Below are 70,911 nucleotides of genomic sequence, written 5' to 3'. Positions count from 1 at the left end.
GAGTTGTCAGGAGGATGATCGGTCGCAGACTGGTTAAAGCACCCACCGGCTTTCCGGGCTTCTGGAGAGGTATTAGTGTGCCATGACCGATGAATGGCTCTACCCGGTGTTGCTGAAATAGGCTGTTGATGCATCGGCTTATGACGGGAGCAGTGGCATCGGCTGAGTACTTCAACAGCTCACCCGGGATGTTGTCGGGTCCTGCAGCTCTACCGTTGTTGAGTCTTGCTAGTGCTGTTTTCACTTCCTCCGTTGAAACGGGATGCTGCAGCGGTCGAGGTTCCCCAGTGAAGGATCCAAATTGCTGAATTGCAGAGTCACTGAGCTGCGATGAGAAATGATTCTTAATCTCCAAGCTTGCTTGCTTATCATTACATATGATCTTGCCCTGGCTGTCCTTAACGACGACTTTCTGCGATGGCTTTCGCCGGAGCAAGTGTACAGCTTGGAACATCTGGGCCCCATCCTTGAGCCTCTCTATCTCCTCTGCTCGCGATATTAGTTCATTTTCTCTGTTTGTGATGGATCTGTTCCTGATATCATGCAGGATTCGATTCCGGTCAGTCCTCAACATTTCTCGCTCGATTGGGTCATCACTGCCCTGAATACGGAGTCGGACATCTCTCTGCATGCAGGAAAGTCTCTCGATCTCTGGGTCATGGTGACGATGACTGGTCTTGGCTGTCACACCCACAATCTCTTTGCCCGCGTGGAAGATCTCTGCAGCTATTGCATCCCATCCGGTGTTGGGCTGATCTTCTGACACCCTCTGAATTCTGTCTGAGATGGCAAATGTTAGCTGATTCTGCAGTTGTGGATTCCCGGGTAAATTCCCGGAATGGAAGAGTTGAGTTGAATCTGAAAACGAACACAACTGCAACTGTTCAAATTTCAGCATTTCGAACATTATGCTTCCCACCGAATGGCTCACATGACGGAGTTGGACATTACCAGGCTAGGATTATCATTTGCTGTATTTATGGATAGTCCTTGAGTTTTCAGATGAAGTGCTTTATCTTTTACCTTGTCGTTCCTTTAGTGTGGCACAATGTCGATGGCTGCTTTCTTGTCTTCATAACAGACTGGTATAATCAGCATGATTCTGCTTTATTAGAGAAGAAATATAAATTTCCTTTCGGAAAGGAAGCCCAGAAACGTCAACCCCCATGGACTGTGCTTTATGACTCTCGTCCATCGACGTTAACCGTCACAATAACTGCTGCATGTATGTTGTGCTGTGCGAACCGTACAAGATTTTAACAGCTCACCCACGCCTTCCCAACAGGCTCCTATATCCCGTACCGATAGCGTTACATTGAATATGAACTAGGCTAGCACAGTTATCCTTCGTTCTTTTGATGGCGGCGGGTAGCATGGAACTTGACGTGTTCTTGGGATCCTCGTGCAACGCTTGCTGTTCCCGGATGCCATATTGGGTGCATCGAGGTTGCTTCTATGCTCACTGTTGTTTAGTAAGACAATTTTTTTAATAACTGTTTCACCGAAGAATATGGCAAGAGTATTTTGGGTTGGTTTGAACGCCGGGCTTCTCTTCACATAATATACAGTCATGTACTTCCACTAACCCTACAAGTGCACATGACTCACTCATGAGCTGCTGAAGACAGTGACGGTACTGATCATGTACATGTACATCATGTACATGCCGTGCACCGTTCATTCATGCTGACAAAAAAAAGTACACTACAGACGGTGTAGGGTGCCCGCAGTGTAGCCTGGGTGCACAGGGTGCACTTGCCCCGTCTCACTCGCGGCTCGGATCTTTGTGCAAGTCATCTATTTGCAGACCGTCCCAGCACCACCGCTTGTGCTACTATGGCCATAAACGAGTACATGCGCTGAAATACCCGCAATGCGTCACTGTGGCAGATGGGCTGATCTTTCACATTTATGGCCCCATTGAACGTCGGCGACACGATTCTGGAGTCCTGGCGGAGAGTGGCCTTCTACAACAGCTACAGCAGCATATGGAAGTTCCTGGAGGTGGTAGGGTGTATGCCATTTATGGAGATGCCGCATATCCTCTGTCAACCTACATCCAGAAAGCGTTCCAGGGTGCTGACTCCCGAACAGCTGCTATTCAACACACTGATGAACAGCGCTAGGCAGACAGTCGATTGGGAGTTTGGCCAAATCCTTTCCCTGTGGGTCTATGTTGAAGATCTTCCTACAGCCAGTCAGCATCCACTACAAGGTCGCTGCGTTGATGACAAACTTGAAGACCATCGTGAGGAAGGGCAACAACATATCCAAGTTTTTTGGTCTGAAGCCTCCTACGCTTGATCAGTATCTTCAGTGACTTTGTATTGTATTGTATTTATTTAAAAGGATTCTCCAAAAGCAAATGGATGCTTATCACGGAAGTCTCCCACATAAATATCGCAAGTAAAATGGGGAAATGGGGGAGAGGAGAGTGGAAGATGAAGCATGGGAAGAAGGGAAACAAGTACCTAAATATCGAGGTATAAAAGCAGGAAAGAAATCGACGAGGGAAGAAATCACCTCTGCAGATAATAGCGGGACATTTAGATGAAAAAAAACCGGGAAGGATTAATTTCAAGGAAAAATATTCTCAAACGGAAAAGTTCGGAATTCCAGTCAGAGAATATCTATGCCGTGAGTAATGAGCCTTTAGAGCAATGCGAAAATTGACAGAGGACTGAACGCAGCGGATGTGTTCTGGAAGTTTGTTCCATTCCACAGATAAACTAAACTTCAGTCTGGAGGTACAGTGGTTCCATGTTCTGTTGTCTTGTTTGTGTTCTTTTAGCACCGGCTTGTTTCCATGTGTTCAAAGAATTTATATGCCCAATCAGACCAGCAGGTCTGGGTTTGGTCACTGGCCTCATGCTCCTGGCCGCGGGGATTAATACTCTTCTTTACATTACTGTCTGTCTGTCGGCAGATACGTGTGTGAGGCTTAGTTATGGATATGATTTCCCTTGTCGGATTTTGATTTGTAGGTGAATTCTAGCTCGTGATTTTTCGTGTCATTTTGTCCCCTCTTCAGTACACCCAACTCGCAACACACGAACAGTCCGTGGCTACACCACGTACAATAAATTGTCCACATGTTCACCCAGGAGGGAAAATCCCTGATGATGGATGCCCTCCTGGGTGAAAATTTGGACAATTTATTGTACGTGGTGTAGCCACGGACTGTTCGTGTGTTGCGAGTTAGGTGTACTGAAAATATGACAAGGCTACAATGGAGTTTTAAAGTTATTAAACAAAAATGTGTCCCCTGTTCAACCATTCAACCAAACAAAACTGTGTGACGCTATGGAGTGTGTGTGGCCCGCCATTATACAGGCTATGTTTTCACGCTGTCGACATCCTGTTTCCTTGCACCGTTTACTGTTTATCTGGTAATATCAAGATAATATTAATTCTCTTGCCTCCCGCAATTATCAACTTGTCGCGGTCTTGTCAAATGAACTCTCATTTAAGTCTCAAACCCGTCCTCACATGCATACCTAAGGTTCATGAACTCGAAGAAACTTTTTGGCATTCAATATTATAATCGCTGTTTCTACTCCGTGCTTGCTATCTTTGTAGTACGGCCGTTCTTCTTGCAGATAGAGAATCTATATCTAAAATGAAAGGGTACCGTTGGTTGCGATTGCATTGTGTCCACTAGCGCCCCCTACACATACGCACACATTTAAACTTTCTTCCTTGTACATAGCAAGTCTTTCATACAATCTAATGGGTGTTGCGGGTGTTGCCCGGATTCAAGCAGGCATCACTCAATGTCCACAACCAAAGTGATTCATGGATTGCTGGCATATATTCACGAAAGGGTACTCGTAATACCGAACGAGAGAAAACCTGTTGAAAAAAGAATAAGCAGGTTGATGGTTCACTTTCGAACAAACAGTATACTTGAACAAGAAGACTGTACCACAAAGAGCAACTGAAATTCAGGATGTCTCCCAGGACACGAATACAGAACAGCTGTACTTTCTTTCTCGTATTCAGTGAGACCAAAGTAACGCGGAGAGAAGATACCACCAGCAGAGGTTGTAGGTGAATCGGGTCCACAAGAATGTTTAGAACTTACTAGAACAAACGCAGAATGTAAGCACGTGCCACACATGAACGTGCGCGAAAGATCATGAATAAGACGGATCACATGATTGCCTAAAGCCACAGCGGAGAGTATCAACTCTAGAACAGCATGCGTGAAACTGAAACCCTAGAGTAAGTGGTATTGCCATAGCAGGCTAACAGAAAGGAGCAACAATAGTTCATAATATATGTCTGTAGCATACAGCACTCATTAAGGTGTTTCTATCAACTACGGGGCCACAATAAGGAAGAACAGAATTCGATGAGTGGAAGTCGGGTGCGTAAAGAAAACCGTGGCCTGCATCCCTCAATGCAGTTACATGTAGTTGGCTTGTTTCGCCACCAACTTCAATAACAATTCCATCATGGCGCCATCACGCTTCTCCCGTGCTTCCCGGTCCGCCTTCGCCTCTGCTCTGTCAGCGTCTTCTCGCTTCTGCCGAGCCGCCTTTTCAGCTCGGGCTTCTTCTCTCTCACCTCGCTCCTTCTCCTTCTGTGCTTCCAATCTCTATTCCTCTAACGCCATCTGAAACAGGCACAAAAAAGCAAGGAAGCAGGAAAATAGTATAATTATCATCACACTCAACTAACTCTCGTGGATTTGCGTCACTCTACCAATAGAATTTTTGACGACAGGTTGGAAAACAGTATGCAGTATCCAGGATGTAATGAGCTGAATCTCCAAAAGTGTGGCTTTGAGCGTTATAGGCACAACACATTACTCCTGAGAGATACACTCAAAGATGGTCCTGAATGCAGTGTCTGCTCCAGCGCCGGGTGAGCCGGGTAATCCACCCGGTTGGGCGGCGCTTGAACCCGGTTGAAAATATAGTACCGGGTCACCTGTGACCCGGTTGGTACTTTACACTTTCGAACTTTGAAAGGACTGACTACATGGCTTGTATGTGTCAGACTCCAGTACTTCTTCTTCTTTCGTAATTTTCTAATTCCTGGCCTCTCTTTTCTAAATGCGGCTTATCCATTCGCCTTTATATCATTGGGCCTAGTTCCCGTTTATTGTCCGAATTAAAATAAACCAACAAGTTAAAGCATGTGACTCGGCTGGTGAGACAGCGCCAGGTACATGTGTACCCGGCTCCGACCCGGTTGAAATGGTTGCGCCAGGTACGCGTGTACCCGGCTGTCCTACAGTCCTAGAGCAGACACTGGAATGGTGGTTCGACTGTACTCCCGAACCGTGGAACTAAATACAAAAATTAGAAGCTTCGCTGGGCTTTGCCGCTTTGCTGGGGATATTAACTTTACTCATGAAGTGAAGTACTGGTGATCCCCACTCCCCATTCCATGTCGCTCCCCAACTGGTTTCTCCACACTGCATGGGAATTAGATCATGGCTCTGAAGTTATGGTTCAAACACAACCTGCTTTCTACACCCATCAAAATTCGTTTATACAACACTTTCGTTCTACCAATCTTGACCTACAACCTTGCTTGCCATGGCCTGTCCCGTGCACAAGAAAAGCGCCTAGATGTGTTTCATAGGAAACAGCTGCGGTGTACCCTTGGAATTACCTACCCAGATGTCATCTCGAATGCAGATTTATATGCTGTTACTGGCCAGTGCTCTGTATCTGAAATGGCCAAGCGGGACAGGTGGAAGCTATTAGGACATATATTACGCCAGCCAAGTGACATCCCTGCGAATGTTGCTCTCACTGCTTTCTGTACATATGCTACCAGTCAGCCCTTTCGAATAGGTGCACCCCGCTCTTGCCTCACCACAAGTCTCCAGCGAGACGTCCGCCTCACACCTATCTGCATTTTTAAGCCCAGCTGCCTTCGTGATCTCGGCACCTATGCCCGCGACAGAAAACAATGGAGTAACATCTGCTCAGCCATTTAGTCTAGTACTGCTCTTCTTAAATTTGACCTTATTACAAGACTTCTTTTCTTTTTCATTTCGTTCTCCCACTCTCACACACACATGCTCACGGTTAATTCTGCCGTCGTGAGTCCCATTCGGGACGGATACGAGAATAATAATAATAATAATAATAATCTGAAGTGCAGTACTAACTAGGAATGTACACCTGCCAAAAAGAGGGCTTGTCTTGCTGGATTGTTCACATTTTCATCTACAGGCATACCTGCACTGGCGCGGATTGTGTACAGCAGTGTATGTGTATGTGTAGTTTCAACATCGCATTTTGACGTACACGTAGAAGTTCGACAGGGAAGGATCAACAGTAGTTAACGGTAAAACAACACCTAACGCAAAGGTTATCTCACCTTCCTCCTCTCGATCTCCTTCGACTCGTCACTAAACTCTTCTTGAAGATGTTTCTCGTCCACCGCCACACGTCTCTCTTCCAACTCTCGGCGGCGCTGCGTCTCCTCGAGCTCCACTCGGCCTTCGATTTTTCCTCGAGGTAACCCACCACCACCTCACAGGCACTGGCTTTTGGAGCATCCTGCTTTTTGCTTTTCGGGTTCATGCCAGTGGCATCGTCGCTTTTCTCGCTCTTACGCTTCACCGGCCCAAGCGTGGAAGTTGCCTCATCTCTGAGGAGCAGGGCCGCCTGACGGTCTGCGGCTGGGGCTACTTGTTTGGCAGCAGACTTTTCGCTAGCCTCGTATTTCAAGTCAGCCAGCTCAGTCATCAGTGCTACTTTCTCTGTGAATTCCTCGTCAGACCCTGATTGCTTCTTCTTCCATAGGTCGCCTTTCTGGTGCGCCTCTAGCATCAGCAGCGTTCGATCCCGGGATCCTTTCTTGGTGATCCCAGCAAATCTTGGGTCGCCCAAGGAGTCGAGGGCCAAAGCTGCTTCCTCGTAACCTGGGGATCCACGAAGAAACGGATTGGTGCCACCTCTCAGCTGCCGGAGAAGGATCAGATCCATTGACAAGTCGAACTTGATACATTTCGGCTTGTCTTTCCCGCCGCTCGATGGTGGTGAAGGCACTCGAGGCGGCGAAAGGGGGTGTATGTATCCAGGCAATATTGGAGGGAAGAAAGCAAAGGTACTAGTAGGTGACGATGCCGATCTCGACGAAGATGCCTGCGAATCCATGACTAGATAAGAAGTGAAGCACACCACTTGACTATGACTATGACTAGATAAGAAATATTTTCAAATATCACACGCTAGCGCTCCTCTACAACTACACGAAACTTCTTCCGAAAAGTACTTTCGAAAAAGTGGGCCTTTTCCGAAGATGCGCGCCGAATCTTCGAGCGCATTTTCTGACCTCACTCCCGGGCGCCGAAAAGTTTGCCGAATTTCGGAATGCAAAACCTCGCTATTGTCCAAATGCTTTCAAAGGTGCCAGTCATTACAACCCCTCGCCTTGCACAGTACAATAAAACCTGTTAAGGCGACCACCCATGCTAGAGAACCAGTGACACCTGGACCAATATATGCTATGTCCAGTCACCTGACCCTGGCTAAGGAGACCACCTGGTTATAGAGACCATGTTTTGAAGGTCCCTTGAGTGGTCGTCTTAGACAGGTTCACTGCACTTGTACTGGTTGTAATTATTATTATTATTTTATTAAATTTTTAATAGTAATTGCTCACCGTAGGCTGCACAAACTCGCCATGTGGGGTCTTCACGAGAGAGGGGAAGGAGATTCAAAAGGAATCTTGGAAAGATGACTCGGTTATTGAGCTGCCCAACGCCCGACACACCCTGAAATCCCCGAATTATGGGTGGAGTTGGAAATGACCCCACTTATGGACTCACCACACCTCAGTAAGTGGGTGAGGACAAGATGCAGGAAAATTGGTCGCATCAGGGTATATCCGTCCTTGGATCGAACCTCTTGCTCCACCCCCTCCCCGCCCAGAGAACGTAATGCTACACATGCATATGTAGTACATACTTACTACTAGTGTGGGTGGCCAAATCAGAGTGGTTTCTCTACGCTATGCTCCACTACCATTTCCTGCATGTAGGTAAATACTAGTCTGGTTACGAGGAAAGGGTAATAATGACTGTATCGGGACCCCATAGATCATGCATGCATGGGCCTCTTGAAATGATGCAACTGAAATACTTCGTAGGTGCAGTGGAACGTGAGGACAAACGTTTCCTTGCATACTAATCTCTTACATTATTTTCTCTTCGCATTAGCCTGAGCCTGGGGCGCTAGTTTTTGTAGTAGCTCAGCTAAGCACTCTCATGTAGTGCCTAGTTGCTGTGTGCGTTACGCACAGCTCACTGACTTATGAGTTTGAGAATTCTGGCGACGTACGTTCGGGGTTGGTTTAGATCAGTGGTTCTCGAAGAAATCTTCTCAAAGCCGTATCAGATTCGGCCTCATTTTCTCTGTGCCCAGCGGCGCCGATGAATGCACAAAGGACGAAGCAGTTCTGTCCGAAGATTGAGCCTCTGCATTAGACACAAGGACGGCACCGCTATCTGGACCTGCATGTCCTTCTATCCTCAGTAGAATCTATTCCCGAAGTCCTGCAGTGGGATCGGAATACTACCGGCACATGGAGTCTCTTCGAAGCTGTGCCTCATATTATGGTTTCGCTGCCGCAACTGAATGGAACGTGGTACCCAATGCCTAACCCAAGCCACGCCACGCCATATACTCTTGACCACTAGGATTCATTATTTTGATTTCCCTCGAAACCTGCGCACTTTACGCGCTGTAGCTCTTTTTCTATCCTTCCTTATCTCTCTCTGTTATTCGCATTCCTGTAATTGGGCATAGTTGCCCGTTTGAATTTCTAAATATAATTAACACAACGACAACAACATATCAGTGATAATAACAAACCAACTTAAAGGGGAAGTATACCCTAAAATCAAATTTTCACCAGTTGTAGTCTTCGGGGTGCTGAGTCGAATGGTCTTGGTCCGAGGAAGCTGAGACGCTCTGTTCCTCCTTTATTCCCAATCGAACTCGCGTACTTCCACCGAAACCGGGTGACTGCGCCCTACTAGGTGGGGATTTGTCTGCAAAATGTCACTAAAAGCGCCATTTCGTTCTTATAAAAGCACGGATGACCGCGATTGGCCCATATGTTGTAGTCTTTTGGACACTGAGTCGACTGGTTTTGGTCCGAAAAGGCTGCGATGCAGCGTTCCTCCTTTATTCCCAATCGAACATGGTTGAAGAAGCGGTCACGTGCTCCTGCGTACACCAGTCACCTGGTCACCGTGCCTGCAGGGTACAACTTACTAGCCTGTTTGACCTTTTTTGGGTGCAGTCCTGTCACTCGAGTTGAACTCGAGTTGAACCTTGGTGTGAATAGAAAGCAAGAGTACATAACCCCCCAGATCTGCAGAGTGTGCAACGCCTGATCCAGCTCTGCATAGGGTCTTGGTCGAGCGGAATCGGATCTTGCCAGGGAAATCTTCCAGGACTCCAGCATAGACATCCGGTCGGATGGGTGTCGCCACCTAGGTGCCGTCCTCGGATCACCAACATTCTGTTCGGCATATGTGTCAGGCAAGGTGGATGAGTGGTGTCGCGAAGTGGATGTTCTGGCTGAGTTCGCCCGCACCCAACCACAAGCGGCATTTGCTGCCTTCGGCCAGGGAGTTCGCCATCAGTGGTCCTTTGTCGCCCGGACAGTGCCAAATACGGCCGACCTGCTCGCACCCTTGGAGGAAAGAATCCGTACCAAATTCATCCCTGCCATCATCAACCGCGTCCCGCCAGGAGACATCGAGCGTGCCATGCTGGCCCTACCGTGCAGGGACGGAGGGCTGGGGATCGTCAACCCATCCTCCCTTGCCTCCCAGTTCCAGGACTCTATGCATATTACCAAGTCTCTCGTGCAGAAGATCCTCCAGCAAGATCAGTCAGCAGAAGGCGTCCCAGCTGCCACCATCACAGCGAAGGCAGAGATTGTTTCCCAGTCCCGGCGCCTGGCGAAGGAAGCGGTTGCCTCGGTCATTGCCACCTCCACCAGCACCACAGAGCGCACCCTGAATCTTGCTGCTGAAAAGGGCGCCTCCAGCTGGTTGACCTGTCGGCCCCTTCGTCAGTATGGTTTCAACCTACACAAGCAGGCGTTCTGGGACGCTCTCTGCCTACGGTATGGTTGGACCCCTCCAGGCCTGCCAACAGAATGTGTGTGCGGCAAAGCGTTTTCACCGGAACACGCGCTGTCTTGCCCAACTGGTGGCTACCCCGCCATGCGGCATAATGACCTTCGGGATCTCACCGCATCTCTCCTGCGTGAAGTGGCCCATGATGTCCAGGTCGAGCCACATCTCCAGCCGCTAACCGGTGAGACCTTCCGTCACCGCTCCGCCAGATGTGGCCGCATCGGGTGTCTGGGGTGGACGTTTCGAACGGGCACTACTGGACATCCGGGTATTCAACCCGCACGCCCGCTCCAACCGCCAACAGTCCATCACAGCCACCTACCGGAAGCATGAGGCCGAGAAAAGGCGCGCGTACGAAGAACGCGTCCGGGAAGTTGAACACGCGTCTTTTTCTCCCATTGTGTTCAGCGCTTCCGGCGGCTACGGCAAGTCCGCCTCCGCTTTTTTCAAGCGTGTCGCCTCTATGCTCGCCGACAAGAGAAAGGAGCCCTTCTCCTCACTTCTTGCCTTTATTAGGTCAAGGGTTTCCTTTTCTCTTGTTCGTGCCTCCAATGCCAGCCTCCGTGGTCACCGCAGGCCACGGTCTCAAGATGCCCGCCAGAGAGTCATTGACTCTGATGCTTCTGTGGTCCTTGCTGCTGCAGAGTGCTTTCGGTAACTATCCGTGGTGTGTTTGGCTACTGTTCTGCTTCAGTACCCCCCCCCCCCCACTTTTTCATGATTTTGCATGTTATCGTTTTCTCGGATTCCGGTTTTCCACTCTGTTATGTTCGAATCCATAGTCTGTTTAGTTTGTACACGATTTGTACGCAACTTCTCATTGTTTTTTTTTGTTTTTGTTTTTTTTTACCAGGCGTGGGCCATCCCGATCCCCTGATCATAGGTGCCAAAGACTAAAAAAAAAAAAAAAAAATTACCTACCGTAAAAAAAAAAAAAAAAAAGGAATCGGATCTTTGCCGCTTGCGTACATGCGTCATAATACGGTACACATCTGAGGGGAACCCGGGGAGTCGCGGGTACTCTTGGATCAAAAACAATGGTGCCCTGCCTCGAGACCGGCCTTGCGCTGGTGTGAAGTGTACGCATGACATCAGAAGATCCGATTCCGCTCGACCAAGACCCTACACAGAGCTGGATCGGCGTTGCACACTCTTATCTGGGGGGTTATGTACTCTTGCCGTCTTGGTGAAAGTTGTCGCCTGCTGCCGTGCTGGCGTGGTGACCAGGTGATTTGGGCACCCAGGAGCACGTGACCGCTTCTTCAACCATGTTCGATTGGGAATAAAGGAGGAACGCTGCATCGCAGCATTTTCGGACCAAAACCAGTCGACTCAGCGTCCAAAAGACTACAACATATGGGCCAATCGCCGTCATCCGTGCTTTTATACGAAAGACATAGCACTTTTAGTGAGATTTTGCATACAAATCCCCATCTAGTAGGGCGCAGTCACCCAGTTTCGGTGGAAGTGCGCGGGTTCGATTGGGAAAAAAAGAAGGAGGGGACCGTCGCAACTTCCTCGGACCAACACCATTCGACTCAGCACCCGGAACACTACAACTGGTGAAAATTTGCATGAGAAAAAGAAAAATGAAGAAAAAAAGCGACCACGCCAGGATTCGAACCTGGAATCTCCTGATTCGTAGTCAGGCGCCTTATCCGTTGGGCCACGCGGCCAGTCACACTCTGACGAAATTATCTGCAATCCTTGTATTTGCAGTCGGTGAGCTGTGGGATCGTAGATGCACAGCAGCACCGGACATGTCCATGCGAATCTACACATACATGACTGTAATACAATCATGTAAAGATGGAGTGTCCGGGTACCACGTGATCTACTCCCTCCCTAAAGTTAGTAACTTGAACTCATGAAGTGAAGCCTACACGTACATGACCCACGCAGTGCCGTCTGCCCTGAATTTTCCAGCAACACAATGACAATTTGTTATTTTTTTATTTTTTACTAAGTACACAACCTACTCGTCAGAAGGGGAGAAGACAACAGAGTATACAATGACAACACAGCAGGGTGAGAAGGGGCTGCAAAGCAAGCGTGTGCTGGTGAGGCAAGCCCACAACACCGACCTATGGTCTCGGCGTTAACGTGAGCTTGCGCACCATAGCCTAAAAGAAGGGGGTGATTTAGTGCGATAAAGACAAGAGAAGGTGAGGTAGAATGGTTGAGGAGAGAGAGAGAGAGAGAGAGAGTGTGTGTGTGTGTGTGTGTGTGTGTGTGTGTGTGTGTGTGTGTGTGTGTGTGTGTGTGTGCGTGTGTGTGTGTGTGTGGTTGTGTGTGTCCCATATGGTGTAGTGGTATGTGCAGCGATTTCCAATTGATAGGTTGCGGGTTCCATTCCCGACGATTAAGGTCACACACGTCTTTCTTCTCTTTCTCAGACTCTTCCTGACTTTTCTTTCATTCTCCTGGGTGGTTACCAACAGCCAGTGTATGCCGGAGTATGTGGTGTGGTGTGTATGTAGAAAAAGAAAAAAAAGAAAAAAGAAAAAATGGAAAAATGAAAAATAGGGATTCACTGGCCAGAAAAAGTCATTTCAGCAGCTGTGTGGTGGATACCAGGCTAAAAATATTGGCGGTCAATTCATCAGCCTTGCAAGCTGTTGAATGGTTGCTATTAAATGTACACGTTTGTCGACCTGAGCGTTCCAAGATAATCCCCGTGTACAACCGTGCCGCACACTCGTACAATGGTCATGTACACTATTGTATTATCTCCACCATCTTCAAATTACTGTGGTGATGGTGATGTGAGTGCAGAGTTTGGATCGGCCAAGAGCGCAATGTGGTGGTGTGGTGTATTGGATTCCATAATGGCCGGGTGGCCGCTACTTCTTCTCATCTTCAAATTACGTGCATCAAGGACTAGAGCGGCTCAGTTCAGTACTGGGACTGCGAATGACAAAGATGAAGCAATACTTATCCCGCCACGGGGTTTGACATCTGCCCTGTCAAGTTCTGACTTACAAGCATAGGAATGCACAAGGACTAGGGCGGCTCAGTTCAGTACTGGGACTGCGAGTGACAAAGGTGAAGCAATACTTATCCCGCCACGGGGTTTGACATCTGCCCTGTCAAGTTCTGACTTACAAGCATAGGAATGACAGCTAGCGTCGCATTCCTCGGATCGCTATTCGTGCTCATCAAGTGTCGTACGTCGTGTTGGGATAGTGATCCGAACGCGCTGTGCATGTGCCGGTGTCTTGAGAAAACGAAACATGAGCATGTAACGTTATCCTTACTGTACCGGTACTGGTTCCATATCCATGGATACTCGGGTACACACACTTAATAAAAAATAGTTACAGTTCGCATGTCACTCATGGAAGGATCCAAGGGCTTAACGCATCTGTCAATGAAATCCAGGCAGAAGAGCCAACAAAAGGCATCTGAATATTGTTAGAACGTATCGCAGTAAGAACAACTACGCGAGCGCAGCACAATGTTCCACAAGCATCAGCCATTTCTTCTTGTTGTTGACATACTTGAGAGGAATCAAAAGCGTTTCTGCTGTAACTCTGAGTTTCACGGTTTTAGCCGAACATCAGACAGCAACAGGCAAAAAAAAGAAAGAAAAAAGTTGCTGTCTGGTGATCGGCTACAACCGTGAAACTCAGAGTTACAGCAGAAACGCTTTTGATTCCTCTCAAGTGTGTGTACTCGGCGGCTCTGCACCTTGGTGTGTTGAGCACTGTCACGAACAAGCACAACTTCCTCCAAGTATACACGGGGATACATTTTCTATCTCTCTCCTTCTCTTTCTGATCAAAAAAATAAAATAAGGTTTCGCATGTTTCGCGTTTTTATAAAGATAAACATTCGACCTGGGAAAATAGTGGCGACAATCAGATATCTTTTGACAGATATCTGATTGAGTGAACCCTGCAACAATAACCCAGTGTACAAACTTCACTTTTCTCTACTTCAATTCAAACTCACTCTCCGCGTCCAAGCACCACAGAAAGTTATCAATTTTGATAATAACACCGGTGGACTCGGATGGAGAGCCAAGGATAAATTTATAGAAAAGAAAAGGGCCAAGAAACTTCAAGTTACGCTCTAATGCAGTTAGTTGTAGAACATCAGTACCATCGGTCGGTGTCGTGCAATGTTATCGCATGAGCTAATCAGTGTTTAGTAGCTGCTGGTGGTGTCAGTGGACATTGTAGCGTAACTTGTAGTGCCTTGGTCCTTTTCTTTTCTATAAATAGCGCCGGTCATACAGTAGTCGGCACCTCTAAACCTCAGTTCACACTCACATTCACACTCAGTTCACACTCACATTCACACTCAGTTCACACTCACATTCACAACATCTACACTCGCACTGTATAGACTGTAGTTTCAACTAATCTTCAGCCGATACCACTGGATACCAGACTTCCAGTCTTCAAATGCTAACTACAGTAGATCTACTAAGTACCAGTAATTCGAAGTACTTCACTAGTACTGTAGTAGTACTCCCAAGTACAGTAAACTAGAAAGAGGTGCAACTCTGCGTTGATGAAACCCCCATATCACCCCCATTGCACACTCACTTCTCCCAATCCTCGCCTGTCACCGGTTATAGCCCATACTGGATATTGATCGGAATATTTAAATTTGGGTTATGTGCGAGAAGCTATGGCTCAAAGATGCATGCGTAAAGCTTTGCACATTGAGGATCAACATCCAGTTCTCAGCAAGTCCTGGGACATCGATATTTTCTTACCTCTCTTCTTATAACAAAATGCTACTAAGTTATATTCATGCTTCAGTGATACCAATGGCTGATGAGGATCAATTTGTAAACGTAGGACACAGTAGTGTTGTATGCCAGGCATACTTCTCTTTTTTTGTGCTGTAGACCGTGCGATTGTGGCAGAGGGCTTGTGAGTCATGACCAAACTGAATGAACCTAGTAGCCAAAAATCCTGTAAACACGTTCAATGTCATTCTTGATTGGTTGGGATTGCGTCTCGGAACCAGGTGCCAGGTACCAGAGGGTCCTGTTCTTCATCACGGTCATCAGCTATGTTTACGTTCTTCGTTCGTGCACGCTCTCTGAGATCATCCTTGCTGCTTCCCGCCATTGCCATTCGAACAACTGCAAACGCTATGACCGTGCGGTTAGCTGCACCAAACCTGCGTCAGTCTTGGAGATCAAGTCCTCAACGAAGAGAGAGCCAGGCCGCCCGGGCGCACCAGGCACGGGTGAGGTAACGTCACGTCATCCATGTGTCAGCGTTTTCGCTGAAGCCCCCATCGGCATGGCTAGCACTGAAGCAAATGAATTACTAGTACTAGTATGGCAGTGAAACACACTAAGTATTGTTGTCTTAGTACGTATCCTGATAAGACATACTCTTCGCTTATTACGGACATTGTTCGGAGCACGGGTGTATTGATCCATACTGAACTATAGTACAGGCATAAGAAGTCCCAAGGATACAAAGATCACTTTCCTGTTCCCCGTTGGGATGAGCTGACGTCCTGGTGTGGTACTAATGTGCGCATGTAGGTGTGCTGAAAACTAGGCCCATGGCTGGCCAGGGCAGAATCCGCATGCCACAGAACGTGTGATGATGCATTCCGGAATTAGAGACGGCGCATAGCGTCGTTTATGCATGTAGCCAGAATGTAACGCGTGTGGACCCGATGTATGTATACCTTTTGATTAGTCCCATGCACGGAGAAAGACCCTGATGTGATCATCAGCGACCTGCGTGCCCAGCATGTGCTCCACACATAAGGCCTGCAGCATACGGACGTCCACCTGCCTACCGGTACCAGACCCGTGGCCTCCCCTGCATGCACGCCACAGCCTGGTGGTGCACCGCGTAAAGAGCGCTACACACCCGGATGAGCAGCGACAGTTCCAAATTATTCGAAATGCCGGACACGGGAGGGGACCCATGCCGCACGCCTGCATATCATCTGAGTGTGTGCTGACAGTCGACAGTCGGTACTCGTATCAGACTAGACTGAACAACAACAACAACAACAATATCCCCGGTCCTTCTTGTTCCACCTGGACTATCCACAGCGCAGAGCCGTACAGAGCACCAGGGCACGGCTTTCATTGGAGTCCTGCCGTTAGTGTTACGTAATTCCGAAACAACTTGGTACCTCCCGCTAGCTTCATCAGCGCAAGCAGGTGAGTTGAACTGAGCATGAGCTGGCCATAAGGTTCTTGTGTAAGACCTGCCGGCCATGCAACATAATAATTATATGCTTCATGCGGGAAACTAATCTTGTAGGTCCGGCAGCAGAGATAGTAGCTGTAGGCAAACGTAACCTTCAGGCTGAGTCTAGCCGCGGGGGAAGTAGACGTTAGAGGTTCTCTGCCCAATGTTTACATTGCCGTCTACTAGTAAACAGGCGTGCACACAACAAGCACATGTATACTCGCTTGCTGCTCTCGCTCCGAGTTGTGCCCTTGCTTCAAGAACAAGCTCGAGTAAATCTGTCTATTCGCAGAGTGTTTGTTGGGTATGGCAACGCTGTGAGAAAGTGTGTTCGTTACGCCGCTGCGACCGTGGGGCGTGTGAATAAATCACCAACTGGGCCAGAGGATCCTGTGTGTGCACTGACTACATTGCAAAAGAGAGGAGGTGGATGAAACCCAAGTCGTGATGTTCACATACACCACTTCGTGACTGTGTGGCAAATACAAGTACAGTATCGTGTGGGGCGTAAAGTGTACACACAGACAATAATATGTTGCCGCGTAACGCGTAACGCAGGGTGATGATGTATATGGATTCCCCCATGCCATATTTGACCTGTAGTTCATGTACTCCCGTACTAGATTTGTACCACAGTTGTATGACCTCGCACCATAACGGCATGCTTGCTTGGCTTGGGAGATACTTCCGTGCTTCATGTGTTTTGCCTCTTCAGTTGTGTTTTCCTTCTCTTCAGATTTGTTTTATAATAAATGTCTTCTTGCTATCTGTAGACATATCATGGCGCAGTGAACTGTTCGTTCCTTGTAGAACTCACCTGTGTGTTTAGTTTCTCGTGCTTTGTGTTTGCACCTCGTTGTGTTGCGCACTGGCCGATTTTTTTGTAGTTTGTTCGTGATACCAGCATTTGCGTAGGTTGCGACCACGATGTCCGACTCAGACCCTGCTCCTGACATTGTTGCCCTGACCGCGATGTTGGCGGCACAAATGAAGTCCTCAGAGGAGAGGGAACGTAAAATGGCTGACCTGTTCCAACAAACTATACAACGACTGACACAACCAACACAACAACCCGTGCAACCCAGCACCACATCACCAGCTCCAAAGCCTGTCTCTGCGGAGCGACCGATTTTACTGTCGTCCTCGACATTAGCCGACTTCACGGCATGGCAGGAAATGTGGCGAGACTATTATGAGTGCCAGCACCTGTCAGCCCAGAGCCGTGAGACCAGAGTATCCTCGCTGCGGCAAGCTCTTGATGAGGAGCTACGCAGATTTCTCCGCGAGGGTATTATCGTGACTTCTCCGAATCCCGATGCGGACGATGTGATTTCTGCAGTCAAGGAATATTTGCGACGGCAGCGCAACCCACTCCTGGATCGTATCGCATTTTACGATAGGTGTCAGTCGAAAGGCGAGTCTTTCGATTCTTTTTACACTTCGTTGAAAGAATTACACACTAGCTGTGATTTTCCGGACGTTGTTTTGTGCTCACAATGTTCAGCACACACATGTAGTACCTGTCGCACAAGCCTGACACGTGTGCGTGCTGACACCCTGCGTGACAGGATTGTCATTGGAATTGGTGACGACGCTACCCGGCACAAGCTATTGTCTGCCAAGGACTTGACCCTGAACGACGCAGTCACAATTTGCCGGGCGGAGGAAGCGGCTACCACGACGAGCAGCAGTATCCCGTCCACCAGCCAGCTCAATGCTGTGCGGCGGTCCGCGTACCAACGCAGTAAGCAACAATCCCGACAGGGACAGCCTGGCAGCAAGATGTCTGAACCTGTATTGCCATCTGCACCCGCTCCCTCGTCAGGAAGCGACACACACAAGAAGTGCCCCAATTGCGGCCGGAGCCCGCACACAAAGTCTAGTTGCCCTGCCAGCGGCAAGAAATGTAATGGCTGTGGCAAGACTGGTCACTTTCTCGCTATGTGTAGGTCGTCGTCACAATCGGACCGGAACGTGAAGCATGTGGGCCAACTGAAGTTGCAGCGTACTCGTCTTGCTGCGCAGCCTACAGTGCGTGTGTCCACCCGTTTAGCCACTGAGGATGAGGCAGTCACGCTACCCTGGGTCCCTGATACTGGCAGTGACGTCGATGCCATTGGCGAGCATCATCTCGAACTGCTTGGCGGGTTCCCCGAGAACCTCGACCATGACCCAGAGTGCGTCCTAGCGGCATCTGGAGAGCAGTTGCAGAACGCCGGCAGTATTCGTGCTTCACTTCAGGTTGGCGAAGTACAACACAGCACCGTAATCCACGTGTACAAGGGTCTGGACGATGCTCTTCTATCACGTTCGTCCTTGAGTGCACTCCAGCTCCTCCCGTCAGATTGGCCTGCACAGTACCCTGCTGCTAATGCTGCCGCGCCACCTAAGGTCCGTGCTGTATCAAAGCCTGTTGTCAATCCTAGCTCTGCTGATATCGCTCGTGTTCGCGATGAGCTACTGCAGGAGTTCTCGGACGTGTTTTCCGACACTGGCTTGAAGGCGATGGCAGGTCCTCCGATGGACATCCAACTTCAGCCAGATGCTAAGCCGTCATGTGTCCATACCGCACGCCCGATTCCGTACGCGTTTCGTGACCAGGTCAAGTCACAACTGGACACAATGGTTGTCGATGGCATAATCGAGCCTGTCAGTGAGCCTAGTGAATGGTGTCACCCGATTGTGCTCGTCGACAAGAAAGGTACCACTGAGAAACGCCTCACCGTCGATTTCAAACGATTGAATGACCAAGTCCTGAGACCAGCCCACCCTGTTCGCACCGCTCGCGATGTGGTTTCTGGTATTGGATCGGCACAGTTCCTCACCAAGCTTGATGCAAGGCACGGATACTGGCAAATCCCACTGAGTGAGCAGGCATGTCCAATGACCACATTCATCACCCCATACGGCAGGTATCGTTTCCTACGCAACCCTCAAGGCCTGATTTCCGCCGGGGATGTTTTCAACTGCCGCACTGATGCTGCGTTCGATGCAATCCCGAATTTCGCCAAGGTTGTAGATGATTGCCTGGCCTATGATGACGACTTTGCCTCCCATGTCACCCATGTTCGTGACATCCTGCTGTGTGCTCGACAGCATGGCATTACTCTGAGCCCGTCCAAATTCACCTTTGCGTCACGTCACATCCATTTCTGCGGCTACATTGTCAGTCCAGACGGCTGGGTTGTTGACGATGACAAGGCAGCGGCTATTCGCGATTTTGACATTCCTGCGAACCGCACTGATTTGCGTTCGTTTCTTGGCCTGGTGAACCAGTGTAGCGAGTTCTCACCACACCTCGCCGCCTGCACCACTCCGCTTCGTGGTCTGTTGAAGACGACCCGTGAGTTTGTCTGGGATGCCAACCACACTGTTGCGTTCGAGAAGACCAAGTCTACTCTGCTGTCTCCTCCTATCCTGGCCTTCTACCAGCATGGACACGACCTCCGTCTGGAGACTGATGCCTCTGCACTACGTGGTCTCGGCTTCGTTCTGTGGCAGAAGCAGGATGATAAGTGGCGAATCATCCAGTGTGGCTCCCGCTACCTCTCTGACGCCGAATCTCGCTATGCTGTTGTTGAGCTTGAGATGCTCGCCGTCGTTTGGGCTGTGCACAAGTGCAAGTTGTACTTATCCGGCACCCTATTTGATCTGATCACTGATCACCGTCCGTTGATCCCGATTATCAACGCGTATTCTCTAGATCAGATCGAGAATCCTCGCCTTCTCCGTCTTCGCCTGAAGCTGCAGTCGTTTCAAGTGCACGCTTCCTGGCGAAAAGGCTCTGATCACGCGTTTGCTGATGCGCTGTCTCGCAATCCCGTCGGCATCCCGTCTTCAGATGATGAACTCGGCGAAGCCCCTGCTCTTCATTGCCGCAGCATCCGTGTGTGCATGCTCCGTGATGATGGTCCTCACCCCAACCTGAAGTTTGCTGAACTTCGAGCAGCCGCCTCAGCTGATCCAGTCTATCAGTCTCTTGTCCAGTGCGTTCTGCATGGTTTTCCCGCTCGGCAGCGTGATTTGGATGCTCCACTACAACCCTTCTGGAATGGACGTGAACACCTGTCAGTGGACCAGGGCATCGTCATGAAAGGCCAACGCATTCTCGTTCCCTTGGCCATGCGTCAACGTGTTCTCGCTAATCTTCATGCCTCACATCAAGGTCTCGTCCGTACCAAGGCTCGCGCCCGACAGCTCGTGTATTGGCCTGGTCTCACCGCCGACATAGACACCCTTGTCCGTGCCTGTTCCGCGTGTCGAGAATTCCAGTCGTCACAGTCAGCCGAACCACCGATGAATGACCGTCATCCTACTCTACCGTTCGAGTTTGTGTCCGCTGATCTGTTCTCTTGCCAAGGCTATGAGTTTCTTGTTTATGTCGACCGTCTGACTGGTTGGCCGTGCGTTGTTCGAACCGGCAGGACCACGTCATCACACGATGTCATTCTCGCTTGTCGTCGTTGGTTTGCCGATCTGGGTGTGCCTGCTGTACTGTGCACCGACGGTGGCCCCCAGTTTGCATCGAAGAAGTTTGCCGACTTCTGTAGCCGTTGGCAAGTGCAACGCGTATCCTCTTCCCCGCATTATCCCCAGAGTAATGGACATGCGGAAGCCGCAGTGAAAGCCATGAAGCGCTTGCTGCTCAAGACCTCGTCAAATGGCAATCTCGACACAGATGCATTTCGTCGTGGTCTACTGGAGTGGCGGAATACGCCCGGTCCGTCTGGCAAGAGCCCAGCTGAGCATCTTCTCGGGCATCCACTTCGGTCTTTCGTCATTGCTGAGTGGACGCAGTTTGATTCCTCGTGGTCGACCGTCGCTAGTGAGCGTGCGGCGTAACCCGCGACCAGGCTAGTGCGACAAATTTTCGTTGCGTTCGTAACGCGCGTCCGGCGGGGTGCGGCGATCTTTTCATTGCAGTTTGCAAAAAATGATGCGGCAATAGGAAAAAAATGATGCGGCAATAGCAAAAAGTGATGCGGCAATAGCAAAAAAAGGACTGCGGCAATATAGAAACCTGTGTAACGGCTCCTGTGCGACTTTGCATGTAACGCCCTGCGTGCGGTAAACATGTGCCAATGTAACGCTCCATGGCCTCACTGCGACCATATATATTGCCAGTACGGTAGTTTACTTGTGTGTCTCAACGGACCACTCCTAAAAAAAGCACAGGAATGGAAACTAGAGTTGTTCGTGAAGAAAGCAGACTTGCCATTGACTTGTCAACGTGCTCCCGCCACGAAGAGGAGCCTGCGACACAAGTTCACAATGTTGTTGATATTGTTGATGTAGCGGTAATAGGAATGAAGGGTGTAACAAGATGTACGCATAGAAGAATAGAATTACACCAAACTCTATTCAACTGAATCAACTTTGAGTCATTATGACTTTTACAAACAGTAACTGCCTGAAAGAAACAATTGGCAAGGCAATGAATTGGTCGACATTGCCTGAAGTAGTGCTATTCGAAGGAGACATACGTACTGCAGAGAATTGACTGAAATTTCACTGAAACAAGAGAAATATCGTAGACTACTCTATTACTACTAGTACTAGACAACACAGCGACCAAGTGGTTTTCTAAAGTCCTGGCCCGGCGTTGATGATCAAGCATGTATGCTTGATCGGCGATGAGACGAGATCGAACAGTGATCTCCGAAATCTAGGTGTGGCGCAACTGTAAGCTGCTAATGGATATTATCCCAAAGTCAGGAGCCATTCTTCATTACATGCGCTTGTGTCCTGTCGTAGAAAATTAATTGAAGGGAGGGAACGCGACGCTTTGCGGCTGCATTCTGCGACCGAGAGTGGTCGCTAGGTGTTGGCGGATAATGCTCGGTAATATGGGATATAATGCTCTCAGTAATGCTCCACAAAAGGCCATATAATGCTCCAAATAATGCTGATAATGCTCCAAATAATGCTGGTAATGCTCCGCGGGATGGAATATAAACACCTGAACCTTGCGGTATTAGGCTAAGAAAAACGCTATAATATTGCACCCATGCTATGATAAACACATAATACAATATCAGGTAAACATGACATCCTTTACTTTTGTCAAGGCAGCTCCGTTAACAGCGGCACCATCTCGCATTGCGGCTATTAGCATGTCGGGGGCAATTTGATATTGCGTTGACAGGCAGGTGATGACTTCCCTTGCCAATTGGGAGCCGTTGAGGCTCTTTGCCAGGACGTGAAGACGAATGAGGCGCTGCTGGAGCGACCAGCTTGAATCCACATATCTTATCACTATTACCAATGCCTCCCCAAGGTGAGTGCTTCCATCAAATACTACGGAATTAAACCGGGCCTCTGTCAGTTCTTCCTTCAGCTGCTTCACTTCCTCGTCTAGGAGGAACGGCACGTAGAGTGACAAGTCGCTCGAGTCAGTCAATCTTTCGTTTCTGTCAGACTCCAAAAGCGGTCGTAAGTAATCAACCTTTGCGAGTGGGATTCCTGCTTGCAACATAGAACGCACAATCTGGATCCGCCGCTGAGACTCGGCTGAACTAACGGCCTCAGTAAGACCGGTGCCAGCTAGAGCCTTCCCAAGTCGTTTCTGATACGCCAAGAAGGACTCCTTGACCAGCTTCTGCCTCTGAGTTTCCCTCTCCAAACGGGACTTTCCTTGTTTGCGTCTCGCGGTAGCAATATGGGACATGATTATACTCTTCTTCCCTGACAATGTTGTATGGCATACCAGGTACACTAACTTGCCACAGTCGCTTTTGAGCGGCTCATCTGCGAACTCCCGCACCCGTGTTTCGGCACTGATGGCCACTTTAGTGCTCTGTCCATGAGCTACTCGCGTCCTTTTGGAAACATTTTCGGACTTGGTAATAGCTGTTTTCTGAAAAGACCGCTTCCTCGCTATCGCGGCAGGATCTGCAGTTTCCAACTCGAGGACGTCACTATCATCACTACATCAGAGCTAGACAGAGGACTCCGCCAAAAGCTCATCTGGAGAAAGCTCAGCTTCCTCCCAATCCCAAGAACGGCATCGTGGCGAGTCAGCCATCAGCGTTGGCTGCTAGTTAGCTGGTCTTACACAATGGTCAATGTCCGGTGAAAGTCCAGCGTTACTCTTCGACACAGACATGGACTCTTGCTTCGATGAAGAATATTTGTTGTAACATTGTGGACGGTAGGGTAAGGTATGGAATGTGTGCGTGTGCGCACCTCCACCGTTCCATGCTGGCTCACATTTTATTTCGTTGGTTCGGCGTTGTTACCATGGTTACCTGGATCTTCAAAAAGTAACAGTTGGTGGCCGAAGATAGACTTCGGGGACCGGAAGTTTCTGCGAGAGTTTCCACACTGTGCTCAGTGCTGGACCACAGCTAGCTAGCACTAGTGCATGCAGTGTACCATGGTATACTGGGCCTGGCACTGCGTGCCACGATCTGTTTGGTACCATGCATGATGTGTACGGTGGTCTATCGCTTGTAGTAATACATCGCGTATAGTAATACATGTTGCCAATCAAAGACCAACGCTATAGCCGATACTAATCTGTACATGACGAATTGACGATGTGTGTAGATCTACTATGCAGTCATGTACATGTAGAACGTCGTATAATGCCATTTTTGGCCTCGTAAGTATCTAATTATATTGACTGAGTACGAGGTCAATATAGGAAATAAAAGCCGAGTAAAAGACCGAGGCGAAGCCGAAGTCTTTTACGAGGTTTTTATTTCCTATACTGACCAAGTACAAAGTCAATATTAGATTTATCACGACAAACAGTCCGTATTTCAAATTCCAGAACGATAACCTCATGAATCCCGGTTTTATGATTGCACAACAGTTGCACCACCACCTACTCATGCAGTGACAATGCTGCACTAGGCACCGACCGTTCAACTGCGCAACCCCTAAGCAGTCAAATATAAGCAGTCAATATAGCCCTAAGGAATGAAATATGCAGGAATATTTGACTGCTTAGGTATGGCAAAAATCTATGTGAGTCAATACTAAGGGAGTGATAAGTATAATTATAATATAACCTAACCAGTTGATTATATGGGAAATATAAACCTGTATACAAACCGAGGCGAAGCCGAGGTTTGTATATTGGTTTATATTTCCCATATTCAACTGAGTAGGTTATATTATGCTTATACTGAGCTGATATACAAACTCCCCTAGTGTGATCCTAAAAAAAAAGGAGTTTATATACCAGTTTATACACCAGTTTATATACCAGTTTATATACCAGTTTATAATTATTCTCGTCATCGAAGTACCTGTTATATGCAAAATACAAGTCTGGAGTGTTGTGTGGGGAGAGATGGGAGTTTGTATACAAGCTCAGTATATGCTTTATAATGCTCGTAATGCTCCGGGTGGTGTATAATGCTCGATATAATGCCGGCATTATCCGCCAACACCTAGTGGTCGCAGACGCTAGCTAGACCTGCTCGCTGACTCGGTACACAGCCCATTTCAACCCCCCCCCCCCCCCCCCTAGGCACTACTGCCACTGCCCCATTATGCATGCACCCGAACGTAGCACTGCTATTCATGAAGTCCGCTGTCTCAGGCGGGAGTCGTGTAGTGACTCAGAAGAAGAGCCTGGTTTCTGCAGCCTGGGCGGGCTCCCACGCCTAGCGCCTGTGTGCAGCATGACTGTGACAACGCTGCATCGCGACGCGTAGATCTACGCTCTTTCACTACTTTTTGTACTTGTAGCTTGTGCACCTACGACTACGTCCTTCATTGGGCTTCAGTGCTTTGTAGTCACTATGTGAGACGACCCAACAGTGCAACAATACCAGCAGTCAATAGGCAACATGACGATAATTGTTTCTTTGAGTTTGCAACTAATTTTGTGAGCTGAGTTATGAGGCGAGCTACAAAATGAGTCATTCAGAGAATCGTCGAAAAACGGGTCGAAAGTGTCCGGCTGGCTAGATTTGTTTGTGAGGAAACTGAGCCCAGGGGGCCGCTTCCAGAACTAGGCGAATTTCTCAAGAATGTATCATAGCGGAACAAGAATGATTTGGCATCCAGGCCGACGCCCTGAAAATTCGACCCCGCACGTCCCAAGAATGGTGAGTTGTCCCAAAAATGCATGTCCTGCATTGAGGTCGAAGAACTGTGTCGAAAATTGACTATGATAATTCTTCCTATACATTCATAAGCTTGGACATTCGCCACGTGCTCCACAATGTATTATATATATGCGTATTTCATGTCTCCCTCCCGTAGGTCTCTGCCTTCATTCTAAAAATCGACTCAAACTGGAAATGTAGAAATCCCGAAACGAACCGGGTGTACCGTATTTCCTCGATTAATAGACCCGGTCTTTTGTTTTTTGAAGAAGGTTGGACCCCCGGTCTCTTATTTGGGCATGGTCCATTATTTGAGCACGGTCCACTATATTGTCATCGGCACATCGCTGGAAATGGTGGATTTTTAACACGACATAATCTAGAAATTATGTCGTGTTAAAAATCCACCATTTCCAGTGATGTGCCGATGACAATATAGTGGACCGTGCTCAAATAATGGACCATGCCCAAATAAGAGACCGGGGCTGCGGGGTCCAACCCTCTTCAAAAAAACAAAAGACCGGGGCTGGAAATGGTGGATTTTTAACACGTCATAATATAGAACTTCTATATTATGACGTGTTAAAAATCCACCATTTCCAGCGATGTGGCGATGAGAATATAGTGGACCGTGCTCAAATAATGAAAGAAAGCACTAGCCACTACAAAAATTGTAGCTGCGCAACCTAAAATCACATCCTTTTTTGATCCACCAAGTGCTTTCTTAGCGCGCATGCGCAAAGTGATGAACTCAAATAAGAGACCGGGTCTCCTATTCGGGCATGGTCTACTATTTTTCCGTGAGGCCTCTAGGAGGGTCTACTATTTGAGCATGGTCTATTATTTGAGCATGGTCCATTAATTGAGGAAATACGGTATCATTCAAGTAGAGTTTAGAAGATTGTAACACAGTCACCGCAGTGAAAATTCATGTCACGGGCGTAGCAGCTGGTCCGGCCTTACCATGCCAGGCCGGAGCACTTTTTCGCCCAGAAGCGACCTGAAAGCAGGATTTTGCACCCTTATTTCAAAATTCCCGGGGAGACCCCCGCATCCCATCCGGCCGGACCGCCTCCAACGGCGGTGCTGCGCGCCTGCATGTTGATGCTCATGAAACCACAGTGAATCCTGCAAATAACCACCCTCGATTGTGGACGAGAAAAGTGTTGTTTTTCGTGAGTTTGTAAAGCATGCTGTGAAACAGGCACTAGGACCGAAGATTTTGTCGCAATTCGCGACGGTTGTTTAAATGCCCAGGGTTGATGTTCACGAGGCTGACTGTATGTTCTTCCTTCATGTTATTAGAACGTCTGCAATTCCACCTGGTGTGTTGGAGTCTAAATTGGTCACCCGTCGCTCGGTATTGAGGCGGCATCAAAACAGCAGCAGATCGTGTGGGCTGGTCTGGACAAGGTGTCGAGGATGTGGTACACGTGTATGTGCGTGCTGACCCTAGCGGTGGCTGTCAGCGCACAAGGTAAGAGAGTCTATGTGTGTTGTGTGCGGCGTGGGTGCTTGTGTCGGGGGGGGGGGGGGGCGTGTGTGTGTGTGTGTGTGCACGTGTGTGTGTGTGTGCACGTGTGTGTGTGTGTGTACTTGCATGTGTGTGTGCACATGTGTGTACGTGCATGTGTGAGTGTGTGTGTGTGTGAGTGTGCGTGTGTGTGTGTGCGTGCGTGTTGGGGGACCGAAAAGCAGGGATTCGCTGGCCAGAAAAAAACACACGTTGAATAGCGGTCTAGACCACCCTGAATAGTGGCGGTCAAATTTTCAGCCTTGCCAGCTGTTGCATGGTGCAATCCCAGCACAAGCTGCTATGGCTTCTGCTGTAGCATCGCTATCATCGCCTCTGGCGATGGGCATCAAAAGGTCACAAGTGTTTGGTGGGGTATTCCCCCCGGATGGATATGAGCGGCAACTCGAGTACAGTCGACTCCCCTTATAATGAACTCTCATATAGCGAATTTCGTGATATAGCGAACCCTTGTCCATGTCCCTGTTTGGATCCATACAAAATTGACCTTTTATTCCCGTAGCTATGCAGAAGACGTTACTTCAGTAACGTCTGGCGCTAGCCAGGGTCCACACAGCTTTAATTTGGTATTTGTTTGTTTGTGTGTTTGTTTGTGTCATGCCTGGCGCTATCCGTATCTGACGGCAAAAAAGCATAGGATGTTATAAATTTTTCAATTCTCCTATTTTTTTCAGGCATATCCTGGGATTCGAACCCGCACTATCGCCCTACATGCATTCCCCCATACACTTCGCATTCATACCCATTCTTCCAAGTTGCTTCACATTATTATCTTGCGTTTGAAAGCCCTATTTGAATATTGCGGGCAGCTGTATGTGGCCAGCTGTGTTTGATGGTACGGGAGACGGTGTCGTATTACCCTCGATCGTACCTGTCCCGTACCTATCCCTACCGTACCGTGCCATCAAAGACGGCTGGCCACAATGCATATTCAAATAGGGCTTTCAAATGCAAGATCACAATGTGAAACAACTTGGAAGAATTAGAATGTATGCGAAGTGTATCGGGGGATGCATGCAGGGCGCGCGATAGTGCGGGTTCGAATCCCAGGTTATGTCTTAAAAAAAAGGATTTTTTTAAAGAATTTATAACATCCCTATGCTTTTTTTTGTCTAGGTCATCAAGGCAAAAAGCATAGCGTAGGGCCCTGAGCTTCCAAGCTCTCTCGTAGCGAACAGATTTTTTTGTTTATAGTGAACCATATCTTGTAGAACCGTATGCAAACCAAGTGCATTTATACTATCATGGCCCACTTGCCAGTCATGACTTGTTGCTTGTATGGTGTGAGTGCATTTCTGTTATAACGAACTTCGGCTATAAAGAACTAATTCTCGTGAACAATGGTGTTGGTGTTACCGGGGTGTCGGACACGCTACGGTCACTATGGTATTGACCATACCACCCTTTGCCACAAGTACGCCGTGAATCGAAAACAAAATCGAAAAAAATGGGCTCTGAATTTCCGAAATGTTCGGCCCAGCTTCCACTCCTTCACGTGTAAATTGTACTTCAGATGGCTGACCATACCACACTAAAATACCTTCCGACGTTGCCCCTGCTTTATCCGGTGTCTATCACTGTACTATCACTATGTGTGGGGTTGCTTGATGGATGGTCACCCCACCGTTTGTGTGTCGGACATCAGACTTTCAGCATAGTAGGTCTTTCTTCTACCTTGTTCTGTCAAAACTACAGCGCCGACGATTCGTAACGACGAAGGTATCGCTAACGCTGGATACACAAACTCAAAGACGATAAACTTCCGTGCGTCGGGCACCAAGGTTAGATTCTGGTCGTGCTCCTTATTTGTGCGAGTAGGACCCAGCTACAGTTATGGTGCATGCTGCCAGCGAACAGCGCGTGTATGCACCACCTTGTAGCTTGGGAATGAGGTACTATCCGCAACAACCACCCGCCTGAGTTTTTGCATACACTTGCAAATGCATGATGTGTTGATGTTGGTGCATCTAGTGAGATGCAACGAGTGCCTTTTCCCACTTGACCACTTGGTCTCTCTCTCTCTCCTACACTCTCTCACTCTCTCTCTCTCCATACTACAGGCTGGCTTTCCTAAGATCTCCTGCCGGTTAGACTCGCAGGGAGCAAGTACATGTCAAGACCCGCAGACGTACACGGGACTGACGGACGGCAAACACACTCTTGTAGTCCAGTTTGCGGTAAGCCGACATACCGGGGAGGTTGACACACTACTACTGTGCTGGGCGTATGTGTGTGTGTGTGTGTGTGTGTGTGCTTTCGCGAAGAGGAAGCAGATTTGTTAGCTCCTGGTTTTCTCTTTGTTGGCCTTCTCCACGGGGCGGCCTTGGCCTTCTGGTCAGAATCGTCCCTGGGTATTGACTGGCGGTAGGCTTTTCATGCCTTGCAGCCGGTTTCGCTCGCGCGACATTCAGGACATTCAGTGAGCTGACGACAAGGGCGGGTAATTTGTTGCCGTCACCGTCTTCTTGCGTCCTTTCCGCATCCTCCGCAGTGGCGTGGCGAGCCCTTGGATCAATCCCCAGCCTGTAACAATGCAGTGGCGTTCGGCAAAAAAAGTGGATTCCTGGATGATAAAGGATACAGGTCACACTCCCAACAATTTATTCCTGGGCGGTGATAGCTGGAATTGTGAATTTGTCGTGTTGTTTGGACCTGAGTGGCCAGTCGTCGTGCGGCGATGGTGTAGTGATGTTAGCTTGCTGCGCATACTCCTCGTCGTTTCGTGAAAGTACGTCTTGTGGAGCCCTTGTGGGACGTTCGGTGCCCACCCTCCAGCTCAAGATTGTGCTTTCCTGGTGCATGAAGGCCGAAGCAGTACGCGTACAGACGTTATTGTTGAACGGAACATCATGTTCACATTAATTTTGTTCCTTTTTCAGTCGTTGCATGTTATACTTATAGTGGACCTACAGCAGACTGCTCATCTGGTTTGTGATATTTCCTTCCTCTGTTTGTGAGTCCCTTTCCGTCAATATGGCAGCTTGTTTTGATTTCCTTTTTTTCAATTCATTTTGCTGTACTTCCTGTTTTGTTTGCGCCACTGCCCCTCACCTTGCGCTCAGTTCTCTGAGTGGAGGGCGGCGTGACCCCAAGGGGTAGCTGATTGATAGTAGTAGTAGTAGTAGTAGTAGTAGTAGTAGTAGTAGTAGTAGTAGTAGTAGTAGTAGTAGTAGTAGTAGTAGTAGTAGTAGTTGTAGTAGTAGTAGTAGTAGTTGTGTGTGTGTGTGTGTGTGTGTGTGTGTGTGTATGTGTGTGTGTGTGTGTGTGTGTGTGTGTGTGTGTGTGTGTGTGTGTGTGTGTGTGTGTGTGTGTGTGTGTGTGTATGGTCGCACACGTCTTTCTTCTCTTTCTCGGACTCTTCCTGACTTTTCTTTCATTCTCCTGGGTGGTTACCAACAGCCAGTGTATGCCGGAGTATGTGGTGTGGTGTGTGTATAAAAAAATAAATTGAAAAAATTGAAATGAAAAATAGGGATTCACTGGCCAGAAAAAGTCACTTCAAACAGCTGTGTGGTGGATACCAGGCTAAAAATAGTGGCGGTCAATTCAGCAGCCTCGCAAGCTGTTGAATGGTGTAATCCCAGCACAAGTTGCTATGCCTAACATAGCTGTTCGCTATCATCGCTTCCGCGATGGGCATGTCTGAGGTCTGAGGTGTGTGTGTGTGTGTGTGTGTGTGTGTGTACCCGTAAGCCAACAGCCAGGAAGCTGTCACTGCGATCAGTGCGACAGATGGTTCCGGAGCAAGGGTGGATTTGCCCGACACAAGTGCTCGCCACCAACATCACCAGCAGAGGCATCTTCTGACACACTTGAGTCACCGGTTACAAACAATATGTCCTGCGAACGCTGCAGTTTCCACTGCGCCCGCTGCAACCGCTGTGTGCTATCGCGCCAAGGCATGAAACGTCACAAGTGCAGCCGTGGCTCGGCCAGAGCAACCAACACAGACCGTAGCTCCTTCTGTATCGTTTGCAATTGCGGTCGGCGTTTCAGTAGACCACAGGACCTATCCCGTCATCGCCCCTACTGTTCCGAACCTGCTCAACCCCCCATGGGGTCCGCATAGCCAGAATATGGCAGCGCGTCCAAGGTCCAAGGTCCAAGGTGTGTGTGTGTGTGTGTGTGTGTGTGTGTGTGTGTGTGTGTGTGTGTGTGTGTGTGTGTGTACATGCTTGCTTATGTGTGTGCGTGTGTGCTTGTGCTGCTCATGAAGTTCATGGACCTCTGACTGTCAACTTTTTTGCTAGCTTGTCTCACGGCTCTCCACCATGGTCAACATAGTGATAAATTTCACCCCGCTGATGCATTCTTTTCTTCCGGTTATCATATTCTTTCCTTCTTTCTTTCTTTTTCTTCTCTTGCCATGGCTGGCTAACGCCCCCTCCTTTGCATTGACTTCTGCCATTGGACGGTGAAATAAAATAAAATAAATACTGCAGTTCACCATTGGGTTACTGCGTGTCTATTGTACAATCTTGGAAGCTATTTTCGACTAAGGTCCGTGTGTTTCCCCGTGACTCTGTTGTCTCAATGTTGCAGCTTTCTAACGGCCAGGTTGACACATCGGCGCAGACGGTGTTCACGTGGACAGTGGGTATGTTTACGCACCGCATCCAAGCTCGTTTTAATTCCCGCGTGCACACACAGGGACGTCGAACACGCTACGGTAACTACGGTATTGACCGTACCACTCCTTGCATGTGTTTGTGCGTGTGTGCTGTTCTGTCTATGTCTCATTTTTAGACACAACACCACCACCCAAGCCTCAAATAGCCGTCAAGCCCAAGCTGCAGACCAACACCAAAATGCCCCAGTTCCAGTTTACAGTCGCAGGTAGGATGACTCAGTGTGTGTTGGTGTGTGTGCGGTCGTGCATGCGTGTGTGTGTGTGTGCGCGCGTCGCGGCAGAATGACTGAGCATAAGTTCATAGTATTGTGTGACGGTTTCAGTTCACATTCGCAGGCAGGATGACTGACTTAGTGGTTGACTGTGTATGCAGTGCAACGCAATCACTGTGCTTATGTTTGTGTGTGATGATGGATTTTACCGGTATTGGATGACCCAGCAAGTGTAAGAATCACGGGTCTTCACTTTTCCATTGCCTCTCTTGCTCTTTCCCTGCATCTAGGTACTCAAATCGGTGGTCTCTCGTACAGCTGCCAGCTTGCCTTGCCCGGCACACTGCCAATCAGCTTCCCGTGCTTTCAAACAACTGATGTCTGTGAGTGCTCGTCGCGTCCCCATCCAGACTAACTTAATCGTATCTCTCCACATTTTCACACGAAGAGAGGGGTGGGGGCTCAATTTGTCCTGCTTGTGTGAAATAGCAACTCGTCGAAGCTGAACACACACAATTCCAGGACTGCCAATTTTCTGTGCGTTATAATATGAAGGGGTGACCTCTGGCCGGAGGGTCAAGAGAAGTAAAAGGGGGCAGTTTCTCCCCCCCCCCCCCCCCTGTAGAGACCGAATCATTTTTGGTATCTTGAGGGCCTGAAACTCCTCGTATTTTTGCATTTTAGTCCAGAATCCAAGTAAGATAGTGTAGCATCTGTTCGGTCGGCTTGTCGGAGCAATCGGAGTATTTCCGAAAAACCGGAACAAGTGGCAGCCCTGCAATTCATACCGATGTAGGAAGTGAAACGTGGAAATATCGTGTGCAATGTATGACTATTTTTAAACTGTTTTGCCTTGTGTTGTTTCTTGAAGGGTGGTGACGTGTCTACGCATGCCTTGTGTTGTTTCTTAAAGGGTGGTGACGTGTCTACGCATGCCTTGTGTTGTTTCTTGAAGGGTGGTGACGTGTCTACGCATGCCTTGTGTTGTTTCTTGAAGGGTGGTGACGTGTCTACGCATGCCTTGTGTTGTTTCTTGAAGGGTGGTGACGTGCCTACGCATGCCTTGTGTTGTTTCTTGAAGGGTGGTGACGTGTCTACGCATGCCTTGTGTTGTTTCTTGAAGGGTGGTGACGTGTCTACGCATGCCTTGTGTTGTTTCTTAAAGGGTGGTGACGTGCCTACGCATGCGCAAAACCTGGCCTCTAGCCGAGTCTGAAGCGAACCATGAAATTTTGTTTTTTGTTTTGTTTTGTGTTGCTTGTCATACTATCGTGTGAACAGCTTCTGCTGCGTCCCCGGTCCAGGGAGTACCTTCAACTGGTCTACTTGAGGGACCGTACACGATGCAGGTAAAGGCCATCGACGCTGCCGGTAACCAAGGTGCCTCGCAGCGCTACGGGTTCACTGTCGGTGAGTAGCTTTAATGCATCGTTGTAGTTGTACATGTGCACGTCCAGCCGCATCCATGCCTCTTCATGTCTGCCGGAACCGGGCCGGTTGGTCAGGTTATCACCGGACCGACTTTGTAACTACCAACACATGTTTACCGCTGAGCAAGGCATACGTCCCCGCCATATTATACACAAACTGGATGAAAGACTCTGGTAGGAGTCCCGCTTCCGGCTGTCCTGCACTTCCAGGCCATCAAAGGTCGTTGCAAATTGAGGGCTGGCGAATTGTGCAAGCTGGCTCGGATTTTACCACGCACAACTGTAGTTCACTGTGAATGTGAGGTCTGAGGTCGGCCGAGAGTCAACTAGGTCTTACCACCCATTCCTCCTCAATTCCAAGTGGTGACCTCAACGTCACGCTCTAGAATGTTGAATAATGTACCCGTGCCGATGGCTAGCCATACAATTTGGGCCGAGGCCTAAGCAATTTGTATGCTTGTTTCCTATTCTGTGTGTGTGTGTGTGTGCGCGCGTGTGTGTGCGCGCGTGTGTGTGTGTGTGTGTGTGTGTGTGTGTGTGTGTGTGTGTGTGTGCCTCGGCCACCAGATCTGGAGGCACCGAATGTTGTTCTGGATTCCACCACACCCAACACGCTCAACGGTGAAACCACCAACTCACCGTAAGTCAGACCGGGAAACCTGTATACATTGAAACCTGTCTAAGACGACCGCTCAAGGGACCTTCAAAACGTGATCTCCGTTACCAGGTGGTCTCCTTGTCCAGGGCCATTTGAGTGGACACAGCATCCCTTGGTCTTGGTTTCAGTGGTCCTTCATAACATGTGGTCGCCTTATCCAAGTGGTCACCTTGACAGCTTTTGACTGTACTATTGAGATCTCAAGCGGAAAGGTGGTTCTTGACCAGAGAGTTGTACGACTCCTTGTTCTTGACCTGCCCGGTACGCGAACCCGTCGAATTTTTTATTAATGTAATCTCATTTATAACTGTACACTGAACAGTTCTTTATTCTTTTTTTATTATTCTTTTATCCCAAGATGGAGTGACGCCAATAAGGAAAATTGATAAGTGTGATAGAACTGGTACTAGCCAGAAACAGCTAGATAGAAATTATCCGGGAAGGCAATTTGCAATGGATCAAGAAAAACAAGCGGGGTCGATAGCTTTTGTATGCACATGCAGGCACGTGGCTGCAAGGCCTGTGCAAGCCTCCAACTTGCTGTCTCCTCTTAGATCGCATGCAGATGCTGTAGGTTGTCAGAACCTGCTTGACGTTCACATCCTCCGAAATTGTTACAAGGAGCCCTTGTGGATGTGCAGCTTCCATTCGCATGTTTGGGTTTTGTCTGTTAGCAAATTTTTGTCATCAAGTGTACAGTGTTTTACTCTCTCATTGCTTTTTGATCCATGTGTTATGGTAGTTGTATTCCCGTAGCTATGCAGAAGACGCTACTTCTGTAACGTCTGGCGTTAGCCAGGGTCCACACAGCTTAAATGTTTTTTCCTGTATTTTAATTTTGTATATTTTTCTCACGGAGAAGGCGGACAGCCCGAACCTGCCGGTCTTCAATGAATTGTTTTAAGTTTTTGCCCGTACAAGAGGCGGTTCGAGCTGTCGAAAAACAATAATAGCAAATAAGCATGCTGTGATATGTGTGCACTGCAGGTCGATGACATTCGCCTTCCATTCCATCGACAAGTTCCCGGAGCGCACGGACGCCATCGGCCACTACACGACCATCATCCGCAACCCTTGCCCGCTGTACAACTGCACCATGCAGTGTAGTCTTGACAACGCCCCGCTCACCCCGTGTGTCAGGTAAGAATGTGTTGGCAGTGCTCGTTGTCTCACACCACTATGCAGGTCATAAAGTTACACCACTATACAGGTACTGAGGTTCTAAAGTTACACCACTATACAGGTTCTAAAGTTACACCACTATACAGGTCATAAAGTTACACCGCTATACAGGTCATAAAGTTACACCACTATACAGGTCATAAAGTTATACCACTACAGGTTATAAAGTTACACCACTCCAGGTTTTAAAGTTCAGGGCTGGTATTTGGGATCACCAAACGGGAACACGTCAGAGGCCATCTTGAATCACGCTACGTCATCGCCGCGAGGTCGAGACTGCGCAAAAGTGTACTTGCCAGTGCAGATCTTTGACCTAGCTGCAAGAGCAAGTGCTATTTTGTAGTTTTTATTTTTTGGTGGTGCTTGAACTAGTTCGAACTACTTCCCTTCGACTTTCTTTGACAGAGCGGGTGCTGTTAGGGTTTCCTGTGGTCAGTTTGTATCCACCACCGGTCTTGTATGTCAGTGCTTGTACAAAGAGGTGTTCAGTAGTTATTTTCAGTCCGCACCATGGATCGCATCCAGGGTAGGAAATCGCACTCTAAACGGCTTGATTATCCAGAGTCGAGAAAGAAGCGAACTAGTGGCCAGTTCGGCTCAGTATCATGGCCAGCTGGACGTAGATCAGATCGCCCCGAGGTCGAACAAACCGACAGTAGTCCTGAAATCCTTACCCGTCGCAGAAACATTGACGATGTGGTGGAGCGCGGTGTTCAAGAACAAGGAACCATGGTAATAATTGGATTCGCTCCAGAAAAATTATTCTCGTGGTTCCCGGTTCCTTTCCCAATATTTCCTATGGTCTGGAATACGTGCATCACGCTGAAGCCTAGATGAATAAGATTGTAAGTCAGTCTTCTCTCTAGCTCAAGATTTTGCGAACATGGTATCAGTGAACAATAAAAGCAAAGGACACAGTGCAACGAATGGAAAATGCACGTCTCCTTCTTTTCCTTGCCGTGCGCACTGCACTGTCACAGTCTGCAGTTCTGACTGGTGTCTTCCGTTTGTGAAAGAACCAGCGCAAGTCGCGTGGCGCTGTGTCCTTCAAAACGACACAAGTGAGCTCCACATCAGCCGATTTTGACAATCGATGGCTCAAAATTTTCAGTAGAAGATGCTCCATACTTTCACCGACGCGAATTTCGCCAAAACGATCCTAGAGGTGGGACACGTTTACCGAGTTTGAGGGTGTTATTTGAAGTCTAAATTGCGAAAGTCAAAAAATCCTTCGGTGAATCCCTTTGCCCACATCTGAACTCCGTGCCTGCAAAATCTCAGCCTGCTAGAGAGAACTGTGGCTCACTTGCGTGGATTTGAACAGGCCAGAGTCGACGCGAAGTACGGCAAGATTCCCTGTACACAGCATGGTGTGACACATGTCACGTGAACCAAGATGGCGCCCACGTGTTTCTGTACAAGTACTAGCCCTGAAGTTACACCACTATACAAGTCATGAAGTTACACCACTATACAGGTCATAAAGTTACACCACTATACAAGTCATAAAGTTACACCACTATACAGGTCATAAAGTTACACCACTATACAAGTCTTAAAGTTACACCACTATACAAGTCATAAAGTTACAACACTCCACAGGTTATAAAGTTACACCACTATACAAGTCATAAAGTTACACCACTACAACGGAGGTCGGAGGCAGAGTAGGTGTAACTTAAAATTGACTTTAACCCGTTGGCGCCCGTACAGACTGTCAAGAAATCGACGGCTATCCTTCGATGACTTTAATAGGCTGTAACACACTCAGTCTGTATCCAATACTATACACATTTCGTGTCAAAAGAAGCACAAACGACCCACCTTTGACATGCCAAAAATACCTTAGGGTCTGATCAGGCTACGAAAAAATCAGAAAACAGTCAACTTTGCGTATAACGACACTCAGCGGGGCAGCAAAAAAAGTGTCCTTTATATTCGCGAAGTGTCCTTATACCCAAAATCTCATTATATGTATTTCAGTTATATGGGACTTTGCTCTGGGCATGGGAAATCTGCCGTTATTCGGGAATTGTCGTTATATCCGCAGTCTTTATTAGCGCCTTTGATCCTAGACGGTGGTGGCGTTCCCACGACGGATGCAGAAAACTGGGCTTCCAGCCGAGTCTCAGGCGAACCGTGACATTTTATTTTTTTATTCTATTTTTTATTAGCCAAGTCGACTGTATGTGTACCCACAAGGTGCTGCAGTGGGTAGAGCCAGGTGCTCGAAATCCGGACATGGTATCCTAAGTTCGTACGCCCATAATGTCATGTTCTGTTATTGTATTCGACTCAAATATTTTATGGAGGGGACAGTTTGGTATGTTGTTTTTTGTTGTTGTGTTTATTTTAATTCGCAAACCAAACGGGCAGATCTGCCCAATGAAAAAGTGGCGAATGCAGATAGAAAGCAGTAATAAATGAAATTGGGGACTGATGTAATTAGGATAGAGGTGGAGAAAAACTAAGCCAGCTGATCATCAAACAGGACGTTTGGTACTCTAGGTACTGAGGGTGTGCGGGATCATGCTGGCGCGGAACTGGCGGAGCGTGGAGATGGCACGTATATCGCTGGGTAAGGTGTTCCACAGCTGAGCGCCCCGGAACGCGAGGCAACCCTTGCCGAACCTGGTGGAAACTGGCGGTTGGCGCAGACCCATGGTGGAGTGCAACCTAGTTGGGCCAGCTGACGAAGGAACTAGGAGGGCTTGCAGATAAGAACTTGCGTGCCCATTCCGAGACCTCCAAACCAGAACGATGAACTTCTGCCTGAATATCTCGGATACTCTGTAGGTGTCCAATGTTCTCCTCGCATAGCAATTTTCAGGGATCTACGATAAGCAGAAGTCCCATACCACGCGAGTGGGTTTTCGAGTGGCCATACGAAATACAAATTGGGTTACATTTCATGCAAAAATCAACTTTGCCGAGACCGATTTCGAACGGACACAGCGTCTAACAGACCTTCACTCAATCATCAAGAGCCAGCTTAGAGCTGAGAATGGCCAGAGGAGTAGAATTTACAGAGAACCACCAATCCTTGCAGAAAGGTTGACACTCCTGGCATCTCCACCACTATTTTCCGGCGGTTTTCACAGCGCAGCTGCTTCTTCTCTGAGCCGACTAAAAACAGCTTGCATTTCGGCAACAAACTACGCTTTTGCAAGAAATACTGGTGGAGGCACATGCCAATCATATCCCTTCGGTGCTTTCGTCGTAACCGAGGGATTGCAAGTTAGCAATTAGTAGAAATATGTGTGTATTTCGAGTCGCCTCTGATCAGTACGGACTTAGACCACCCTCTGCGACACCAAAATGTGATATGAAAAATCAGCGAACTCCAGAGAAACAGATCGGATCGAAAGATGGCCTGGTGCGATTGAGCCTGGCCTCAGAACAAACTTGGACAAGATACCTTCCATCCACGAGCAGGATTCTGGCAAGTAATCATTGCTAGTGTGAGTTTCAGCTCGGCAAACACACACTGTAAAAGTGTACGGACTTCGAGCACCTGGGTCTACTAGGATGCATTTAACCCATTGTGTTTTGTTATCCTCTCCTTGATTATGCCCGTTCAGCCCGATTACGTACACCTCACTGACTGCCGTCGGCCGTGTGGAGCGTCACACGTTCCGAGTGGTCGCTACGGACAACGCCACCAACGTGGGAGTGGGCCCTGACGAGCTGCAGTACAGCTGGAGCATCGGTAAGTATCTGTTGTGCACGTGTGTGCATGTCCGTGTTTGTGTTTTGGGTGGGGTGGGGGTGCGTGGGCGTATGTTTATATGTGTGTGTACATGCGTGGGTGCGTGTCTGTGTGTGCATGTACATGCGTGTGTTTGCATGCTTGTTCATTTGTTGCACAGTAAAACCTGGTTTAGGCGACCACCCCACGGTGCAAGGAAATGCGGTTGCTAAAGCCAGGTGGTCTTTAGCACCAGGTCCCACAGTGTCTGTGTAGAACTGTCCGTGCATGGAAAACGGTTGTTGAGAGCAGGTGGTTGCTAAAACCAGAGGTCGTCTACACCAGGTTTCACTGTATCTACCACTTTCTATTCTTTTTAAAGGGGAAGTTAAGGCAAAAATTAAAATTTCACCAGTTGTAGTCTTCGGGGTGCTGAGTCGAATGGTCTTGGTCCGAGAATGGATGACCGCGATTGGCCCATATGTTGTAGTCTTTTGGACGCTGAGTCGACTGGTTTTGGTCCGAAAAGGCTGCGATGCGGCGTTCCTCCTTTATTCCCAATCGAACATGGTTGAAGAAGCGGTCACGTGGTGCTGGGTGCTCAAATCACCTGGTCACCACGCCAGCAGGTGACAACTTTCACACCAAGGTTCAACTCGAGTTCAACTCGAGTGACAGAACTGCACCCAAAAAAGGTCAAACAGGCTAGTAAGTTGTACCCTGCAGGCACGGTGACCAGGTGACTGGTGTACGCAGGAGCACGTGACCGCTTCTTCAACCATGTTCGATTGGGAATAAAGGAGGAACGCCGCATCGCAGCCTTTTCGGACCAAAACCAGTCGACTCAGCGTCCAAAAGACTACAACATATGGGCCAATCGCGGTCATCCATGCTTTTATAAGAACGAAATGGCGCTTTTAGTGACATTTTGCATACAAATCCCCATCTAGTAGCGCGCAGTCACCCAGTTTCGGTGAAAGTGCGCGAGTTCGATTGGGATTCAAGTAGGAAGGGAGCGTCTCAGCTTCCTCGGACCACGACCATTCGACTCAGCACCCCGAAGACTACAACTGGTGAAATTTTAATTTTTGCCTTAACTTCCCCTTTAAAGGAGAAGTGCATCGATTTTTCAAGTAGGGCTCAGATGAAAGACCATTAGATATCGGTTCGAATGGCATATCTCTCGCTTGCATACGGTAAAAAATTTGTCTTTCGTCTGAACCCTACTTCAAAATCGATGCACTTCCCCTTTAAAGAAAGCGATAATGCTTTTGTGCATCCCCTGTTGTGGTCACCCTAGTGCTCTGGATGGCCGCCATCAGCATCATCGCCATCAGCATCAGCATCAGCCATGCAACCGTGGACAAGCGGTACACACATGCATTTATGCGCTGGTCGCCTGATCAACATGACATGTGCACTGCACGCAGCGTTATGTACGCGCTGAGGGCGCCGGCCCCGGTCAATCGACTGGATTTCCATGTCCGCTACAGTAGGTTCCAACTCCAGTCAACCCTGTCCAGGTTGGGTGGTCATGCATCATGTCGGCCATGTTGCTTTGTCCTGTCCACATGCCATGATCACTTTCCCGGCAAAGCTAGTCATGTGACAAAGATGTGAACACCCCTCTATTATCGTTTTCTTCTTACATGTATTTCTCCTTACCTTTTAGATTGTTTTCGCATCGTGTAATAATCATGACACCTTCACCAGGGAAGGTCCCTGATGAAGGTGTCATGAAAATCGGTTAGGAAATTTAGTTAGTTTGAACCCATAATTGTTATTCAATGGTTTAAGGGAATTATTAAATTTTGTTATTGCTAGGTACAAATGTCTGCCTAACTAACTCTGTGTATTGCTGCAACATCTCTCTATGTTCTCATCTTGTTCTCATCTGGGTTCTCATCTTGTTCTCATCTTGTTCTCATCTTGTTCTCATCTTGTTCTCATCTTGTTCTCATCTTGTTCTCATCTTGTTCTCATCTTGTTCTCATCTTGTTCTCATCTTGTTCTCATCTTGTTCTCATCTTGTTCTCATCTTGTTCTCATCTTGTTCTCATCTTGTTCTCATCTTGTTCTCATCTTGTTCCCATCTTGTTCCCATCTTGTTCCCATCTTGTTCCCATCTTGTTCCCATCTTGTTCCCATCTTGTTCCCATCTTGTTCCCATCTTGTTCCCATCTTGTTCCCATCTTGTTCCCATCTTGTTCCCATCTTGTTCCCATCTTGTTCCCATCTTGTTCCCATCTTGTTCCCATCTTGTTCTCATCTTGTTCTCATGTTCAGACGGGAAGAAACCAATAGTGTGGACGCCAACACTGGGTAGTTCGTTTCTGTCTCTACCACCGCGGTACACGAACAAGACTGCGGCTAGTTTCACCTTCACGACTGACGAACCGGGGTAAGCGCTTGCGCAAGATAGCACGTGCCGTAATGCATGCGTGTGTGTGTGAGTGTGTGTGTGGGGGGGGGGAGGTATGTGCGTGCAGGTGCGCGGGTATATGTGTGTTTGCGTGGATGCGTGCGTACATGTGTACGTGTGTGTGTGTGTGTGTGTGTGTGTGTAGACATGTATTCCACACACACACACGCACGCACGCAAACATCCACGCACGCACACACCTTGTATACACGCATCCACATGAAAATATGATTAGCATCGAGATAAGAACATTACCAGGAAAAAAGATCAAGAGCCAACAGAACGAACTTTCGCCTATGGTGTGCCGGGTTGCCGTTCAATAGCATTCTTTCTCGTCCTGCGCATGTGTGGTGTTTGCAGGCAAGTTGACTTTACTTGTCGCCTTGACGGATCCGGTCTCTTTACCGCCTGTCCCACCAAGCCTTACACTGGACTAGCAGAGGTGAGCTGAATTCATCCTACACTTTTCAAATGGGTTTGATAAGCTTTCATATGTCCCATTTTCCTAAATAGTTGCTGTTTTAGTCATGCATCAATCTCTCCTTTTCTTCTCCTCCAAGCGTGCTCAGGCGACTACCCTTAGTAGCCATTACACACACCAATAATCCAAAGAAGGGGTTACGGGTGCTTCAGTCATGTCGCTCTATTTCCTCTTTGGGCCCATGATGAGAAAGGGAACGAAAACGTTTTTGGTTTGGAAAATCTTTGACTTTTTTCTTGTAGACTGTTGTACAGTGTATAGATGCCTATGCCTATGCCTATGCTATTATGTCCCTTCCACAATACGTTTGTGTGACTGTCGTGTGATCATGAATCGTCATCTGCTTGCCCCGTAGCAATTGCTCAACCGTTAGGCCATGCAGCAGCCCGCGGCTAGATTTACCGTGTGTTAGCATCTGCCACCCTGGTAGAACTAGGAATGGTGATGGCCTGGCACGATCCAAACTCTAAGCTGCTTGTGTTTCTCAACACAATCGTAAGCCGGTGGTAACGCAGATGTGCAAACTTCATTTTCATTTTTTAAGCGGCTGTTGTGAGTTCCCCTGGGAACGGACACGATGATCTACTTCTTTATTTATGTGTGTGTGTGTGTGTGCGTGTATGCAGGGGGAGCATACTCTGCAGATCCAGGTTACGGACAGGGCTGGCAACATCCAGACACTGATGAACGTGCGCCGACCGGTGAACTACACAAACGCGTTTGGCGTGAACTCCACCACGTCCGTCTTCCAGTGGCGCGTTGGTAAGGTTCCTGCAGTATACTGCTGTGTGAGACTGTGTCACCAGATTTCGTATCAGAGGTGTCGAACACGCTACGGTTACTGCGGTATTGACCGTACCACTCTTTGCATGTGTTTGTGCGTGTGTGCTGTTCTGTCTATGTCTCATTTTTAGACACAACACCACCACCCAAGCCTCAAATAGCCGTCAAGCCCAAGCTGCAGACCAACACCAGAATGCCCCAGTTCCAGTTTACAGTCGAAGGTAGGATGACCCAGTGTGTGTTGGTGTGTGTGTGCTTGCGTGCGTGCGTGCGTGCGTGTGTGCGTGTGTGTGTGCGCGCGTCGCGGCAGAATGACTGAGCATAAGTTCATAGTATTGTGTGACGGTTTCAGTTCACATTCGCAGGTAGGATAACTGACTTAGTGCTTGTCTGTGTATGCATTGCAACGCAATCACGGTGCTTATGTTTGTGTGTGATGGATTTTACCGGTATTGGATGACCCAGCAAGTGTAAGAATCACGGGTCTTCACTCATTCACATGGCGTGAACGGGATATTATCTCTTTCACCTTTTTCTTATCATGTATATCTGTGCGGACATTGAGTGTCTTTTTTCATGCACATGCATGTACCTACTACCTTCTGGGCGTATTTAAATCTTTTCCATTGCCTCTCTTGCTCTTTCCCTGCATCTAGGTACTCAAATCGGCGGTCTGTCGTACAGCTGCCAGCTTGCCTTGCCCGGCACACGGCCAATCAGCTTCGCATGCTTTCAAACAACTGATGTCTGTGAGTGCTCGCCGCGTCCCCATCCAGACTAACATAATCGTATCTCTCCACATTTTCACACGGAGAGAGGGGTGGGGGCTCAATTTGTCCTGCTTGTGTGAAATAGCAACTCGTTGAAGCTGAACACACACAATTCCAGGACTGCCAATTTTCTGTGCGTTATAATATGAAGGGGTGACCTCTGGCCGGAGGGTCAAGAGGAGTAAAAGGGGGCAGTTTCTCCCCCCCCCCCCTGTAGAGACCGAATCATTTTTGGTATCTTGAGGGCCTGAAACTCCTCGTATTTTTGCATTTTAGTCCACAACCCAAGTAAGATAGTGTAGCATCTGTTCGGTCGGCTTGTCGGAGCAATCGGAGTATTTCCGAAAAACCGGAACAAGTGGCAGCCCTGCAATTCATACCGATGTAGGAAGTGAAACGTGGAAATATCATGTGCAATGTATGACTATTTTTAAACTGTTTTGCCTTGTGTTGTTTCTTGAAGGGTGGTGACGTGTCTACGCATGCCTTGTGTTGTTTCTTGAAGGGTGGTGACGTGTCTACGCATGCCTTGTGTTGTTTCTTGAAGGGTGGTGACGTGCCTACGCATGCCTTGTGTTGTTTCTTGAAGGGTGGTGACGTGCCTACGCATGCCTTGTGTTGTTTCTTGAAGGGTGGTGACGTGTCTACGCATGCCTTGTGTTGTTTCTTGAAGGGTGGTGACGTGTCTACGCATGCCTTGTGTTGTTTCTTGAAGGGTGGTGACGTGTCTACGCATGCCTTGTGTTGTTTCTTGAAGGGTGGTGACGTGTCTACGCATGCCTTGTGTTGTTTCTTGAAGGGTGGTGACGTGTCTACGCATGCCTTGTGTTGTTTCTTGAAGGGTGGTGACGTGCGTACGCATGCCTTGTGTTGTTTCTTGAAGGGTGGTGACGTGCCTACGCATGCCTTGTGTTGTTTCTTGAAGGGTGGTGACGTGTCTACGCATGCCTTGTGTTGTTTCTTGAAGGGTGGTGACGTGCCTACGCATGCCTTGTGTTGTTTCTTGAAGGGTGGTGACGTGCCTACGCATGCCTTGTGTTGTTTCTTGAAGGGTGGTGACGTGCCTACGCATGCCTTGTGTTGTTTCTTGAAGGGTGGTGACGTGTCTACGCATGCCTTGTGTTGTTTCTTGAAGGGTGGTGACGTGTCTACGCATGCCTTGTGTTGTTTCTTGAAGGGTGGTGACGTGCCTACGCATGCCTTGTGTTGTTTCTTGAAGGGTGGTGACGTGCCTACGCATGCCTTGTGTTGTTTCTTGAAGGGTGGTGACGTGCCTACGCATGCCTTGTGTTGTTTCTTGAAGGGTGGTGACGTGCCTACGCATGCCTTGTGTTGTTTCTTAAAGGGTGGTGACGTGTCTACGCATGCCTTGTGTTGTTTCTTAAAGGGTGGTGACGTGTCTACGCATGCCTTGTGTTGTTTCTTGAAGGGTGGTGACGTGCCTACGCATGCCTTGTGTTGTTTCTTGAAGGGTGGTGACGTGCCTACGCATGCCTTGTGTTGTTTCTTGAAGGGTGGTGACGTGTCTACGCATGCCTTGTGTTGTTTCTTGAAGGGTGGTGACGTGTCTACGCATGCCTTGTGTTGTTTCTTGAAGGGTGGTGACGTGCCTACGCATGCCTTGTGTTGTTTCTTGAAGGGTGGTGACGTGTCTACGCATGCCTTGTGTTGTTTCTTGAAGGGTGGTGACGTGCCTACGCATGCCTTGTGTTGTTTCTTGAAGGGTGGTGACGTGTCTACGCATGCCTTGTGTTGTTTCTTGAAGGGTGGTGACGTGTCTTCGCATGCCTTGTGTTGTTTCTTGAAGGGTGGTGACGTGCCTACGCATGCCTTGTGTTGTTTCTTGAAGGGTGGTGACGTGCCTACGCATGCCTTGTGTTGTTTCTTGAAGGGTGGTGACGTGTCTACGCATGCCTTGTGTTGTTTCTTGAAGGGTGGTGACGTGTCTACGCATGCCTTGTGTTGTTTCTTGAAGGGTGGTGACGTGTCTACGCATGCCTTGTGTTGTTTCTTGAAGGGTGGTGACGTGCCTACGCATGCCTTGTGTTGTTTCTTGAAGGGTGGTGACGTGCCTACGCATGCGCAAAACCCGACCTCTAGCCGAGACTGAAGCGAACCATGACATTTTGTTTTTGTTTTGTTTTGTGTTGCTTGTCATACTATCGTGTGAACAGCTTCTGCTGCGTCCCCGGTCCAGGGAGTACCCTCAACTGGTCTATTTGAGGGACCGTACACGATGCAGGTAAAGGCCATCGACGCTGCCGGTAACCAAGGTGCCTCGCAGCGCCACGACTTCACTGTCGGTGAGTGGCTTTAATACCTGGTTGTAGTTGTACATGTGCACGTCCAGCCGCATCCATGCCTCTTCATGTCTGCCGGAACCGGGCCGGTTGGTCAGGTTATCACCGGACCACCGACTTTGTAACTACCAAAACATGTTTACCGCTGAGCAAGGCATACGTCCCCGCCATATTATACACAAACTGGATGAAAGACTCTGGTAGGACCGGACCAATTGAAAACCCGCTTCCGGCTGTCCTGCACTTCCAGGCCATCGAAGGTCGTTGCAAATTGAGGGCTGGCGAATTGTGCAAGCTGGCTCGGATTTTACCACGCACAACTGTAGTTCACTGTGAATGTGAGGTCTGAGGTCGGCCGAGAGTCAACTAGGTCTTACCACCCATTCCTCCTCAATTCCAAGTGGTGACCTCAACGTCACGCTCTAGAATGTTGAATAATGTACCCGTGCCGATGGCTAGCCATACAATTGGGGCCGAGGCCTAAGCAATTTGTATGCTTGTTTCCTATTCTGTGTGTGTGTGTGTGCGCGCGTGTGTGCGCGCGTGTGTGTGTGTGTGTGTGTGTGTGTGTGTGTGTGTGTGTGCGCGTGCGTGCGTGTGTGTGTGTGTGTGTGTGTGTGTGTGTGTGTGTGTGTGTGTGTGTGTGTGTGCCTCGGCCACCAGATCTGGAGGCACCGAATGTTGTTCTGGATTCCACCACACCCAACACGCTCAACGGTGAAACCACCAACTCACCGTAAGTCAGACCGGGAAACCTGTATACATTGAAACCTGTCTAAGACGACCGCTCAAGGGACCTTCAAAACGTGATCTCCGTTACCAGGTGGTCTCCTTGTCCAGGGCCATTTGAGTGGACACAGCATCCCTTGGTCTTGGTTTCAGTGGTCCTTCATAACATGTGGTGGCCTTATCCAAGTGGTCACCTTGACAGGTTTTGACTGTACTATTGAGATCTCAAGCGGAAAGGTGGTTCTTGACCAGAGAGTTGTACGACTCCTTGTTCTTGACCTGCCCGGTACGCGAACCCGTCGAATTTTTTATTAATGTAATCTCATTTATAACTGTACACTGAACAGTTCTTTATTCTTTTTTTATTATTCTTTTATCCCAAGATGGCGTGACGCCAATAAGGAAAATTGATAAGTGTGATAGAACTGGTACTAGCCAGAAACAGCTAGATAGAAATTATCCGGGAAGGCAATTTGCAATGGATCAAGAAAAACAAGCGGGGTCGATAGCTTTTGTATGCACATGCAGGCACGTGGCTGCAAGGCCTGTGCAAGCCTCCAACTTGCTGTCTCCTCTTAGATCGCATGCAGATGCTGTAGGTTGTCAGAACCTGCTTGACGTTCACATCCTCCGAAATTGTTACAAGGAGCCCTTGTGGATGTGCAGTTTCCATTCCCATGTTTGGGTTTTGTCTGTTAGCAAATTTTTGTCATCAAGTGTACAGTGTTTTACTCTCTCATTGCTTTTTGATCCATGTGTTATGGTAGTTGTATTCCCGTAGCTATGCAGAAGACGCTACTTCTGTAACGTCTGGCGTTAGCCAGGGTCCACACAGCTTAAATGTTGTTTCCTGTATTTTAATTTTGTATATTTTTCTCACGGAGAAGGCGGACAGCCCGAACCTGCCGGTCTTCAATGAATTGTTTTAAGTTTTTGCCCGTACAAGAGGCGGTTCGAGCTGTCGATAAACAATAATAGCAAATATGCATGCTGTGATATGTGTGCACTGCAGGTCGATGACATTCGCCTTCCATTCCATCGACAAGTTCCCGGAGCGCACGGATGCCTTCGGCCACTACACGACCATCATCCGCAACCCTTGCCCGCTGTACAACTGCACCATGCAGTGTAGTCTTGACAACGCCCCGCTCACCCCGTGTGTCAGGTAAGAATGTGTTGGCAGTGCTCGTTGTCTCACACCACTATGCAGGTCATTAAGTTACACCACTATACAGGTCATAAAGTTACACCACTACAGGTTATAAAGTTACACCACTCCAGATTATAAAGTTACACCACTATACAAGTCATAAAGTTACACCACTATACAGGTCATAAAGTTACACCACTATACAAGTCATAAAGTTACATCGCTATACAGGTCATAAAGTTACACCACTATACAAGTCATAAAGTTACACCACTATACAAGTCATAAAGTTACACCACTACAACGGAGGTCGGAGGCAGAGTAGCTGTAACTTAAAATTGACTTTAACCCGTTGGCGCCCGTACAGACTGTCAAGAAATCGAAGGCTATCCTTCGATGACTTAAGGCTGTAACACACTCAGTCTGTATCCAATACTATACACATTTCGTGTCAAAAGAAGCACAAACGACCCACCTTTGACATGCCAAAAGTACCTTACTGTCTGATCAGGCTACGAAAAAATCTGAAAACAGTCAACTTTGCGTATAACGACACTCAGCGGGGCAGCAAAAAAGTGTCCTTTATATTCGCGAAGTGTCCTTATACCCAAAGTCTCATTATATGTATTACAGTTAGATGGGACTTTGCTCTGGGCATGGGAAATCTGCCGTTATTCGCGAATTGTCGTTATATCCGCAGTCTTTATTAGCGCCTTTGATCCTAGACGGTGGTTGCGTTCCCACGACGGATGCAGAAAACTGGGCTTCCAGCCGAGTCTCACGCGAACCGTGACATTTTATTTTTTTATTCTATTTTTTATTAGCGAAGTCGACTGTGTGTGTACACACAAGGTGCTGCAGTGTGTAGAGCCAGGTGCTCGAAGTCCGTACATGGTATCCTAAGTTCGTACGCCCATAATTTCATGTTCTGTTATTGTATTCGACTCAAATATTTAATGGAGGGGACAGTTTGGTATGTTGTTTTTTGTTGTTGTGTGTATTTTAATTCGCAAACGAAACGGGCAGATCTGCCCAATGAAAAAGTGGCGAATGCAGATAGAAAGCAGTAATAAAATGAAATTGGGGACTGATGTAATTAGGATAGAGGTGGAGAAAAACTAAGCCAGCTGATCATCAAACAGGACGTTTGGTACTCTAGGTACTAAGGGTGTGCGGGATCATGCTGGCGCGGAACTGGCGGAGCGTGGAGATGGCACGTATATCGCTGGGTAAGGTGTTCCACAGCTGGGCGCCCCGGAACGCGAGGCAACCCTTGCCGAACCTGGTGGAAACTGGCGGTTGGAGCAGACCCATGGTGGAGTGCAACCTAGTTGGGCCAGCTGACGAAGGAACTAGGAGGGCTTGCAGATCAGAACTTGCGTGCCCATTCCGAGACCTCCAGACCAGAACGATGAACTTCTGCCTGAATATCTCGGATACTCTGTAGGTATCCAATGTTCTCCTCGCATAGCAATTTTCAGGGATCTACGATAAGCAGAAGTCCCATTCCACGCGAGTGGGTTTTCGAGTGTCCATACGAAATACAAATTGGGTTACATTTCATGCAAAAATCAACTTTGCCAAGACCGATTTCGAACGGACACAGCGTCAAACAGACCTTCACTCAATCATCAAGAGCCAGCTTAGAGCTGAGAATGGCCAGAGGAGTAGAATTTACAGAGAACCACCAATCCTTGCAGAAAGGTTGACACTCCTGGCATCTCCACCACTATTTTCCGGCGGTTTTCACAGCGCGGCTGCTTCTTCTCTGAGCTGACTAAAAACAGCTTGCATTTCGGCAACAAACTACGCTTTTGCAAGAAATACTGGTGGAGGCACATGCCAAGCATATCCCTTCGGTGCTTTCGTCGTAACCGAGGGATTGCAAGTTAGCAATTAGTAGAAATATGTGTGTATTTCGAGTCACCTCTGATCAGTACGGACTTAGAGCACCCTCTGCGACACCAAAATTTGATAGCGAACTCCAGAGAAACAGATCGGATCGAAAGATGGCCTGGTGCAATCGAGCCTGGCCTCAGAACAAACTTGGACAAGATACCTTCCATCCACGAGCAGGATTCTGGCAAGTGATCATTGCTAGTGTGAGTTTCAGCTCGGCAAACACACACTGTAAAAGTGTACGGACTTCGAGCACCTGGGTTTACTAGGATGCATTTAACCCATTGTGTTTTGTTATCCTCTCCTTGATTATGCCCGTTCAGCCCGATTACGTACACCTCACTGACTGCCGTCGGCCGTGTGGAGCGTCACACGTTCCGAGTGGTCGCTACGGACAACGCCACCAACGTGGGAGTGGGCCCTGACGAGCTGCAGTACAGCTGGAGCATCGGTAAGTATCTGTTGTGCACGTGTGTGCATGTCCGTGTTTGTGTTTTGGGTGGGGTGGGGGTGCGTGGGCGTATGTTTATATGTGTGTGTACATGCGTGTGTGCGTGTCTGTGTGTGCATGTACATGCGTGTGTTTGCATGCTTGTTCATTTGTTGCCCAGTAAAACCTGGTTTAGGCGACCACCCCACGGTGCAAGCAAAAGCGGTTGCTAAAGCCAGGTGGTCTTTAGCACCAGGTCCCACAGTGTCTGTGTAGAACTGTCCGTGCATGGAAAACGGTTGTTGAGAGCAGGTGGTTGCTAAAACCAGAGGTCGTCTACACCAGGTTTTACTGTGTCTACCACTTTCTATTCTTTTTAAAGGAGAAGTGCATCGATTTTTCAAGTAGGGCTCAGATGAAAGACCATTAGATATCGGTTCGAATGGCGTATCTCTCGCTTGCATACGGTAAAAAATTTGTCTTTCGTCTGAACCCTACTTCAAAATCGATGCACTTCCCCTTTAAAGAAAGCAATAAAGCTTTTGTGCATCCCTGTTGTGGTGACCTTGGTGTCATATCTTTTCCTTTGCTGCTTGTAGATCGTATACCTCCCAACACAACCTTCACCCAGACACCATCGGTAAGTTGTCCATGGGAGACACACAGGTTGAAATTTCTTTCAAGCCATACCCTGAAACTCTTTACTGAGTGGACACAACGGGCAGCTGCTCCGTGAAGCTCACACTTCCTGTCAAACTTGACACTGGACTGAGTTTGGCGAGACAAGTAAGCCGCACGCGGACAATATCCCACCTATATTGAGATATAAACTACCTACTGTCGTAGTGAGTCCTGCTGGTCGGACCATTTCCGGGCGTTGAGTTGAAGATATCGACCCATTACAGCATTGCAAAAGCTGTGTCCATTACCATGGCAGACCAGAAGAAGTATATTGACCTGCGACAATGGATGTGCTCCTTGCCGAATGACACACCACTCCAGCTCCTGTAGAAGCTTGATCCGCTTCGATGCGAAAATGATATTATGTTTGCATCTGGTTAATCTGCTTTGCCTCCTGTTCACTTGTTCCACTGCAGAAAGCGATAGCTATTGACAGTGCCACATTTGAGTGGACCACCACCGAGCCAGCAGCAAGACCACCGCAGTTCTTCTGCAGTCTGGATAACGGTGCTCAGTTCAACTGTACGCCTGTACCAACGGCCGGTAGATACCGATGGACTCTCCAGAATCTAACGAATTCGGTAAGGATCCTGTGACTCCCGTATCGGCCTTTGTGTGCCCGAGTGTATGCGTGCGTGTGTGTGTGTGCGTGCGTGCGTGAGTGCGTGCGTGGGTGTGTGTGTGTGTGTGTGTGTGAGGGGGGGGGGGGGTGTGGGTGTGTGTGGGGGTGGGTGGGTGGGTGGGTAGGTGTTAGGGTGGGTTGGTGGGTGGGTGGGTGTGTGTGTGTGCATGTGCGCTCGTGTTCTCACTTGAACTTTCCGACATTCGCTATCATTGCGTACGCAATGGGCAAGATCAAGGTCAAGGTCAAGGTCAAGGTCAAGGTCAAGGTCAAGGTGTGCATGTGTTTGCTTGTACAATTGTGTACAGAGGCATACATGTATATGTATGGCTCAGGGGCATGGAAAGCTATATTTAGTCTAGTACGGTCACCCATCTCAACTACAATTTACTCGTCAGGGAGGGGTGGCTGAGCTGAAAATTTCGAAAATCTAGAACGCAGGTCAGTGTATTTCATTGATTCACGGGGTACCTACGGCAAAACTTGGTACGGTCAATACCGTAGTGACCGTACAGTGTCCGACGCCGCTGCGTCGGGATGATGAGGTGCAACGGTTAGCCTTGTACTTTTGTAGTTGAAACCATTGCTCACCAGTGCGGCATCTAAGGAATCTCAGTGCACTTGGTGCATTCTTTTGGTGCGTCTCCAGGAAGTGTGGACAGAAAAAATGGGTTTTAGTCCTGGAAGGGCGAAATTTGAATGGGCTGAAAGTTTGTACACTCTTACCATGAATACTACTGTATATCACCTTATGTTTGGTGTTGTAAAATCTTGGTAAAAGCCAACCCCTGACCTTTCGGTGTAAGGATAAATTCGGTGTGCATGGCACCAAAAAAGCAAACAAAAAAACGACATGTATAATGTTCATGTACCATACCATGTACCAGTGCAGTATACAAGTTGATTTTTTTAATTTGACACTGATTTTCACGATTTTTACATATTTTTGGTATTTTGGAAAATTTAGGTGTAGTGTTAAATAAGGTGATCCAGGACCAGTACCGAAGTTACCGAAATTTAAATTACACTGAAACAAAGGTCTTATACAGTATACAGAGTCAGAAAGTGCAACAACTACAAGCGCAGGCGTGTTTGTTATTCATGTGCATCCTTGTCATTCCAGTTCAATCACATCTTTGCAGTGGTGGCTGTTGACTTCTACGGCAACGCCGCTCCGGCCATCACGTACGCATGGCAAGTCGGTAAGTGGGGGTTCCTGCTCGTTGTCGTTGCATGGTTAGATGTGCGGGAGCGCCGGAAACAGTTTTTGACTGGTCCGGTGTTATCATGGACTTTGATACAGTTTGTGTACAAAACTGCAGGCACACAGTCATGTCTAGCACAGTAGGAAACACGTGTTGGTGGTAGCCAAAACGTTGATCCGGTAATACCGTATTTCCACAAATAGTAGGCCGGTCTACTATTTTTTCAACCTCGTCCTAACCCGGCCTTATAATCGAGGACGGTCTTTTATTCTTTCAACCCAGTTTGACCCCGGTCTTCCATTTCTCGCCACACAGTTTTACACCCATTCTTCCATTTTCTTCTACACAGTTTGAGCACGGTCTTCTATTTTTTTCCCACTGTTTGAGCACGGTCTTCTATTTTTTCCCACAGTTTGAGCACGGTCTTCTATTTTTAACACAAGAACAAAGACTCATTTAGTAGGCCCGGTCTTCTAATCGGAGACGGTCTTTTATTTTTTCAATCGAGAGAGGGACCAAGAGAGTGTGCGAGTGAGCGAGCAGAGAGAGAGAAGGAGAAAGATAGATAGAGAGATAGATATATAGAGAGAGAGAGAACGAGAGAGAGAGAGAGAGAGAGAGCGAGAGAGAGAGAGAGAGCGAGAGAGAGAGAGCGAGAGAGAGAGAGAGAGAACTAGAGAGAGAGAGAGAGCGAGAGAGAGAGAGAAATAGAGAGAGAGAGAGAGAGAGAGAGAGAGAGAGAGAGAGAGAGAGAGCGAGAGAGAGAGAGAGAGAGAGAGCGAGAGAGAGAGAGAGAGAGAGAGAGAGAGAGAGAGAGAGAGAGAGAGAGAGAGAGAGAGAGAGAGAGAGAGAGAGAGAGAGAAAGAGAGGACGTGTTGGCAGAACGGCTAGCAGTTGGGGTGGACCCGCTATTGAAATACTGCAGAGTTGAAAAATGACTACCCTTTGCTTATCCTATTTTCAATGACATTGATTTCGATACAATTGTGTAGGTTGGACAGCATGTGGTGCAATCGGAGGAAAGCAGGTTGAGATGAAGCTCTTCACAGACGTGAAGAATTTCACAGATTCTCAGAAGCGTTGCGCCCAACTTGGAGGAAATCTTTCGACAGTACAGACTGATGTTGAGAGGAAATCTTTCGACAGTACAGACTGATGTTGAGAGGAAATCTTTCGACAGTACAGACTGATGTTGAGAGGAAATGTGCCGACAGCGCTATTACTACTTGTGTTGCCTGTGATCCAGTTAAAAACTTTCAGTGTGGTGACTGTGGTCGAACATGTCAGATTTGGGCTGGACTTCATAAAACCGCGAATAGATGGAAATGGCTAACGCATAATACGTCACTACGTATAGACGAGGTGAAGTGGCGCAGTGGGGAACCAACAGATGACGATTCTCAGAAATGTGGGTACCAGTACAATGAGTTCGCAGGCTTGGGTGACTACTCTTGCTATATCCAGCTTTCTTACCTGTGTCAACGTTCCAATCGGCCATGGGCCCGTATGCACCTGTTTCCCGTTCTGCAGCAGATCAGAGGCGCTTTGCTTGCAGTGCAGTGCTATGGGTTTCACTTCCTGGCAACCTTCGTGTGACGGTGTCATTCATCACGCCCAGCAGAACCGCACGCAGATCATCCCCTACACACTGTAACTGAGGAAACGCCAAAGTTCTGTCGATGCCCTCCCTACACGGTCTCTCTACGCTGACACATTTTACATTCTCATTCTCAGATTGTTTACTTTGTTCCGTAGAGCTGTACGAGTTACCTGCGTGGCTTCATACAATGCTGCTTTTCCACTCCTTGTTCCACCGCTTCAGCACCTCCACAGCCTTCTACTGCCAGGCATTGGAAGACGTGCTCCGAGCACGATCACCTCCCACACTGGAAATAGAATCAGGTAATAGAGGAAGCAAGTTCAATGGAGGGTGGTAGCTTCACAAACAGGATAGTAGCAGAGGGCTGCCACTTTTCTGGTGGCAGAAATCAGAAGCAGTGTCTGAGGTGTTCAATGGCAGCGAGTCGAGGGGGGCAGCGACTCCTTTAGAAGCCGTAACATTTTTAGGATTTCAAGGGCTCGAAACCAAAAATTAGTGCACTTTCGTGAACAGTCGTTTCGGTCGGTTTGTCGGAACAACTGATTAGAGGTTGATAAATATGGTGGTAAAGACACACCTGGCAATATGGCGGTAAACACACGCCTGCCCACACACGCCCTCTAAAGTGGCGGATTTAGAGGGGGGCGAAGGGGGCACCTGCCCCCCCCCCCCCCCTTCAGAAGCGCCGACCGACTTTTTTTTTTACTGATCTCGATCGAAACCGAGCTCGCGCGCACTTCCCGTGTAGATGACAAGGCCCAGTCGCTGTACTGCATGCACAGTACACATTCATGCACTGGTGCACCGGGTCCGTAGATCGATACGCGGTACGCGTGTACTGAACTTGTGAACTGTCAACTCTCGTCGCGTCGATCTGTATTCCGCGATCCGCGATCCGTGCGCACCAGAACTACGGTTTTGGTCTAGTACTGCACTGTACTCGTAGTACGAAAACAAAGACGGTACAAGTGCAAGTACACAGTCCAAAACTTCGAATGGCAATGCATAGATTTTCCTGCCCTTGCCTTGCAAACTTCACTTGCCTTGGCGTTCCAGAACCTCGTTGTTGTTTTACAGCAGTGCGAAAATGAAGAGAAGGAAGCAACTTACCTTGTTTGATTCGCTGCCACCTGCGAAGGAAGCTAGGACAGCTGCTAGTGGATGTGCCGCTCGTGAGGATGTTGTAAATGTCGTAGAGTCCAGTCCCCCCACGGAGCAGATCGCAGCGTCGTCAGCCGAGGACATGGATTGTCAGAATGCAGTTGAACTGGAAGTGATGGAGGACGATGACAGTTCGAACCAACAAGTTATCGCGCAGCACCATGGGCAATCAGCGTCTCAACGACCTGATTCTACTCTTCGTCCATAAGGACATCGACCTGGATGTGGATGCCGTCATCGACCGGTTTGCACGGATGAAGCCCAGGCGTATGCTGCTTTCCAACGCAATCACTGCTGATAGCTGAACTAATAGTACGAGTATTTCACACTTGCATACCAGCATTAGAAATTAATCATTTTACTATACAACTTGAACTAAATAATTACAGTCGACTTCGCTAATAACGACTGCGGATATAACGACAATTCGCGAATAACGACATAATTTTCATGCCCAGAGCAAAGTCCCATCCAACTGTGACACATAACAATGAGACTTCGGGTATAACGACACTTCGCGAATAAGGACATTTTCTGATGCCCCGCCGAGTGTCGTTATAAGCGAAGTTGACTGTACATCAATTCATAAAACATCACAAACATCATAAAACAGGTCTTTTTCCGTTTGGTTGGTACAATTGCTGATTGTTATATTATACCAATAGTGCCCATACATTTACATGTTCGAGTATCACAAAAGTCATTGTAAAAGTAAACTTGTTCCATTGAGCCTGTAGTGTGCCCCCCCCCCTTGTTTCGGATCCTGGATCCGCCACTGCTCTAAGCTGCAAAGTTCTGGCACAGAGCTCTCCTTCTCACCACCACCACCATCAGTTCGTGCCTGGCGCCTCGTCGATGCATGGTTGGTGGTATCTGATATGGCAGGCTGGTACATCAAGTAGCGCATGGCACATAGAAGATGACAGAGCAACGACATAGCTCGATTGCGACGTACGTTTCGTCCCCGCTGGACTCATCAAGCAATCTTCTTCTCGGATGTCGCCATACGGAGCTTGACTCGGGAGAATGAAGTTGAAGACACCACTGCAGCTGTGCTTATGGTTGCTAAATATGGTGGTAAAGACACACCTTGCAATATGGCGGTAAACACACGCCTGCCCACACAGGCTCTCTGAGCTGCACACTTCGGGCACAGAGCTCTCCATCTCACCACCACCACCACCACCATCAGTTCCCGCCTGGCGCCTAGTCGATGCATGGTTGGCGGTATCCGACATAGCAGGCTGGTACAACATAGCTCGATTGCGACGTACGTTTCGTCCCCGCTGGACTCATCAGGCAATGTTCTTCTTAGATGTCTTCATACGGAGCTTGACTCGGGAGAATGAAGTTGAAGACACCACTGCAGCTGTACTTATGGTTGCTAAATATGGTGGTAAAGACACACCTGGCAATATGGCGGTAAGCACACGCCTGCCCACACGCGCTCTCTAAGCTGCAACGTTCTGGCACAGAGCTCTCCTTCTCACCACCACCACCATCAGTTCACGCCTGGCGCCTAGTCGATGCATGGTTGGCGGCATCCGACATAACAGGCTAGTACATCAAGTAGCGCATGGCACCTAAAGGATGACACAGCAACGACATAGATATGGTGGTAAAGACACATCTGGCAATATTGCGGTAAACAAACGCCGGCCCACACACGCGCTCTAAGCTGAAAGGTTCTGGCAGAGAGCTCTCCATATTTAGCAACCATAAGTACAGCTGCAGTGGTGTCTTCAACTTCATTCTCCCGAGTCAAGCTCTGTATGAAGACATCCAAGAAGAAGATTGCCTGATGAGTCCAGCGGGGACGAAACGTACGTCGCAATCGAGCTATGTCGTCGCCGTGTCATCTTCTGGGCGTTGTGAACAATGGCAAAGACAAATACCACAATCATCTTCTCGTTGTACCTCCTGAATGCAACCCAGCTCCAGCGGACTTTCCACGGCGTCGCTAGCGAGTTCAGCATTTTCATACGCACTACGGTGATTTGGAAATTCCTTTGCTTGTGGGATTTCCACGAATGGGAGGGCATAACCAGGCAAGACGATAGTTTGAATGAACCTAGTATCATGCGCCAAAAACTAATATTTTTAGCTAGGTTACCTACTTCAACATCCTGAGTTCTTACGAAGTGGGCAGCGCTGCCGCAGCGGTCGCATGCAAGCCTCGGAGGTCTGGGGAGGGGGGGGGAGGAGCTCCAGGGGCAGGGGAGGCTGTGATGCCCGGGGTGATGTGGATCGGTGGTGTGCCCCAGCCCCTGGAAGTGGTGGCTGGGACACCAGGTCGAAAGGGCTGCCTAGCTAGGGGAGGGGGGGGGGGAGCTTCTGCCTAGTGCTCTGGATGGCCGCCATCAGCTTATCAGATTTCGAAGAAGAAGCCATGATGACGACCATTTCACCCCCTTCTGGAAACGACTTGCTGCCTCGTGGCCATGCACATCTGCAACAACAGGTCCGTTGTAGTCCTGCGTTGAAGCGTGTTGGTCTTCGTACGACCTCGTATTCCAAGGCCTTTAGGCGGAGCTGTTCCACGTTCCTCGACTTGATTTTTAGATTTATGGACTCGCCATCTGTGTCGCGAGCTGGGTTCGTGTGGAGAAGAATACAACGATGAGTGTGACGACGACGACGGCGTTGGCGATGATGAACACTAACATAATGGCGCAGATGGTGGCGATGACGCTTGACGGCCTCTTACTTTGCTGTGGGACGAGGATGCGGACGAATCGCCGTTGCCCTCGTCTACCTCCCTCAGCCCGCCTCCCAACAGCCGGATCCTGAGGTCACTCTCCTCCCTCTCGGCCTCATATTTTTCCCGCATACATTCCCGCTGCTGACTCAACTCAGCAGCGAAAGGGGATATGCGCCTTGGAGGCATTTTGGAATAACAATTTGGAAAAGATGTTTCTACGTCCAAGGGCAATTTAGCAGCTTAAGAATGAGAAACAAACGCATGCGGCAGCACAAAACTATTGACACCTCTAACTCAGACATGGCCGTTCGAAAAGAACAACGTTTCTTGTATATTTCGTAAAAACTCAGCCAACAAGAATTGACACTCTACTTCGAAAACTCGAAAAAGTACCAGCTGATGAAAAAAAGTAAAAAAAAGTACCAGGTTATGCTGAGCATAACCCTTACACAAACCGTCAACCGTTATCTTTTCAAAACTGATCTTAGACTGGTTAATCGGACTAACTGTTTGAGCCCTGGTGATGATGATTTCTGATGATAATCACATGAAACCGACATTTAAATCTTAAGTTATAGCTTCATTATTGCGATATGAGTGCGCTCACTTTAATTCCATGGATATTAGGTTACTTGTCTCCGCGCCGACTTCTCAATTAAATGCAATTCTCTCCCTCTTCCTGGATTCTCTAATGATTTTTGTCTGGTTGCATATATCCCACGCAGATGGTGGGTGGTCAAGCTGGACGAGCTACGGGCAATGTTTTAGTGTGTCAGGAGGAGGTTGTTCAAAACAACGCAGCCGCACCTGCACCAATGGTGGAGCCCTGTGCACTGGACATTCGCAACAGCTTCAAAATTGCAGTTGTCCCGTGAATGGTGGTTGGTCACCATGGACAGCGATAGGTGCATGTTCAGTAAGTTGCGGAGGCGGCCAGCAGCTTATCGTGAGATCTTGCACCAATCCCACTCCAGCACATGGCGGGACCGGGTGTACTGGTCTCCACAACCAGACCATCAGTTGTCAAACTAAACCATGTCCTGTGGATGGTCAATGGTCCAATTGGTCACCATACAGCCAGTGCAACGCAAGCTGTGAAGGAACTCAAGTCCGAAATCGATCGTGCAACTCTCCGACCCCAGACTATGGTGGAAAGATTTGTATTGGAAATTATACTCATCAGCAACCATGTGGCAAAATGAACTGCCCAGTGGATGGCGGATGGTCGCAATGGTCTGGAAATCTGGATGCGTGTTCGGTTAGCTGCGGAGCTGGAAGTCGCACTCTGAAACGATATTGCAACACACCAGTGCCACATCACGGAGGATTAAACTGTTCCGGTGTTGGAGCAAAAACCAAACCGTGCTTCCTAGGCGAATGCCCCGAAGGCAAGTGGTGTTGTAGCATACATGTGCAACTTAGCCTTAGCCAATTTAAAGTGTCTGAACTGTGGTCGATTACCTCCTTATACCGACACAAGGTCATAAGAAACGGGTAGTAATCAATTTGAGATATGCTAATATTTCTAGAATCAATATAAATGCCGCAATAACAGTCTTCACTCGTCTTCAAGTGCTGCCATGTGCATCGTATCGTCTGGCCCACCATACGTGTGTAATGTGAAACTACAGTGTAAAAGCTGGCAGAATCCAAGTACATGCGGTACCAGAACACTGGCTACGTCATTATGTACTATGTAGTAAGGTGTTTGGCGTCAAAAATGTAAAAATCTTTCTATCCATTGTATACATGTACAGACTCCTTTACGGGCAAAATAACACACAACGAGTATTTTATCAAGTTTTTAACTCGGATTATGGTGAAAAAGGGGGACAAAAGATCTGGTTACATTGGTGGACAGTTAATCATAACTCGTAACATGTTGTCCTCCTTTTTATCAAGTGTTGCGCACAATTTCAACTCAAAGTTCTAGAAAAGAGCAAAATCACAACAGCATAAAACGGGCAAACCTACTTAATAGGCAATCAGCAGAAAGTTACTAGCCAGTACCCAGTGTGCCCTCACAGAAAGTTACTACCCAGTACCCAGTGTGCCCTCACGGTAATGAGTGAGTAACTTGTTCTTGAAATACTTGTACCAGAGTCTGAGAGATGTTTCGTCCTTTGCGGGCTCATCAGCGCAGCACAGAGAAAATGAGGCCAAACCTGGTAACAGTGAAAAAATGAATATTTTTCCCAAGCTAGATGTAATCCAGGCCCGAACGTACCTTGCCAGTGTGCTCAAAACTGAAAAGTCAGTGAGCTCTTTATAACGCAAACAGCAAAGGCACTAACGCACACCAGAGTGCTCAACTATTACGAGAGCAGGAGCGAAATACTCAGTCTGGGGACAGAACTGTTTCGTCCTTTGTGGACTCATCAGCCCAGCACAGAGAAAGTGGGGCTGACCTTTGATAACTAGCCCTGGTATTGTATTTTCTCGTTTCTCAGCTCCATCAACTGTCGAACTTACTTCGACGGCCAGCGAAGTTCACGCAAACAGTGGCTCAGAGTCTCACGCCAGCACAAGTGGCTCCAAAACTGTAGCAATCGGCGCTGGTGCTGCTGCGGGTGGATTGTTTGTTCTGACTCTAGGAGTCCTCCTTCTCTGCAAATCGAGGATTGTCAATCTGAGAGATATTAAGGGTAAGGCCCTCATTGTCTTTGTCATCGTTCACAAGAAGTGGTTCCTGTATTCGTCCAAGTTCATTCCGGGAAAAATAGGAATCATGCCCCGGAAACTCAATGAATCTTGGAATCCTCTGGTATTCTAAATAGATTGATGGCATTCAAATATAAAAATCCCAAGTCGATTGCTATTATTACCAGTATAAATTACAAGAGTACAATTCTACTTATAAAAGACTGCCGAGAACCACGAACTGGTAAACTACACAACATGGGTGAACCAGAGTATTTGATATTCATCACATGTTAATATTCCCTCACGTGTTTCACTCTTCACAGATGGCGAACGGGAACTCAGAAATGTGTCCGGGTCTACTCATCTTGTGTCTGATTCGGACCAGAACATTCCACAACGCTTGGAGGCCAATGTGGCGTATGAGGGCTGTGAACTCACTAGGAATGATGCGTATAGCTGTGTGGACTCGCGCCTCAATGAAGTGCTTAGTAACTCTGAAGCTGGCGGCGTAGAAGAGTCCGAGAGCACCACGGAGGGACAATACACTTACAGCCGTAACCTGTAATAATACAAATGGTCATCTATAACTTCAAAATACATTATCATCATCTGCTTGAGTTATGTACAGCGAGAGTAAACTGATGTCAATGTTGCAAAGGGCACACTTGTCCCGCCTATATCCACTTCAACGTCCACTCCTTATCTTCTATCCCTTTGTCTACCCTTTCAACAGTTGCATTTCTCTGGTCCAAAACGTTGCCACACAGCAAGTGGCCCGTTGCGCAATTACGGTTTGCAGATCAACAAGATACAATACTATAATTATAATAACTACATTATGCCCTCGAAATAAACATTGTACTCTTTTCAGCACACCTCCATCTAGCAATCCCAAGGGGATTGTATCCTTTCAATTGTCGAGTATTGTTAACGATCTTCTCATTGCTATAGCCCTGGAATAGCTGACTGCACACGAAATAGCTGCACACGTTAATAATTTTGGTACTCGCTCATTTGATCCTTGTCAGTAAATACTTGTTAACAACCACACAAGCCGACCTGTTTGGGAGCTATTACGTGTTGTATTATCAGGACATAGGCAACAATTGCCGCATACAGTATGCAATACTATGGTCCAATGCCGTAGTATCGCAAGCACCAAAAATGGGGGCAACAATTGCCCGGCGAGAATTCCGGCGTGTCAATACACGAGCATACGGTAGGGATGCACTTGTGAGCGCATGTAGGCGCGCTTGGCTCAATGCCGGCCTGACCCACGATCCCTACAGTTCTTAGGCGTGTCAATACATGAGCATACGGTAAGGATGCACTTGTGAGCACATGTAGGCGCACTTGGCTCAATGCCGGCCTGACCCACGATCCCTACCGTTCTCCCTTCCGGGATGGCTTAGAATAGAATGATGGTTAGAGATGATGGGGTGGGTGGTGGTGCTCAAAAACTGGCCAAAGGTTGTCAAGCGATTTGACTGTTGGCGCAGCAAGGATGAAGAAGAATCAGCATCGAGAGCCGGAGTAATGCGCATGCTCCGCGTGGTCCCGTGCCGGAGCGCGGGAGTTCGGAGCGCGGGAGTTCGGAGTGCGTGTTCTGCACGGGCACGTGATGCGCTATGGCAAGTACGTGCAAATTATGTTAGGAATGTAATTGTTGGTGGGTTGCTAACTTCATTTACCGTGCCATGCACGGAAACTTATATTTAACAACTACACAACAAGCCGGCCTGTTTGGGAGCTATTACGTGTTGTATTATCAGGACATAGGCAACAATTGCCGCATACAGTATGCAATACTATGGTCCAATGCCGTAGTATCGCAAGCACCAATGTGCGTTAGTCTGGCCAATGCTAGGGCTAATGGGGGCAACAATTGCCCGGCGAGAATTCCGGCGTGTCAATACACGAGCATACGGTAGGGATGCACTTGTGAGCACATGTAGACGCACTTGGCTCAATGCCGGCCTGACCCACGATCCCTACCGTTCTTAGGCGTGTCAATACAGTCATGAGCATACGGTAAGGATGCACTTGTGAGCACATGTAGGCGCACTTGGCTCAATGCCGGCCTGACCCACGATCCCTACCGTTCTCCCAAAAATACAACATGACCCAAACAGGAATTATCGGCATTACTATAGTTATAGTATAATATGTATATCATATGTACACTACAGCTGTTGCTAGGGCTGTCCAATGCGGCTTACCCATTAGCATAACGGGCAGAGACTAGAACAATGCCGCTGGCAATGCTCTGTCTGCGACAGGGGTGCGGATATAGCGGAGGTAGGCAGAGCTTTGCCACCTGCCGGCGGTTTTCAGCCCATATTCAGGCACGCCAGCTTTGCCTGCCAGCGTTGCAGCGCTTCGTCTGAGGCTGTGGCTGCGCACGTCTTTGCTAGGCAAGGCTGTTTGTAGTAGCCTGTTGATGTTATGCGGCTTCAGGGGCGTGCCGTTATCATAGCGATAGAGCGGGCCAGGTGCCGAGCCACGGGCTGCTAGGTAGCTGGTGGCTGCCGTGTGCGGGCATGTCGGCGAGCCTGTCCTCCTGACGCTGATGTCCTGGCCGCTGCCGTATTGGCTCGTCTTTGTCACACGCAGGCGCAGCTCCACGCGGTCTGGGTACATGGTCGCATTGCTGAACTCAAGGCCGGTGCCCCGTGCCGTGAAGGTGTACTCGTTGACTCTGAGCAGCCCGTGGAAGGCCAGAGTCATGGCGCTCCAGAGCATAGCGCGGTTGTGCGGGCTAGGCACAGTGGACTGCAGGTAGTGCTGTACGCCAGCCAGATCGTCCAAAGTCGCGGCCGTTAGCGCTTTCCGGACTGCCGTCTGGGATCTCAGCGCCCCCTGCTGGAGCAGCCGGACGCGCGGTGAGGCGAAAACATCCAGGCAAAGGCCCTGCAGGACGTGCTGATGTCTCAGCGCCTGGGTGTAGAGTTTCAGAGACGAGCCAGACGAGCCGGACGAGAATTTCCAATTCAGAAAGTTAATCAGGCTGGGCTCCGTCACCGGGTACGGCGCGACCTGCCGTAGGGCAGCAAAGCGTTCGTAGGAACGCTGCACTGAAGTGTACGTCGCGCTGGAGCTGTCTGCCAGGCCGTGACGGATGAGCTCCATGGCTGCGTCATCAACTGATGGAGGGTGGACTGCGCTGGTGGTGTAGGCGCTGCGTCGGCAGTTGGGTTGAGGGTCCGGAAGCGCCGTACCTGCAGACGGGAGAGAGAATCAGCAAGATCATTGCAGTGTCCGGCGATGTGGCGAAGCAGGAGGACAATGTTATGCTGGGCGGCTTTCAATAAGCCGGCCCTGACCAAGTCCATGACCGCTCTATTTGGGGACGTGCCAGAGCGCCAGATGTAGCAGATTGCTTCGTTGTCAGTGTATAGTAGCACTCGTCTGTCCTCCAACGTGTGTGCCCAGGTACAGAGGGCCAACATCACGGCGTACAATTCTTTCCATTCAATAGTGTGCTCAGCTTGGTCAGGAGACCATGCGCCATAGGACCACTTGCTGCCGAAAACCAGACCGAAACCGTGTTGACCTGAAGCGTCGGTGTACAGCCCAATGTCTTCGGCTGTGTTCCAGGACGGCTCGATGAGGGGCTTCCGACCATTCCATTGACTGATGCAAGCATCCCACCACAGGATGTCAAGCTTCGCCTCCGAGGGTACGGCTACCGGTGCATCTAGGCTAGGGAGCGTTGCTGCGCTGTCGAACAGGCGTCTGCAGAACGTGCGACCCGCTGGAATGACTTTGGCTGCGAAAGACAGGCTACCGGCCAGGGACAGCAGTTCCCTCTTGGTGCACATCTGCTTCGACAGCCACGCGGCAAGTGCTAGCCGTAGTTCCGCCAGTTTCGCAGCCGGGAGGCGCAGCTCCCAGGCGGCTGTGTCGAGCTCGATACCCAGGAACCTTATTGAAGATGACGGCGGGCACACTTTGTCCTCTCCGTCGGCCAATGGGATGTTCAGCATGTCGAATACAGCCAGCAGTGTCTTGAATTTGAGCATAGCTGCGGAGTTGGGCGGCTGGACGTGAAAAAATCATCTAGGTAATGCAGCAAATCAACAATATCGTAATTATTAACTGCAATCCATGCCACAGCGTCGGCAAGTCGGTTGAACAGAAACGGGGAGGATCTGAGGCCAAATGGTAGTACCTTATCGACATAGTACGAACCTTCCCAAAAAATGCCAAGTAGGGGCCAGTCGTCAGGGGAAACAGGGCAGAGCCGGAACGCGTGCTTCATGTCAACCTTAGAGAGGAGAGCTCCGGGGCCGTGCTGGAAGATGCAGCGTATTGCGTCATCTACCGTAACGTAATGCAGGGAGAATTCGTCAGGGTAAATGCCGTCGTTAATGCTAGAGCCGCTAGGGGCAGATAAATGCATGATGAGGCGTACGCCGCCAGACTTCTTGGGCACGATGCCAACGCCAGAACATCGGATATTAGGGAACGGGGGTTGGGAATAAGGCCCGGCCATGTGGCCACGCGTGCATTCAGACTGAAGGTAAGCAGAGACGGCGGCAGGGTTGAGCAATACGGAAGGGAGATTAGGGGCGATGAGGCGGGATCTATTACCGTGATAGCCAATGCGGGCCCCGAAGCGCATGTCGTGACAGAGAGAATGCACCAAATCGTTATCGGGGTGCTGGGATAGCTCTTCAAACAGCAGGGGAATATTTACAGGGGACCAAGGCGCGTGTGAGCTAATTGGAGCTGCGGGGTTGGCCAGCAGAGCATGTGGATTGGCCATGACCGAGGCGGCCGCAAGAGAGGCACCTGTGGGCGAAGCGGCAGTTGGAGCGGACGCACTTTCCTTGATTGAAGAGGCGGCATACTTCTTTGTCGACCGTGTCGTTGCCGCTGCTGGGCCGAAAGGAACGAGCGTCGTTGCTGCTGTTGGGCCGAAAGGAACGAGCGTCATTGCTGCCGGTGGGCCGAAAGGGACGGAATGCCCGCGCGTCAAATATAGCTGTGTATAGGTCCTGGACTATTGCGTCCCACCGCATGGTTGGGTCCGCGGCCAGGAGTGAGCGGAATGATCGGTCGTACTCCTGCACGGCCTCAAATCGAAATTTCCGGGCTACTTTCAGGATAATCTGCTGGTACGCGAACAGCTCTGGGGCCCTGGAGGGGTGTGCTGTGGCGCAGTATGTTGTCCAGGCGTCGAGCCAGGTGTCGATGTCCTCGACCTTCCTGGAGGGCCTGTTGGCCGGTGCTAGGACCACTGCGCCGTGCGAGCTGTCGTGGTCGATCTGGAGAATGCTGCGGCTGGTGTCCCCTTGGGACGGGTTAGGCAACAATGAGCCCAATTCAACAAATTGGCCAGTTACTGCTCTATCGTGAATGGCTTTCGGCACGGTTGCATAAAACGTTCTCTCACCTGCGGGGTTCATTGGCGATGAGACGGCAGCCGCCAAATGCGGGGCAGGCAGAGCGTCATGCGGAGTTGCTGGTGCTTGCCGTGGGAGTGCCGCTGCGCGAGCTGACGGTGCGGGTGCCGCTGCGTGAGCTGCCGCCGCTGCGTGAGCTGCCGGCGGGACTGGAGCTGTGGCCTGATTTCCAAGGGCAGCACGGACCTCCTCCCGGATAATGTCCCTCAGGGACGGAGCAGCAGTTGCCTGGGGTGGGTTCTGCTCGGCTGCCTGAGTGACCAAGTCCTCGCGCACTGCAGTGAACTCCAATGACTCGAGCAGGCGGGTCAACAGCCTGGGTTTGGTCCCCGTCGTGTCTAAACTGCGGGCCGCCAGTTCTTGTCGCAGCTCTACAGAGCGCATTTTCTTGGCGTCGTTCACTGACAGAGATTCAGACATGGTTGCTCGGAAATGGAAAGTGCTCAATGCTCAAAACTGGCCAAGGTTGTCAAGCGATTTGACTGTTGGCGCAGCAAGGATGAAGAAGAAACAGCATCGAGAGCCGGAGTAATGCGCATGCTCCACGTGGTCCCGTGCCGGAGCGCGGGAGTTCGGAGTGCGTGTTCTGCACGGGCACGTGATGCGATATGGCAAGTACGTGCAAATTATGTTAGGAATGTAATTGTTGGTGGGTTGTTAACTTCACTTACCGTGCCATGCACGGAAACTTATAATTATAACATGCAATTTTAGTAGTATTATGCAGCACTGTTTGAACACATTCACTGACAAGAGGTCAAGTTTGTATGCAGCGAGAACGTTTAAAAAAAACACATACTCGGTAGCCTAACCTCTGAAAGCACAAGCAGAATATTCCTTAGCGGTATGGTCTAAGACTAAGTCACACCTTGGCGGTACTGGCATGATCGACATACATGAACATCCACCAACGTCCTTCATAGCTTGTCTTGGTTGCGCGAACCTTTTCCTCCTATGCTATTACTATAAAGTAGAGCCCTCCAAGTTGGAATGCTGCTCGAGTTCGATTCCAATACGTTCAGGGGCTGATTGGCAGTCAGTTGTAGAACGTCAGTACTTTCGGTGTGTGTCGTGCAAAGTTATGGCATGATAAAGAACATGGGAAATATTTATTATTATTAGCTCAGCCTCGACACTGGGAAATTCCAGCCGTATCGTAAACCTGGAGACGCACCTCTCTACGTCAACGCCATGTCCATGTTCGACAGTGAATTTCCTAGACGTCACGCTCAGCCTCGACACTGGGAAATTCCAGCCGTATCGTAAACCTGGAGACGCACCTCTCTACGTCAACGCCATGTTCGACAGTGAATTTCCTAGACGTCACGCTCAGCCTCGACACTGGGAAATTCCAGCCGTATCGTAAACCTGGAGACGCACCTCTCTACGTCAACGCCATGTTCGACAGTGAATTTCCTAGACGTCACGCTCAGCCTCGACACTGGGAAATTCCAGCCGTATCGTAAACCTGGAGACGCACCTCTCTACGTCAACGCCATGTTCGACAGTGAATTTCCTAGACGTCACGCTCAGCCTCGACACTGGGAAATTCCAGCCGTATCGTAAACCTGGAGACGCACCTCTCTACGTCAACGCCATGTTCGACAGTGAATTTCCTAGACGTCACGCTCAGCCTCGACACTGGGAAATTCCAGCCGTATCGTAAACCTGGAGGCGCACCTCTCTACGTCAACGCCATGTCCAATCACCCACCATCCATACTACGGAACATCCCTGATATGATCGCTCGACGTGTCTCAAGCACATCTGCCGACAGCGGCGTATTCGCCGATGCTGCCCCTGCATATCGCAATGCATTAGCGGCCAGCGGATTACCTGCCAACATCAAGTACATTGACCCAACGACACCTGCTGCAATGAACGGCAGCAAGCAAAAAAGAAAAAGGAAACGGAATGTAGAAAGAAAAAGGACATATGGAAACGAGTTTTAAAAGAGAAACTCTCCACCACTGTACCTAGATACCATAATTATTATACTCTTTTAATACTCGTTTCCATATGTCCTTTTCCTTTCTACTTTTATTATTGGCTCAATACCCGAGTTTCGAAACGGAATGTGGTGTGGTTTAACCCGCCATACTCCAAGAGTGTCCGGACCAACATCGCCGGCACCTTCCTCCTGCTGATCGACAATCATTTTCCTAAGGGGTCCAAAATGAACAAAATCTTCAACCGCTTCAACGTGAAGGTGAGCTACTCCTGTTTGCCGGATATGGCCCACATTATCAGTGGCCACAATAAGCGCCAATTGTGCGTCCAGGAACCGGACAAGCCGTGCAACTGCCGTCGCAAGGACCAGTGCCCTCTCAACGTGCAACCAGCATAGTCTACGCGGCGGAGGTGTCGAGTGATGGCCACAGCGATGGGCCCAAGACCTACATTGGCAGTACGGAGCCTCCATTCAAGCTTCGATACGGGAACCACAAGACATCCATCAAGCTTCCTGGATACCGCAAATCCACGGGCCTCTCAAAGCATGTGTGGGAATTGAAAGATAATGGCAAGACGCACGACATCAAGTGGCGAGTGGTTCAGAAGGCCAAGGGCTACAGCAACATAACGAAAAGATGCAGCCTGAGCCTCGAGGAGAAGGCGAGAATAATCACTGCCGACAGGAGATTGAGCCTCAACAAGCGGTCGGAGTTGATATCCAAATGTCGACATCCAAGTAAATTCATGCTATCAACACCGATAACATGATCTTCTCGGCACCCTGCTTCCAGGCAGTAGGGCAAGTTGATAGCTCTCTGCCGCCTTGTCACCATCATCATCTTTGCACCGCGCATTTCACTAGCTAGGCCAGCTCAGTTTTATCACCTTTATCACCTTAGTACCGCGATCCTTAACTGGCTATGACACTGAATAGGATATGAGTTGATAGCGCCCCTAGCGCTTTCTGTTATCCTTGTCCCGCCATACTGGGCTTTAAATAGTGGGTTATTTTTCTTGATGTTCATATTATCACCTGATGAGTGCCTGAGATGGCATGAAACTTTAAGTTGTGACTGATCAAGCCATCTGTTGTTCTGACTAGTGTATTATTAAGTAGTGGTTGCGACTTCGGCGATGATTTGTAAGAAAGGTTTGCTCCCCACACCGGAGCTCGCGCTCTTCCGCCGACTTTACTTGACACTTGACTGACTCACGACTGCCATCCAGAGCACACGAGAAGTCCATCGAACCTTCGACTCGGCAAACCTGCAAGAAAGCACCACTCCCTGCTCAATACACAGTGTTTCGGGGAATTCACCCCTCATCAGTTGAGCCTGAGTAGGCTGAGGAAGATTGTGCCTGAAGAGCACCACTAATATAGTGCTCTCCAGGCACAAACATCACCAGGGATACAAACTTACAGAGACGCTCCGCTTCCAGCGCAACAAACACCTCGTGAACACCAGATAGCAGCGTGAGTCAGTGTCGCTCCTGGACGGTGAGACAGACGTCGAGGACCATCGGGCATTCGCAACGCTGTCACCTCCAAACCAACTAGTCGCAAGCCCGCGCTGGGCACAGCAGTACGAAGTAGTGGTTGCGACTTTGGCGATGATTTGTAAGAAAGGTTTGCTCCCCACACCGGAGCTCGCGCTATTCCGCCGACTTTACTTGACACTTGACTGACTCACGACTGCCATCCAGAGCACAAGAGAAGTCCATCGAACCTTCGACTCGGCAAACCTGCAAGAAAGCACCACTCCCTGCTCAATACACAGTGTTTCGGGGAATTCACCCCTCATCAGTTGAGCTTGAGTAGGCTGAGGAAGATTGTGCCTGAAGAGCACCACTTATATAGTGCTCTCCAGGCACAAACATCACCAGAGATACAAACTTACAGAGACGCTCCGTTTCCAGCGCGACAAACACCTCGTGAACACCAGATAGCAGCGTGAGTCAGTGTCGCTCCTGGACGGTGAGACAGGTTCGATGGACTTCTCGTGTGCTCTGGATGGCAGTCGTGAGTCAGTCAAGTGTCTAGTAAAGTCGGCGGAATAGCGCGAGCTCCGGTGTGGGGAGCAAACCCTTTTCTTATTCTTATTCTTATTATTATTGTAGAAAGGAAAAAGACATTATGGATACGAGTTAAGAGTAACTCTCCATCACTGTAACATGATACTTTATACAGTCAGAAAGTGCAATAACTAGGCACAAAACTGACAAGCTACTGAAACATTCGACGTCCTGACACCTAGCTTCAACACATCTCCGTAGCGCTAACCGACAGCCTTCTAACTTGGAAGGTTCAAGGTTATGGAAAGACCAAAGAGGGGAAGGCAAGCGCAACGAAAACGGGTGTCAGGACGTCGAATATCTCAGTACTCTGTCAGTTTTGTGCCTAGTTATTGCGCTTTCTGACTGTATATAGTATCATGTTACAGTGATGGAGAGGTACTCTTAACTCGTATCCATCATGTTTTTTTTCCCTTTCTACATTTATTTGTACTCTTTCCGAGTCCAACAGTGAAATTGTTAGTTCATATTGAGTGAGTATATGGGAGGGGGAGGGGGGGGGGGTTGAAAATATTTCTATACAAGGGACCTGCAACTGTAATGCCATAGAAAAATAGCTGGCAAATATGTAGAAAACAGAAATGCATGTTCCCATCATTGTGCATGGACGGGCGCAGCAGGCCGAAGCTATCAGCCAGAACAGGACTATTTTACAATCACCTACAGATATTTGCGCTACTCCAGTATTCTCCGTGAGCTGTCTCATTCCACAAAGGTTCATGCCACCATTATTTCTGGTATACCGGTAGTATCCATGTGCATAATTCCAAGACCAAGTCGGATTCTTCTGTAATTTTTGCCGCGGCAAAAGTACATAGCAATGCTTGACTCGGTCACTGGGGCTGTCAAACTTCCCATCACAAATGAACTTCAATTTCTCTTCTGTTACAAGTATATGTACAGTACTGCCCATGACGTGGCCATGCTTCATCCACAGCTGGGCGAAGAATGTGGCGTTGAATTCCATAGCACACCTTCTTGCTGCCATGCAGAAGTATGTTGAGAAGTGAATATATTTTTTACTGAAAGACAACAGCCACTGAAGAGGATAGCAGCAGGCTTGGGTGAATTTCCTGCAGGTACACGTTGTTTGTAGGTCCACTGGTCGGTCTCCATATCGTCAAGTTCAGAAATCACCTGTACTTCACATCTTGTGGAAGGGATCCTGATCGAATAGTTTCCTGATCATAAAATTCACT

General features: G+C 48.7%; 2 protein-coding genes and 1 non-coding gene across 3 annotated transcripts; 2 read left to right on the top strand and 1 right to left on the bottom strand.

The window, feature by feature from the left end:
- Window positions 1-11,726: 11,726 nt before the first annotated feature.
- On the bottom strand, window positions 11,727-11,799 carry Trnar-acg (transfer RNA arginine (anticodon ACG)). Its single transcript has one exon. It is a non-coding gene; the product is annotated as a tRNA-Arg (tRNA).
- A 4,128-nt stretch (window positions 11,800-15,927) lies between these two features.
- On the top strand, window positions 15,928-61,336 carry LOC135821428 (uncharacterized). The gene is made up of 26 exons (XM_065334493.1): window positions 15,928-16,274; window positions 26,673-26,844; window positions 28,597-28,682; window positions 28,962-29,078; window positions 31,444-31,498; window positions 31,648-31,737; window positions 32,034-32,126; window positions 33,025-33,153; window positions 33,741-33,813; window positions 34,819-34,971; window positions 38,595-38,722; window positions 40,988-41,102; window positions 41,484-41,565; window positions 42,231-42,366; window positions 42,519-42,608; window positions 43,044-43,136; window positions 45,332-45,460; window positions 46,121-46,193; window positions 47,199-47,351; window positions 49,559-49,686; window positions 50,265-50,305; window positions 50,763-50,927; window positions 52,092-52,170; window positions 58,361-59,023; window positions 60,086-60,280; window positions 60,602-61,336. The coding sequence occupies exons 2-26, from the start codon at window positions 26,790-26,792 to the stop codon at window positions 60,841-60,843; spliced, it is 3,363 nt and encodes a 1,120-aa protein (XP_065190565.1). The 5' UTR covers window positions 15,928-16,274; window positions 26,673-26,789; the 3' UTR covers window positions 60,844-61,336.
- Window positions 17,233-21,147, top strand: LOC135821892 (uncharacterized protein K02A2.6-like). The gene has a single exon (XM_065334889.1). It carries the CDS (start codon window positions 17,233-17,235, stop codon window positions 21,145-21,147), a length of 3,915 nt encoding a protein of 1,304 aa, XP_065190961.1.
- Window positions 61,337-70,911: the final 9,575 nt, after the last annotated feature.

This window comes from Sycon ciliatum, chromosome 7 (assembly GCF_964019385.1).
Source record: "Sycon ciliatum chromosome 7, ocSycCili1.1, whole genome shotgun sequence".
Taxonomy (NCBI): Eukaryota; Metazoa; Porifera; class Calcarea; order Leucosolenida; family Sycettidae; genus Sycon; species Sycon ciliatum.
The sequence above is the reverse complement of the archived record's forward strand: the minus strand, read 5'-3'. Positions and strand labels throughout refer to the sequence as shown.

Excerpts from the sequence above, each read along its gene's own strand:
- LOC135821892 (XM_065334889.1), top strand. The coding sequence starts at position 17,233 with ATGTCCGACTCAGACCCTGCTCCTGACATTGTTGCCCTGACCGCGATG.
- LOC135821428 (XM_065334493.1), top strand. The coding sequence starts at position 26,790 with ATGTGGTACACGTGTATGTGCGTGCTGACCCTAGCGGTGGCTGTCAGC. Across the intron at positions 31,499-31,647 it reads GGTGTTCACGTGGACAGTGG|ACACAACACCACCACCCAAG; the intron begins GTATGTTTACGC and ends TCTCATTTTTAG. Across the intron at positions 42,367-42,518 it reads CGTCTTCCAGTGGCGCGTTG|ACACAACACCACCACCCAAG; the intron begins GTAAGGTTCCTG and ends TCTCATTTTTAG.